This window comes from Trifolium pratense, linkage group LG2 (assembly GCF_020283565.1).
Source record: "Trifolium pratense cultivar HEN17-A07 linkage group LG2, ARS_RC_1.1, whole genome shotgun sequence".
Classification (NCBI taxonomy): domain Eukaryota; kingdom Viridiplantae; phylum Streptophyta; class Magnoliopsida; order Fabales; family Fabaceae; genus Trifolium; species Trifolium pratense.
In genome coordinates this window covers 67,123,581-67,195,669 of record NC_060060.1, presented here as the reverse complement: position 1 = coordinate 67,195,669, position 72,089 = coordinate 67,123,581, and the positions used below count along the sequence as shown (strand labels likewise).

At 33.0% G+C, this 72,089-nt stretch overlaps 3 protein-coding genes, 1 long non-coding RNA gene and 1 pseudogene across 6 annotated transcripts in view; 3 read left to right on the top strand and 2 right to left on the bottom strand.

Annotated features, from left to right (window-relative positions):
* Window positions 1–8,620, bottom strand: part of LOC123905267 — a 10,147-nt gene extending 1,527 nt beyond the window's left edge. Inside the window, exons 1-3 of the mRNA XM_045954882.1 lie at window positions 7,149–8,620; window positions 5,269–7,022; window positions 1–5,029 (exon numbers count right to left, since the gene is read on the bottom strand). The exon at window positions 1–5,029 is cut by the window's left edge and continues 1,527 nt beyond it. Coding sequence (XP_045810838.1) covers window positions 1,552–5,029; window positions 5,269–7,022; window positions 7,149–8,363 — 6,447 coding nt within the window. The 5' untranslated portion in view covers window positions 8,364–8,620 and the 3' untranslated portion in view covers window positions 1–1,551. The remainder of the gene's footprint in view (window positions 5,030–5,268; window positions 7,023–7,148) is intronic.
* Window positions 8,621–12,300: 3,680 nt separating this feature from the next.
* Window positions 12,301–14,528, top strand: LOC123908244. Its single transcript, XM_045958819.1, has 2 exons — window positions 12,301–12,896; window positions 14,105–14,528. The coding sequence occupies exons 1-2, from the start codon at window positions 12,468–12,470 to the stop codon at window positions 14,354–14,356; spliced, it is 681 nt and encodes a 226-aa protein (XP_045814775.1). The 5' UTR covers window positions 12,301–12,467; the 3' UTR covers window positions 14,357–14,528.
* Window positions 14,529–20,354: 5,826 nt separating this feature from the next.
* On the bottom strand, window positions 20,355–41,108 carry LOC123908243 (serine/threonine-protein kinase SAPK2-like). Its single transcript, XM_045958818.1, has 10 exons — window positions 40,801–41,108; window positions 40,650–40,726; window positions 34,886–34,933; window positions 22,720–22,821; window positions 22,467–22,520; window positions 22,288–22,380; window positions 22,117–22,209; window positions 21,599–21,703; window positions 21,376–21,474; window positions 20,355–20,742 (listed from the first exon to the last, which is right to left on the bottom strand). Exons 1-10 carry the CDS (start codon window positions 40,931–40,933, stop codon window positions 20,461–20,463), a joined length of 1,086 nt encoding a protein of 361 aa, XP_045814774.1. The 5' UTR covers window positions 40,934–41,108; the 3' UTR covers window positions 20,355–20,460.
* Window positions 41,109–41,738: 630 nt separating this feature from the next.
* On the top strand, window positions 41,739–43,474 carry LOC123908242 (annotated as a pseudogene).
* A 20,454-nt stretch (window positions 43,475–63,928) lies between these two features.
* The window catches only part of LOC123908241, a 10,213-nt gene continuing 2,052 nt past the window's right edge, over window positions 63,929–72,089 (top strand). Inside the window, exons 1-5 of one of the 3 annotated variants that reach the window (XR_006809591.1) lie at window positions 63,930–64,556; window positions 65,826–65,936; window positions 66,077–69,904; window positions 70,083–70,342; window positions 70,414–70,727. This is a non-coding gene — a long non-coding RNA (uncharacterized LOC123908241). Of the gene's footprint in view, window positions 64,557–65,547; window positions 65,937–66,076; window positions 70,343–70,413; window positions 70,728–72,089 lie in introns of all 3 variants that reach the window. The other 2 variants (XR_006809592.1, XR_006809590.1) reach the window with 2 other exon arrangements.

The window sequence follows — 72,089 nt, the reverse complement described above, 5'->3', positions numbered from 1 at the left end:
TCGGGTAAGACTCAAACGCTCATTCACACAGGTAAGACTCATTAAAAACCTCAACATCCACAAGGTAGGACTCAATTTACACAAGTAAGACTCATCACAAACTCAACATCCACACAGGTAAGACTCTATTACATTCACATAGATAGGGCTCAATTCACATAAGACTCAAGGTTTACTTCACATAAGACTCATTCTACACTTCACATAAGACTCAATTTCCACTCATACAGATAAGACTCACTTACTTCACACAGGGCTCAAAAACATTCGTTTCACATAAGACTCGATCCATAATTAAACATAGGGCTCAATAACATTCACTTCACATAGGACTCGAAATAACATTCACTTCACATAAGACTCGAAATAACATTCACTTCACATAAGACTCGAAATAACATTCACTTCACATAGGACTCGAAATAACATTCACTTCACATAGGACTCGATATGCATTCACTTCACATAGGACTCGAAATAACATTCACTTCACATAGGACTCGAAATAACATTTACTTCACATAGGACTCGAAATAACATTCACTTCACATAGGACTCGATATGCACTCATACATACACACTAGCCATCTGGGTAAACCACTATCGACGTCCTGCGAGGCAGGCAGACACACATTCGAGAAATATCATCTCGTTACCTCAAGCTAACTGGGGGAGAGGGTTAAACAACTTCTAAGCCATCGGGTTTCCACATACCATGAATTCTATATGCGAGCATGTTTATTTATGCAGAAAAAACTTTTTAAGCCAAATGCATGATTTCTTTTGAGGTGTATGAATTAAAACATTAATGCACGTCATCCTTCTCGTCTCTCTACAGGTAATGCCCCTATTATCTCCTCTCACACAATACTTATTTTTCTTTCAAGGAACACGATCTCTTTGCTTGCTACGAGTTTGCACTGCGGGTGCAAGGTTAAAAACCGAGGATCATCTTTTCTTATAAACAAATGCCGTTTTTCTCGGAAAAGTCTTAACTATATCCTTTTATGAGCCCTCACATTTTTTATGCACTATCAAGAAGAAAAGAATGCATTTTATGAGAAACAAGACATAAAACAAATAGACAAAAGGGATTTTATTGATGAAATATTGACCCTCGAATGGGTGTCAATACATAGGAAAGCAATTCCTATAAGAGGAGATTACTAATTTTGGGAATGGCAACAAAAACAAAAGGTCAACAACACCTCATCCACCGTTTCCCTCGTGACTTCCAACATACACAAACTTTAACCTCGAAGCTGACAATTAGACCGATCACTTCCACTTGAGCCTTCTACTACAATGCTGACGCCTTGGGTCTCCTGCCTTCTATTTTCCTTTTTTTTTTTTACATATCCCTAACTTTTGCCTGGATCGCCCTTTCGGGTTTTCAATCCACCGGGATTACATTTCCTTTTTTGGTGTCCCTAATTTTTGCCTAGACTGCCCTTTCAGGTTTTCAGTCTACCGGGACGCTCTCTATTGCCTAGATTGCCCTTTCGGGTTTTCAATCTAGCGAGCCTTTATTTTTTATTTCTCTTTTTTTTTTTAGGCATAATACTTCTTGACCGCGTCAGCATTCACTGGGAGTGGAAATTCTTCTCCATCCATAGTGGTGAGGATTAAGGCTCCTCCTGAAAATGCTTTCTTCACCACGTATGGTCCCTCATAGTTAGGGGTCCATTTGCCTCGGGAATCTTTGTGGATGGGCAAGATCTTCTTCAATACTAGCTCGCCTTCTCGAAACTCATGGGGGCGCACTTTCTTGTCAAAGGCCTTCTTGCGTCGTTGTTGATACAGCTGACCATGGCAGAGTGCCGTTAAGCGCTTTTCCTCTATGAGGTTCAACTGGTCAAACCTTGTTTGGGCCCACTCCGCCTCTTCTAGTTTGGTCTCCATCAACACTCTCAATGAAGGGATTTCCACCTCTACGGGAAGTACTGCCTCCATGCCATATACCAGAGAAAAAGGGGTTGCCCCGGTTGAGGTACGGATAGTCGTCCTATATCCATGCAATGCATACGGGAGCATCTCATGCCAATCTTTATACGTCTTGACCATCTTCTGAATAATCCTCTTGATATTCTTGTTGGCTGCTTCCACGGCGCCGTTCATCTGTGGTCGGTATGGCGAAGAGTTATGGTGTTCAATCTTGAAACCATCGCATAATTCTTTCACTAACTTGTTGTTTAGGTTTGACCCATTATCTGTGATAATTTTGTTAGGAATCCCGTAACGACAAATTATTTCTTTCTTGATGAATCGGGCTACTACTTGTTGTGTCACATTCGCATATGAAGCAGCTTCAACCCATTTGGTGAAGTAATCAATAGCGACCAAGATGAACCTGTGTCCGTTAGAAGCTTTCGGCTCAATCATTCCAATTACATCAATGCCCCACATAGAGAACGGCCAAGGTGCCGTTAATACATTCAACGGGTTTGGTGGCACATGCACCTTGTCGGCATATATTTGGCACTTATGACATGTTTTGACATAACGGTAGCAGTCTGCTTCCATGGTCAGCCAATAATACCCTGCCCTCAAGATCTTCCTCGCCATTGCATGCCCATTGGCGTGAGTCCCGAAAGTTCCTGCATGGATTTCTGCCAGAAGATGATCCGCTTCTTGTCGGTCTACACATCTAAGCAACACCATGTCATAGTTTCTTTTGTAGAGTACTTCCCCATCTAAGAAGAACTGTGTGGCCAACCTTCTTAATGTTTTTCTGTCACTGATTGACGCACCTTCGGGATACTCTTGTTTTTCCAAATATCGTTTGATATCATGGAACCATGGTTTGTCATCACATTCCTTTGAAGCCACTGTGCACACAGCTGGTTCATCCTTACGTTCCAATACTATGAGAGGCGCTTCGTTGTGGAACCTTACTTTGTACATTGAAGATAATGTAGCTAAAGCGTCGGCCACCTGATTCTCTTCCCTTGGAATGTGATGGAAAGTGATCTCATCAAAGTACTCTGCTAGCTTCTTGACTTGAGTGCAATATGGGATTATCTTTGGGTGCCGTGCTTCCCATTCTCCTTTTACTTGACAGATTACTAACGCTGAGTCTCCATATACTTCTAAGATTTTGATCCTTAGATCGATGGCTGCCTCGAGACCCATGATGCAGGCTTCATATTCTGCTATGTTGTTTGTACACTCAAAACACAATCTGGCTGCAAGAGGTCTATATCCACCTCTTGGTGATATCAAAACTGCCCCGACTCCGTGCCCCATGGCATTGGAAGCTCCATCGAAGACTAGTTTCCAACGAGCGCCTGGTTCGGGCCCTTCTTCATCTCCTATAACTTTCTCTAAGATCATAACATCTTCATCAGGAAAATCGGATGGAACCGGCTGATGCTCTTCTAGAGGTTGGTGAGCAAGATACTCCGACAACACACTTCCTTTGATTGCCTTTTGAGCGACATACTGGATATCGTACTCAGACAGCAATATCTGCCAGCGCGCAATCTTTCCGGTAACGGCAGGTTTTTCAAAGATGTACTTGATAGGATCCATCTTGGAAATCAAATGCGTAGTGTGAGTTAACATGTACTGCCTTAGGCGTCGGGCAGCCCATGCTAGCGCGCAACAGGTCTTCTCGAGGGCAGTGTACCTTGATTCACAATCTGTGAACTTCTTGCTTAGGAAATAGACGGCATGCTCCTTTTTACCGGTTTCATCTTGTTGACCCAACACACAACCCATTGAATCTTCAAGCACAGTCATGTACATTAAGAGTGGCCTACCGGGCACAGGTGGAATCAGGATGGGCGGCTCTTGCAGATATTCCTTGATCTTATCAAATGCCTTTTGACAGTCGTCATTCCATTCAACAGCTTGATCCTTCCTTAATAACTTGAAGATTGGTTCACAGGTAGATGTGAGATGCGAGATAAAGCGGGCGATGTAATTCAGTCTTCCCAAGAAACCACGCACCTCCTTTTCAGATTTGGGCGCAGGCATTTCTTGTATAGCCTTAACCTTATCTGGGTCTACCTCAATTCCTCTTTGGCTGACTATGAACCCTAACAGTTTTCCTGATCTGACCCCGAATGTACATTTGTTAGGATTCAGTCGCAATCTGAACTTCCTTAAACGTGCGAACAACTTACGCAGGTGGACCAGGTGCTCTTCTTCTCCTTGAGACTTAGCAATCATATCATCCACGTACACCTCTATCTCCTTGTGAATCATATCATGAAAGAGGGTCACCATCGCTCTTTGATATGTTGCTCCAGCATTCTTCAAACCAAAAGGCATGACTTTGTAGCAGAAAGTTCCCCACGGAGTAATGAAAGTAGTTTTTTCCATATCTTCAGGATTCATCTTGATCTGATTATATCCGGAGAAACCATCCATGAAAGAAAACACTGAGGACTGAGCGGTATTATCCACCAACACATCTATGTAGGGCAACGGGAAGTCATCCTTTGGACTTGCTCGGTTCAAGTCTCGGTAATCCACACACATTCGTACCTTGCCATCTTTCTTTGGGACAGGTACAATGTTGGCAACCCATTGCGGGTACTTGGCCACAGCTAGAAATCCTGCATCAAATTGCTTCTTCACTTCTTCTCTGATCTTGAGAGCCATATCAGGTCTTGTTCTCCTCATCTTCTGTTTTACAGGTGCACATTCAGGCTTGAGTGGGAGCTTGTGCACAACTATGTCGGTATCCAATCCTGGCATATCTTGATAAGACCAAGCAAACACATCGACGTATTCTTGCAACAAACTGACCAGATCCTTCTTTACATCTTCTTGCAATGATGCCCCTACTTTGACCTCTTTTACATCTGACTCGCTCCCCAAGTTGATTGTCTCAACTTGCTCTTGATGCGGCTGAATGGCCTTTTCTTCTTGTTTCAACAGGCGAGCTAGTCCTTCAGGAAGTTCACAATCATCCTCGTCAACTCCTTCGGCTTGGTTTACCGGATGTTCGAAGTCAAAAGGGAAACTAGCGGGGTAGGTTTCAACGGGTATTTCTATGGATCTGCATGAGGATGTTTTCATTTTTTAGGAAACAATGCAAACTAAACAAAAGCTTAAACTGTAAAAGTCTTCTTTTTTTTTTTAGAAAAGAGTTGCCATTTTGAAAAACATGGAGCGAAAAACAAAAAGTTCTTATTCAACATAAAATGCACTTTTATTCATGATAAACTTTTAAAACAAGAGGGGCCCTTTAAAAGATATTCATTTGCCTTGGGCAGAGCAAATGTATTTTCATTTTCTTAAGAAGAACAGGCATATTACTTAAAAGAAACTTCAGAAATCTCCTCGGCCTTCCAATTGTTGAGGGGCTCTTCATTAGCACAGCTGCGCATTAGGTTAGGTGCATCTTCCTCATTATCCCCAATCATGTTCACTTGCTCTTTGTTGTTGAACCCCGCACTGCGAAACATTTCTTGGAGGGAACGACCACCCTTGTAGTTAGAACTGGTCGATCCCTTTGTTGATGGTCGATATCCTAGCCCAAAGCGATCCTTCTTTTCTTGAACCACAGGCACCTTCCCCCAACCCTCTAGACTTGCTTCGTTCAATGCTTCCTTCATTGCTTGCCATGAAGTGAAGGCAAGTTTAGCTTTCTTCTTTCGCTTCATGGTGACAGTTGCGACCTCCAGAGCCTGAAACGGAATTTCCACTGCTTGCTCATCTTCCTCAATGTACTGAAAGGCGGACAAATGACTCACCATAATATCCTCTTGACTGGATACTATGATGATCTTGCCGTTGGACATGAACTTGAGTTTTTGATGTAGGGTGGATGTGACAACGCCAGCCGAATGAATCCATGGTCTTCCAAGGAGGCAACTATAAGCAGGATTAATATCCATGACTTGGAAAGTGATTGTGAAGAGCTGGGGACCAACCAAAACTGGAAGGTCTATCTCTCCCATGACCGTCCTTTCAGAGCCATCGAAGGCTTTGACAACAAGTGTGCTAGGCCTCATTACTGCCCCTTCGCTGTTTAACTTATCGAAGGTCCTCTTGGGCATGACATTCAGGGACGAACCATTATCTATCAATACTTTGGACAAGATGTTGCCCAAACACTTGACAGATATATACAATGCCTTGTTGTGGTCACAACCTTTGGCTGGTAATTCTTCATCATTAAACCCGAGATATCTGCTTGAAGCGATGTTGGCTATTATCCCGTCAAATTGATTCACGGTGACGTCTTTCTCAATATGGGCTTCTCCCAACACTTTCATTAAGGCATTCCTATGGATTTCTGAGGATAGCAATAATGAGAGCATAGAGATTTTAGATGGAGTTTGCCCTAACTGATCAACCACTTGATAATCACTCTTGCGAATGATCTTTAAAAATTCTTCGGCATCCCCTTTAGGTGCCACCTTATGGGGCTGCTCTTTACCCATCTCTTCTACATGCTTCCCTTTAGCTAGATCCAATAGGGGCTTCTCAATAATCTTGCTTGACTGATCATGAGAAAAGATCCTCCCACTTCTTGTCATCCCTCCTATCCCTGCAATGCTGTCAACGGAGGGATTTTCAAGTGTTACTTGCTCTTGGCCCATGGAAACAATAGGTTGATAATTCCATGGTACTTTTTGAGTGCTCTCGAATGGAAAAGACTTAGGCACCCTGAAGACTAGTTGGTGGACTTCTTTATTTGGTATAGGGGCCCTTTTGAATGGGATCTCAATTGGCGTGAAGTCCTCTAATGCCGCAATGACAGGGTTTACTACTGAGTAGCCAATCTGGACCAAGCCTTGATCCATCAACTGTTGTAAGCACATCCTCATCTTCTTACAATTCTCAGGTTTCCTTGCACACTCTTCACAGTCAGAGTGCATCATCTCGAATTCTTCATAACCAATTAGCTTTTCTCTAACTATTGCTAGTGGAGTTCGGATCTTAGAAACTTCATCTATCAATTGAATTCCTCCATCATCTTCCACAGCATTCACAGATGGGCCAGCATGGCCAGGCAGCGGATTGGTCTTCACATTGGGTCCCTCCTCCTTAAAGGTTAACAGCTTCTGATCAATCAATTCTTATACCTTATACTTAAAGGCTTTGCAATTTTCGATAGTATGCCCAAGTGCCCCAGAGTGGTAATCGCACTTGACATCACTCTTAAAATGAGCTGGGTAAGGAGGTACTACCGGTGGAAGCTGCTTTAGCTCTATCATCCCTTTTTGTAGCAGATAAGGGAGGATTTGACCGTATGGCACAGGCACACGGTCTAATTGCACAACCCTCTTTTCAAAGTTGTTTCGGCCATTAGATTGGTTCCTTTGTTGTGGTTGTGGAGGAACAATTGCCGAGTATGATATTTGAGCTGGTGCACTTGTGGTGATGGCATTAGTTTCCTCCTCCTTCTTCCTTGGATTCGCATTGAAGGACCTCCTTCCACCAGTCTGATCCTTAGTGAACTTATGAATCTTTCCATTCTTAATTCCTGCTTCCACACGCTCTCCTATGATGACCAAATCTGCGAAATTGGATGAAATACTCCCTATCATTTTTTCATAGTAGGGTCCTTGCAGAGTGCTCATGAAAGTGTCTACCAATTCGCGATCCATCAAGGGAGGTTGGACTTGAGCGGCCAACTCCCTCCAACGCTGGGCATATTCCTTGAATGCTTCATTACTCCTTTGAGACAGGTTTTGTAGTTGCATGCGGTTGGGAGCAATATTCAGATTGTAACTGTATTGAGTAAGGAAAGCATCCACAAGATCTTTCCAAGTTTTGATCTGAGCCCTTTCCAATTGCATGTACCAATCAAGTGAAGCTCCACTTAAACTGTCTTGGAAGATGTGAATGAGCAGTTTCTCATTCGAAGCATGAGCAGCCATCTTGGTATAGAACCTCTTGATGTGGATTTTTGGACAGCCAGTGCCCTTGTACTTATCAAAATCCGGGGCTTTGAACTTTGGTGGGACCACCACATCTGGAACTAAGCACATGTTTGAAGCATCAAACCCGAAGGCACTAACACCTTCAATAGCCTTCAACCTTTCTTCTAAGGCCTTATACTTATCTCCTTGATCAGCCTCAAGCGTTGGTGGGGTCTGAGTAGGCTGAACAATCTCCGAGGTATTCGGCTCGGTGCTGGCGCGAGCTCCTTGAGCGGATGGTACTTCATTCGAAACAGGGATGACAACAGGCTCTGGAGGGGGAGGTACGCCACCATCTTCTTCGGGTGGAGTGTAGCCAGCGGGAAGACCGTATTCAGGCCAGTTCGCATTCGGAGCGGTCGCAGCAGGCTGATGGTTGTTTACCAAAGCTTGGACAAGCTCGAGCATCTTGTCCATCTTGACTTTCATTGCGTCAACGTCCTCTCTTAAGGCCGCTTGATCCTGTCCTTCTTGATCCATGAGTCTGTGGATGTTTGCACGCGTAGGGTATGAATGTGGGGGAAGGGGCTCTTGAGCCGATTTCTTCTTCGATTTCCTCGCTATGGTGAAGGGCAAGTCTCCTGAAGTTTCGAGAAGGTATGAGTGTGTTTTTCATTTTATTATTATTGAAAAAAGGTAATGCATGAATGTGGGAATGCGATGCATACAAAACAAAAACATTTTTATTATCATTTTTGTTTATAGGCCTTTTATGACATAGATTTGAGAATAGGTAATCTTTTGTCAGGTGCCATTTTCTCAAATCAATGTCTTTTCCTTCCTATAAGCAACAATGAATATGCAAGAAAATCAGTTTTTGAATATCATGGTATGTGGAAGTGATGTTTAGGGTAGAGATAGTAAATCATGTGTTTGTATATGTCTCATCCCATCTCACATGTGGTTCTAGAGTTTTTTAAGGTTCCTAAGATCGTAAACCCTTATTTGAAGATATTAACATTGCAAAAACTCGCAAGACAATAATATTTCCAAATAAGGTCTCCTTTAGGTGAGGTTTACGCGTTGACTTTACAAGACAAACGCCAAGAAAGTCAACATTGCGTACCCCTCATTATGTACTAGTAGAGGCCTTCTAACGCGTTTAGGTTCTACTTTAAAAGGTCCCTAGAGTCACGGATCCCTAGAAAGATACTTGTTCCCATTACGAAATTTCGCAAGGTAACACATCCTTCGAAGGAATCTACTCTAGGCGGCGTTTTCGTATTGGTCCTTTCGAGGCACGCGCCAAGCAGGCCAATACTAAACCCCTAACTTAACTTAGTTTCTCTCGAAGCTCGGGTGTAGAGCTTTATCCACATGTAACCCAACATCACAACCCCACATATATATATAACAGATATATTTATACAAGTAATAAACAAATACAACACATGCAAATATTACGGCAAATAAAGCACATGACTAAATAAAGCATAAAAAATAATACACAATAAACACAAACAAGCGCAAAAACCCAAAAAACCTAAATCTAAAGAGAGTGGGCTCGACTCTCTTAATTAACCAGTCCCCAGTGAAGTCGCCAGCTGTAGCGCCCTCCCTAAAAATTAAGGCTAATTCTAAGGATGAACTGCTAATCTACTCAACTAGCTAATACAAAAACTGCGCGAAGCGATAAACGCTCGCTAAAACAGTAAAGTCGCCACCGAATTTTATTTTATCCCATGCGGCCACGCGGAAAAGGAAAATATCGATAAAACCTTTAAGTGGAAAGGGTGGTCATCGCAACCAAAATTCCGGGCTCGGGAGTCGGTTATGCGAAGGGAAGGTATTAGCACCCCTCGCATCCGTTGTACTCAACGGGAACCTTCTCTTTAGATCAAGGATTAAAATTAGTTCTCGCGCTTGTGTAATGATGCTTTATTATTTGTTCTATACTAATTAAACAAAGAAAAGACATTAAAAGACACTAAAGACTCTTAACATTTTTTTTGACACAAAAAGGGTTTTTTATTAATGTGCTTGACGAGATACACCATCCCGCTCCTACGTATTCCCAGCTGCAATGGGAAATTCAAAGCTACACGCAGTTCTCGGGTAGAAAATATGTGTTTGTTGGTTGATTTTAATTCACAAAAGGACTCTTTTACACAAACACTTCCTCTTTTTAAACACATAATATACTCTTAACTACACAAAATACTTTTTTAAATACATGGGACTCTTTTTTAAACACATGGAAAAAACCTCTTAAACACATAAGACTCCTTAAAACATTTCTTAAACACATGAAACACTCTAATACATTTTTTAAACACATAAGACTCAGTTAAACATTTTTCACAAAAAAGACTCAGTTTAGTGCGTTGCGTTCATTTTATGGTTTTTATTACTTTTTGAAAAGAAATAATTAAAAGAACGCCGGTTATCCACATTTCGAGGTAATCACCAAGAATACGAATAACCAGAGAACCGGAGAGCCACATGACAAACCGATCCTTTTTCATTCTATTTTTAAAAAAAGACAACACTTTTTATCACATAAATAACTTAACAAAAACAAAGAAGATAAACTATTCTATACTAAACCCTAAAAAAAATCTAACATATTTCCACCTTTTTATACTAAAAAAAAAAAAAAATACAAAAGATAAAAAGCTAAAAAAAAGAATAAAAAACATTTTTTAGGTCAGAGGGGTGTAAATAGCAATCTACAGCACCAGGCCCAGCCCAGACTAAATCGTCCAAACAAAAAAAGAGCAGAACAAAAACTAATCAGGTACAGCGTTAAGATAAGGGTGTATGGTAGGCTTCCCGGATCTAGGCCTTTTGATTTGATCAAATGGCTTGGATTTAAAAAATCCACTAACAGATCTCGGCCTTACATCCGATCTAACGATTGTGTTTTAAAATAAAGGGGGAGCCAATGACGTGCTGACACGTCATCGTCTTCAACCCCATCTCCTTCTTCACGATGAAGAACAACAAAAGGGAAGCCATGAAAGAGCTTTGAAGCTCACGGCCAACAACAACAACTTGGCCAAAACTTCATCAAAAATCACAAACTTATATACCGTTTTGCTCGGTTTTTCGCACTGGTCATGAATCTATGCTTAGATTTCACAGTGGAGGCTTATATTTTGAAAAAACGGAACAACAACTTGAGAACTCAAAAAACCAAAATATGATTTAAGCAAGAGTAAGCAAAATTAACGAATGGAAAAGCTTCAGTGGGTGTTCATGAGTGAAAAACGTTTAGAAACCTACTTGTTTTGAGCTTTGTATCAGTGGGTTTGTTAACCCCTTTTTCTTGGCAATTTTGGAGTTTTGGGTAGGCTTTTCTGGACGGTTTTCTTTCGTTTTTTCGATGGTTATTATCTACTGAAAGTGTTTGGAGGCTCTTGGGTGAAGAAGATTGAAGTTTGGAAGGTGTTTGAGTCAATTTCGGATTTTGGAAAAGTGATGAAAAAATGAGATTTTTTTGGTTTTTCTCTTCTCCGTTTCAGCTCCTAAAATTGCCTCCCTTTGCTCTGAAAAACGTCCTCTACTTATACTAGAAATTTAGGGTTTAATTGGCCAAGAAGGGAAGGAAAAACATCATCTTTTGCTCTTGGTGGATGATTGGTTTTATTTGGGAAGAGGTTAAAATTGTAAGCTTGAAGTAAGGGGAGTGGAGTGTGGAGAGTGCTTGCTGCCAAATTGTTGTTGTTTCACGTGGAACTCCTCCTCTTTTTTATTCTTTTGTTTTTTTTTTTTTTTTTTTAATAATAACAACATAATAATAGAAATTAAATTTTTTTTTTTTTAAGAAAAGGTAGGACAAAATTAGGGTACAACAATACTATAACACCTTCAACAATATTAAAATCTATTAAAAAAAAAAAACATCTTTCACATTTCAATGTCTCATAACTTCACCACAATTCGACTTAATTTACTTAGAGGTGTGTATAAACTTTCATTCTGTTTTGTGATTTATTATCTTTATTCTTGAAATCGATATTGTTTTAAAACTTTATGATATATATATATATATATAAACAGGTCCTTTGAATCCCAATCCTTTATCTGATCGGGAGAATTTGGTTAATGAATTGCAAATTATATATCGGACCTACTGCGTTGAGTTTTGCGTAACCGAAGTTAGTATAGTTCCAAATTTTTTAATAGATTGTTTTTTACACCAAAATTCTCAATTATTTATATTTAATTTTATTTTATATGTTATTTCTATTAAAATTATGATACCGAGTATTGATATTAGGATTTTCACACACGACACAAGTTAGTCCTTCCGTTAGTTTTGTCACTAACACCGTTTGAACAGTACACGTGTCAGCGTGTCCAAGTGCAACGTGTCAGTCCACATATGCAAATTGGTTGCCACATGTGACAAAATTGACGGAAAGGACTAACTTGAAACTTAAAATAAACGTAAGGGACCAAATTGATACTTTTTAAACGTAAAGGACCAAATTGAAACCTAAAATAAACGTAAGGGACCAAATGTATAGTTAAACCAATAAATAATATGCAGTCATTTCATAGAACATTGTTAAATTGAAAAAACTCAAATTTCTTTTTTCCTAACATTTCTATTGTTCATTGATTTTATAGGTTGCTGTGATGCTTCCGAAGATGTTTTCTGCTGATTTTCGACACAAAATTTATCGTTTTGCAACTTTGGTAGATCCGTTCGCGAATCAATTTGAAGTATTAGTCGAAAAAATTAACAATAATATTTATCTAACGCATGGCTGGTATGCTTTAAAAGATTTTTACAATATCAACTGTATCGAGGCTTGGGTTACATTGGTATACACCGGAAGAGGACAATTTGGTATAATTTTAAGGGATAGGTTTCGTGCAGTTATAGATCCACCAAAATTTGAACCTCCTATGAAATTCAAATTATATAAATCGCGTGTTGGGTCTGACTTTGTAGCTGATCTCCTAGAAGATACGAATCTTCTGTCGTATACTCATGAAATTGGTGTTGATGACATCACTTTCGAGAAAAAATTAAGTGCTTATGACATTACCACAAAGTTTTTGGTAAGTTTTGTAACAATATAATTTAGGGTAAATGATCATTTACCCCCCCGCAAAATAAGCAAATTTTCATTTACCCCCCTATGCAAATTTTTTTTCTGTTTACCCCCCCCTGCAAAAAATAGATTCACTCATTTTGCCCCCTGTGTGTACAGCAGGACATGTGATTGTGCAAATTTGCTGACGTGGCTTGTACACGTGGAAAAAAACATTTATATTTATTTTTAAATTCCACGTCAGATAATATTTTTTCTAAAAAAAACTTTTCCTACAAAATTATTAAAACGAATTTTTTTTCCAAAATTAAAAGAAAATCCTACAAATAAATTTTTTTTCCTACAAAATTTTAAAAATTTCCTACAAATAGTTTTTTTTCGTACAAAATTATTATTTTTTTCCTAGAATAAAAAAACGAATTTTCATATTTTTCTCCCAAATAAAGTTTATTTTCAAAATAAAGATTTTAAAAATTTATTTTCAAATCTTTTTGGTTTAAAAAAAACAGAATCTTCCCCGGTTTGCTTCCACTGTCGTGATCATATTCGTCGTCGTCTTCTTCAATCACCGGAATCGTCTTCTACTTCGTTATTGTCTTTTGCTTCTTCTATTTTTCTAGTTCTAGGGCAAATGATTTTGGTATAAGAGGAAAACGCGAATAAAACTTCTTTTTCTATTTTTTTAATTCAAAGAGATTAACAAAAAAATAAAGATCATGTTTTTTTAATTCAAAAAGATTTGAAAATAAATCTTTAAAATTTTTGATTTGAAAATAAACTTTATTTTGGAAGCAAAATAAGAAAATTCATTTTTTTTTGTTGGAAATTTTTTAAAAAATTTTGTAGGAAAAAAAAGTTATTTGTAGGATTTTTTTGGGAAAAAAAAAAAGAAAATCCATTTTTTTTATTTTGTAGGAATTTTTTTTTTAAAAAAAAAATATTATCTGACGTGAAATTTTAAAAATAAATATTAATTATTTTTTCCACGTGTACAAGCCATGTCAGCAGATTTGCACATTCACATGTCCTGCTGTACACACGGGGGGCAAAATGAGTGAATCTATTTTTTGCAGGGGGGTAAACAGAAAAAAAAATCTGCATAGGGGGGTAAACGAAAATTTTCTTATTTTGCAGGGGGATAAATGATCATTTACCACAACTGTGATACATATAATTGTATCTGCTGACACAAATTTTATGTTTTTATTTTCCTAGATGGTACCGTATGAAGAGTTTGGTGAGAAAGCTTTTAAGAAGAAAATGACTACAATTGAGATTGTTGATGACTCTGGAAACATATGGAAGTGTATTATCATATGTGGTTCTTTTCAATACAAACATTATAAGATTGGTGGCGAGTGGAAAAGATTGGTGGCGGCAAGGAGAATTGATGTCGGCGACATGATTAAACTTCATTGTGATGTGCTTGGAAAGGATGATCATCTTTATATCAAACTTAATCGTTGATTTTTTTTCTTTCAATCTTATACTTTTAATCGAATGTTTCGTGTTTCATTTTTTACCGTCGGGTGTAATGTTGAAGATTTTGCTACAAATTCATTCATGTTTCTCCACTACTTTATTTATTTTAATCAGGACATTATAAGAGATATATTTGTATGAATGGTCATAGCTGCAAAAATTATTATTATTATTATTATTATTTTTAAAACTTGGTATCCGGCCTTAGGACCGACTAATAAAATTATTATTATTATTATTATTATTGTTATTATTATTATTATTATTATTATTATTATTATTATTATTATTGGGTTACATAAAGTGTGATTATTCACATAAAAACGTGTGATTAATCAAGCAAGCCAAAAAAATATGTGTGACTTACAATATATCCCTAACATGGTTACATAAATTGTGTCAAAAAAATGTAAAGATGTTAAATATCAAGCAAACCCATAAAGTTGGAGTTCCTATTATGCTATTAAGGAATTTGAATAAAAAATTATGCTTATGCAATGGAACAAGACTTATTATTACATGATTGGGAAAACATGCTCTTGAAGGAAAAAATATTTCAGGAAGTAATATTGGTGATGAGGTTTTCATACCTAAATTTTCTCGGACACCATCTGACGTAAGAATTCCTTTTAAATTTCAACGGAGACTATTTTCTTTAATGATTTTTTTTGCGAGGACTATTAATAAGAGTCAGGGACAATCTTTAAAGCATGTTGGGATATATCTTTCGTCGCCAGTGTTTTCACATGGTCAGCTGTATGTTGCGATTTCAAGAGTTACTTCTACAGAAGGATTAAAAATATTGATCATCGACGATGACCGCGAAGATACGACTAAGACTTCGAATGTGGTCCATAAGGAAGTCTTCCGTAATATACCTTCATTTGTATGAATATTTATCTAAAATTATTGTTGAACTATCGTTTAATGTTACTCAAAAAATTTCATATATCTTATATTATTGCAATTATCATATCGTAATTTATAATTACATATCTTACGACTAATTAGACTCGTGCATCGCACGGGTCGATGTTTCAGTTATTTTGATATTTTTAAAGTTTTAGTCGCCTATTTCTAAAACCAACTTTTTGGTTCCGATATTATCAAAGTTAACATATTTTTTTGTCCCCTACTATTTTTAGTGAATTAGGAAACTTGTTTTCCATGTCATTAAATATTATTATTTATTTCCTTTACCCGTGCGATGCACGGGTGTGATGCGATTGTTTTTATTTTACAATTGCATAAAACTGAAACATTAAATATTATCAAAATAATAATAATAATAATAATAATAATAATAATAATAATAAAATAGAGAATCCAATATTCAAAAGATTTATTTTCTAAGGAGAAGTGATGTGACATTGTAAGTGACTGATGTGGTTAAATGAATAAATATTATTAGTTTAAGGATTATGGTTTACTTTACATGAGTAACGGAATAACTATTTAAAATTTATATATATAAGAGTAATATGATATATCTCCGCACAACATATGAATCTATTTCAAAACACACAAAGGATTGGATGAAAAGAGATGTGGCAAAATCTAAGTCACATAATTGGCATATAAATAGTGACAGAATTAGAAAAACTCAAATAAAACAAATAAAATTAAAGAGTACATACCTTTTAAAAATATTCCAAAGGGACATATGTGAAGAGCATCAACCTCACAGTTTTTAGTTCTTTTGAGTAAGAGATGATGACCCAAAGCCTAAAATCAAAAATTATAAAAATAAGTATATCAATAAAAAAAATGAACAAAGAAATAAGTAAAGGAAAGGAAAGTAAAACAACTATTAGATTATTCAATTAAAAATAAAGTATATATTATTTAATTTGTATCACAATAGAATATGAATACACATATACAGTAGCACTTAACTAAACCTATAAATGATGTGCAACACAAAAGTTGAATGTATGATCTGGAATAAACAAAAAAATATCAAATTCTCTTAATTTTATTTGTTATGCAAAAAGTTAATTTTTGCAAAAAATAAAATAACTACAATAAATCATGGTTTTAGAAAATAACATATGTATTTATACCTGATGAACAAAAGATGAAGAGGCAAGATAATGGAAAGAGAAATTGCACATATAAGATATGAAAAAATCTATTCTCACATTCAACCGAAAAAACAAATGGTAATCTTGTTAAGCACATGATTGAGCATCAGGGGATGAAAATATTTGTTTATAATATTCGTAATGGTTAGTTAGGAAAATATGAATAGGATACAAATTAAAACAATTGTAACCTATATATTAAAATATTGATAGAAGAGTCCAAGGGATGAAAATTAAATTGTGACTTAAGAGATGAAAAATATATTACCGGGAGTTACAAAGTTAATTAGTGTGTATTTTTGTATTCTTCTTATTATAATATAGTAAGCAAAAGTTATTATATTCGCCAAAAAAAGTAAAGGCTTGAGTGAGTGTATATTAAAAAGCAATAAGTATATAAATGTAGAATATGAAAAGTATAGGGATGATAATAATAATAATAATATAATAATAATAATAATAATATAAGTTGAAATGATGTGGCATTGTAGAGTGATTTAATTGGATTTAAATGAATAATGTGGCTAAATAAAACAATTTGATTGGTCTAAGTGGATTAGGGTTAGGAGAACTATTTAGGAATTATATATATAGATTATTATTTATTTCCTTTATAAGTTAAAATATTAAAAATCAATTAAAACAAATAAAAAAAAGGTTTCTTCATCAACAACACCGCCACATAGGAATTCCACACATTAAAAACACATCAATTCCTCCCCCTCCCGCACAAGAAGTCTCCAAAACTTCCAAATTCATTTTCATCTTTGATTCCTCAACAAAGTCACACATTCTCCCTTAAAAACACAAGCAACTGCTTGGAATTTCATTTATCGATCTTGTCCTTAATTTATCGGACAACACAGCAGAAATGCTACTTGAATCACACGAAACCGAAAATTTCTCCCCCGGCGAAATCTGAATCGGTGCTCGAACTCGAATCACCTAAAATAACAGACAAATTCTTCTGACTCTCCATAAGCTTTGAATCTGACGTCTTCTCCGGCGAGGAATCTTTGATCGGAGCTTCACCGAAGAGGAAACTGTGTTTTGATTTAATCCGAGGAATCTTTGATCGGAGCTTCCTGATTGATGATTTTGATGTTTTTAGATTTGGGATTTGGGTGTTAACAATAATGATATACTACTCCGGCCTATTTCCTAAGCAAAATTTTTATCTTAATTTCATGCGATGTTTCTATTGAAATTTCTAAAATGACCTTACAATTTATTAAATATAGATCGGGATTCTACAATCATGTTAAAAAATAGAACAATTAATAAGGGTACTTTTGGAAGAATAACATTAAATGAAGTTTATTTTGGTAACTTTTGCTTATATTAGAGGCCAAAATATTTTGTTGACTTGTGCTTATAAATAAGGCCGGAAGGAGTACTCAAATAAAAAAAGAGAAAGACGGCTAGGGTTTTAATAGAATAGCAATAGTTTAACATTACAAAAAGGTTACTAGAGAATATATAATAAAACCTAATGGACTCTAAACTAACAGACTCAATAACATTGACTATTATTTTATGGAGAATCTTAACATGTGCATATATGGCACATGTTAAGGTAGTAAAAATAGAAATTATGCCTTAGAATTTGTGCATTTTAACTTTTCAAGCATTAAATGTCTTGTATCATTAAATGTTAAATTTCTATATTAAGATACATTATCATGTGTCATATATGCACATGTTAACAAGACCCTTATTTTATTATCTAACACATACTCTCAAACTCACGATGCATCAACAAGAAACATTGCGAGTTTGTCAAACAAAATACGAAAAACATACTAAATACTATAAACTTCAAACACTACTACCCTTCAAGCTAAAGCTTACTAAGCTTTAAGCTTGTTACAAATTAAACGAACATATCCAAACCAAACAGAAGAATCAACCAATAGAGGGAGAAGTGCAATCAATCAGAAGAAGCCAGAGAGAAGTGCAATGCAATCCGAAGAAGTCAGAGAGAAGTGCAATCAATCAGAAGAAGTCATAGAGAAGTGCAATGCAATAAGAAGAAGCAAGAGAGAAGTGCAATCAAAAGAAGTCAGGAAGAAATCAGAAATGCAATCGGAAGAAGCCAGAGAGAAGTGCAATCAATCAGAAGAATTTAGTAGGAAAAAGTGCAATCAATCAAACAGAACCAAATCCAACCAAACAAAATCAAACCGATTCAATCAAAACAAAAATAATTTCTACCGAACTGTATTAGAACAAAAGTCTTTTCCAAGCTGTAAACAAGAAACACATTACTTCCACCAACAGAACAAAGCCAATAACGACACTATCCAATGAATTGATAACACAACATATTCATGATTTTGGTTAGTAATGGAACGACCAAAGAAACATATGATTTCCTTGCAAAAGTATATAACCCAACGATACAAACCTTCATTATTCCACCACGACAGCAGAAGCACAACATGCAAAGAGAATCCAATCATCAAAAAGCAAAGCAGAAACATATTCCCAAATTGTTCTATTAATTAATTAATTATTCACGTGTCATTTTGGAAACAAGTTAATATTACAACTAAAAGAAAATAAATAATAATATTAATTATAAATAATAATGACATGGAAAATAAGTTTTCAAATTCATTAATGCCACCTAAGTGCCACATTATTAAAATAGGAGGGGACCAAGGAAATACTATGTTGATTTTGATAATAAGGGGATCAAAAAGTTGATTTTAGAAATAGGGGACGAAAATTTCAAAAATATCAAAATTGGGGATAAAAAATGCATTTAAACATAATTAAAATTAATTATTTTTTATTTGACAAAAAAATTAATTAATTAATTGAATGTAATCGTCATGTCAACTAAACATATCTTTGATGCTAAATGTCGGAGCTACAGCCTACAAATATCACTTAGTGTCTGTTTGTTTTAGAAGAAATAGGGGAGAGAGAAAGAGGAAAGAGAGAAAATGAGAAGAAAGTAGTTAGTTCTCTTGTTTGGAATAGAAGAGAAAAAGAGTGGAAAGACTAATTTTGAGTGGGGCCCACGATTTCCTTTTTCTTCTCACCCATCCGAAGAAAAGTGGGTTAGGATGTAATTTTTGTCTCTTTTCCAATAATGCCCCTCCACTTTGTTTTATTATCAAAAATACATTTAGCTGGACCCCACGATTTTTTATTATTTCTTTTGTAAGATATAATTATCTTTTAACAAATTAAACACATTTTTCTTTTCTCTCTTTTATTTCTTTATTTTTTTCTCTTATACCAGTCAATACATTAAATACACTCTATTTCTCATCTTTTTCTCTCTTCTCACATTCTTTCTCACATATTTTTCTCTTCTCATTTTTTTCTGATAGCCAAGCACACCCTTATACTTGAAAAGTTAAACCATAAAAATAAAAATAAAATACTATTTTCCCATTAATAAACTAATTCAACAAGGGCCACCGACCACCTAAACATTGACAAAATAATTAGCAACGTTATTTCAATAATACAAAGCAATACTAGACCAAGTTGTAGATGTGAAGAGGATGATTCAAGAGCAACTTTGCTGCTTAATTCCTACATTAAAATATAGAATCCATAGACATTAGTATACCTTTCTTTTTCTTTTTTTTATTAAATTAGTCTACTTTCCTTATTTTTTCCCTTTCTCAAAAGATAACTAGAACCTGCCACAACTTGCTTTGCTTAATATTCTCCACTTCGGAAAATCTGATAGGATACTACATCTTTACAAAATGGTACTTGGATCTCCAAGTTCCAAAATTTGTTCATATTGACACGTGCAATTGTGTGATTGGGGAAGATCGAAAAAAGTACGCAAGGAATTTTAAAACTATGAAACACAGACACGGCACTAAGACTAACATGTTGACACCGACAATAATTTGAGAAATAAAACTAAGTAAGCGTAACCACGTGCAACAATGTGGTGTCAGACATTGGACGTGTCTTTAATTTGATGTGTCGGTGCTACATAGGTTTAGCACATTTTTGTTCATGAATACACACTTAAAGAGGAGGGCAAACGAAATCACCAAATGTGTCTATATCTTCAAGATCTATGTCAGCATCAAAATCATCTAGGTCCATGTTGCTTCCACTAAGAAGTCCACCAATTTTTGGGATGTTAAGAGGTTTTCTTGCCTCTTGTATAATGGACAGGACTTCATCAACACTTTGTGATGGATTATTTACATCATTTGTTTGCCAGCTTCCACCAGCTTCCATTAATTCTACTGGCAAGTTCTTCAAAAACCATGGATGGTTTTTGATTTCTGGTATTGTTATTCTCTGCAAAGAGAAATAATAGATTGAATGAAATTCAAAAGAAGAATTCTACAAGCATTTCAAAGGAAAATTTCCAGCAACATGTCTAAAATAGAGGAAAGGATAATCATTGCTTGAATTTGTGTCCATAACACACAAACCACATTCTTTAAGCCAAAATAGAAGAAAGAAGCACTTAAATATGCATCATAAGAGAGAAATGCAGAATTGTCAAGAGTTGGTTGAAAATAAACATCAAGAGAAACTATATAGGCAGGGTGATCTAGCACAACAGTAACTAGGCTCTGCTTGGATTGAATTATTTGAGTTTTTCTACCGACATAAGCACTTTTGAATTTTGATACTGTTTGGGAGAGTATATGGTAACAACTTATGACATGTTCAAAAGTTCTTTTTCAGCTTATTTCCATAAACTCCTCAGGATAGCTTATGAAAACAGCTTAAAGTTTATATAAAAATATTTTGACTATATTTTAACTTTTGTTATAGAAATAACTTATACATAAGCATAAAGCACTTATGCTATAAGCGCTTAATTAAGTTGTTTATCCAAACAGAACCTAAGTATTGTAGCTTTTAGAAATTTATCGACGAAGAACCAAAAAGTAGATTTTTGGCATGGAACAAACTACCCACCTTTTCAGGATTGGCCACAAATATTTGAGATATAAGATGTATACATTCCGATGAAACTCGTACGAAATCAGGGACTTTGTACTGGACACTAAGTATCTTCTGTAATAAACCACAAAAAGGCCAATTGAAACATCAGACCAGATAAATAATAACGAAACAATTCACTCTTAATTCTAGACCTCATTTTGCATAGGAATTCAATAAGTTTGCATTTAACACTCACACCAATTGTTTTCCTAAAGTTTCTTGGATCCTCAGGGTCTTCAAAAGGATATGCGCCGACTAACATCACGTATAAAGTGACTCCGCAAGACCAAACATCTGCAATCTATAGCTTTCAATGAAAACATAGTTAGCAAATAAAAAAAGGTAAATATTCAAGACAAAGGATAAGTAAGGATATGGGTTGTGTGCAGTCGCAAACTCGTGACAGCAGGCACTCAGCCACATTTGGACTGTCCAATCAAGATCGGATTCTAGATTTCAAGCTTGGTATTTTTCATACCTTGTGACTGCACGCAGTCAGCCACATTTTTAATGTCCAATCTGATATTGAAATCTAAATCCATAATAATGTTCTAATTTCAAGCTCGGTATTTTTCATTTTTTAAACAAAATTAAAATCTACATTGAAATCTAGACCATCTGATATTGATCAGACAGTCTAGATGTGGCTGACTACAGCTAGTCAGCTACACTAAATTCAATCCAAATCCATAATAAGGAAGAACAAGACTTTACCTTTCCATCATATTCTCTCTTCGTCAGAACTTCAGGTGCAATGTAAGCGGGAGTTCCTACAGTCGACTTCGGTTGTGAATGCAACACAGATGACTAAAAGACAAGGTAAAAAAAATGAACATCACTTGACAAAAGGAATCGAGAGTCGTAAAGCTTTGTTAACAATGTTACCTTTGAGTAACCAAAGTCACAAATTTTGACTCGTGGTGCAGTGCTTCCATCTAGGGGTGTGTTTTCAAGCTTCAAATCTCTATGGCAGATTTGCTGTATAAAAACTTTCCTTAAACTAAAAATAGATATTCATTGTAAAGATATAGGGTTCACTGAAAAGGTTTTGTTTAGTTTTGTACCATTGAATGACAGTAACTGACTCCTGATATCAATTGCTGAAAGAAAAACCTTGCCTGATAATGGAAAGAAAAATAAAAATCAAAGACTGGACCAAAAATTATGAATGAAACAATGATTATACAAGCTTAACATAAGCAATTAACTAGAGATGAATTTTGTTCAACCTTTCATCATTTACACAAGGTAGAATATGAACCATATCGTAATGAAATACATAAACTATTCAAATAGTATCTCCAATTTCTATATTACCTCATCTTCACTAAATCTACCAGCACTGCATATCCGCTCAAAGAGTTCTCCTCCAGCAGCATACTCCATTACTATGGCTAGATGTGTTGGTGTTAGCAGGACCTGCAATTAAATTCACCAATGCTCATGTAAAGGGAAACTACACAAAATTAATGATACTTTCATGAAATGAAAGACTTTGGTAACTATAAATCAAATAGCTTATGTAGTAAAGTATGAAAATTTCATGATAGAATAATTAGGATAAGAGATTACATATCACACTAGATCAATATTCAAATTCAATGTTTCCACGACTAATTTCCATCATTTGTGACTGTGTATTGGTGGCTTTGAAGCCACTAATTCATAGACGCACACCAGATACAACATTTGTTGTAAAAATTGGACCTAATCACAATATTCAACCATATATTAATTTAAGTAATTTAACAATTATTATAGAAAATAAATTAAAATAGAGTTCATAGAAACTTATCTTCTGACTGTGGTAATTGATGTCGGCAACCGTGAAGTATGCAACCACGATATCACAAACCATGAACGACCTGCGAAATATCAAACCGTGATACAATACCTGAGGCATGTTGATCGCACTGTCCTTAAGGATTTATCCGCCTCATAAGCGCAAATCCCCCAGGATTCAACAGGTCCTTCCCGGATATGAATCATATCCGAGGTGACAGAACTGACAAAATTTAATAGACGCCGGTGATGTAATCCAGAAAGATAACACCTCAATTTTTATTAGAAAGAACAAAATTTCCTTATATTTCAATATGTACGTGCTAATTGAAGGTGTATGTCCTCTTCCTTATACTTCAGCAACGTCCATGTATATATATTATAATATGTTATATTATCACTTACCAAAATCTTTTTCTCAATTATTAAAAGGGTGCTTCTATGGTGAGGCCAGTAAAATGGCCTCTTTAGTGAGGTCAATTGAATTGCCCAATAAAATTTTAAGTGATGCCACATCAGCTCTACATTGTAATGAAGGTCTATGGTAAGTCTTTCTAATGAAAGTTTTACTTATTGCACATCACCCCTTCTTTTAGTTAAAATTATTTTAATAATTAAAACTTATTTTATTTAGATTTAAATCATATAACTAATATCCAATTTTTAATTTGTCTTTTTAAAGTACAAATTTTCTCATTATTTGTGTTCTCCATTCTTCATGTATTCATCATTCACCATCCAGATCCTCCATTTTCATTGAACAACAACCTTAAAATTAAATATTATGGAAATTACTACCACTATTCTAGATCTGAGATTTTTCTCCAAAAGAGAGTTTAAACTCATTCCTTTGATTTGTGGATAATTGCAAAAGCAAATATTAGATCTGTAACCCCAAACGCGAGTGAACTCAAAACTATTTGGTTTCAAGTTTGACAATCCCAGAAACGTTTTTCTTCTCCAATTGTGAAAAGTAAAAAATATCTATGTTTAAATTTGTCATCTAAGTGTAACCAAAAAAAGATTTGTCATATAAAATCAATAATAGATTTAAAATCTAATTGAAGTTTTAATTTGGAGGTTCTGTGTTTACTGGAATCGAGACTGGTACCGCGGGTCTGAAATCGGGTCGAAATGACCCGGCTGAAGGTTGAAGATGATGCTTTATTTTATTAACGCTATCTTTATAAATATTGCATGATGCGAGGTTAACAACAACAAGTTCTGTTGTCGTAGCGGTTGGCGCGTGTTGCCCTTCCAAAGCTGTCGTGGGTTCGATTCATGTTGGTAGCATTTTGTGAATTATATTTTTTTAAAAGCGTTGATAAAAACTACAGCGAAAAATAAAAATGAAAACTATGGCAGGAGTGTGATTCGAACAGAGAACTTATAGTTATTACACACCAACACTTACCAACTTGGCTGTAAACATTTCTAGTTAAATTATGCACTTGATACATACATATTCTGTTTAACTGTGTTGTAATCATCCCTACATGGATTAAAATTAATTGAATATATAATTAGATTTTTTATTAAATATTATAGAAATAAAGTACAAATAAAATATTTTGGACTATTAAATTATATTTTGACTGTTACTTATAATCCGACTGAAGTTAATGAACAAAAACATTTAACAGTAAGGTAAAATTTAATAAAATTACATTTTTGTTATTTGAACAACATAAAATTACATAAAGTAAAATTAGTCAAATAATTCTTTATTTTTAATCCTAAACGTTCAAAAATAGAGATAAATAAAGTAAAATTTAAAAATAATGTAAGATTATATTCCGGTTCAACTTAAACAATATTAAGTATTAACTGTAACACCCAAACCCATTATTTATATATTTCTACTTTAGTAAAATCTTTTTCAAAATACGCAACGGAAAGTCACATTTAATTTATTGAATATCGGTTCGAGTATTACACTCCTCTACCAAAATAATACTAATGTAGTTAATTAGTAAAAATACTTGTTTATACAAATGTTAAATCAACTAATGTATTTATTAGCTATACAAAACAACCTAGATAAGGAGACTCTATATACATATGAAACCCCTTTTCCCGTGTCACAATCAGAGCAGAGCTTCACCGACGACTCGACATCGAATACCACAAAACCTGTAAATCTGGACCCCCAACGGTCCAGCACATAACACATAAAAGAGAGTTAGATAACATACTCAAAATATACAAGTGTAAGTAAATGGTACTTAAACACTTCTTCATAAAAACATGCATAATCATACATTATACATATACATCACTATCATTCATGCATATTCATATATCATGCATATACTTCATTTATCACCTAATCAATCATCCACAAAATACACTAAACATATAGTTTCACGTCGTCTCGGACAATACCAAAACATCAACAAATACATTGTTCAGATTATGGTCATGACGGACCCTGCGTTGTTCATTTTATAGTCATGACGGACTCTGCTCCTCACATACGAATTAACAATCAACATTTACCAAGTATGTGTCAAACATCATTTATTATAAATGCACACATAATCCCTAATGCAATCTAATGCTTCACATTCATGTTATGTCCTCTAGACACCTCTAATGCATGTGGTACCATCATCTTTATCAGAGTATTTCACCTCCGATATCCGTCTTTATCAAACAATTATAGTTTGATATCCTTCTTTATTGGACAAGCCAATATCCCTAAATATTCATGATGCATGCACTCAAAACTCATGAATATATACATCAACAATTTTGGCATATAGCCCGTCAACAATAACGTGGAACACTATCCAACGTCCGTCTTTATTAAGATAATCAATACCTTAATATCCGTCTTTATTAGAATAACATAATTCTAATATCCTTCTTTATTAAGTTGATTAACACCTTAATATACTTCATTTATACTTCATACATGATTAACAATCGTTATAAGCATCAACAAGCATCAACAATCATGTAAGAATAAGACACTGATTGAAAATACATGCAAAGGAAGATAGCAGATGAAAAATTGGTGAAATCTGCAGCATTTCCGCCTGGGGCGGAAATATTTACGTTTGAGGCGGAAGTTTACGCCTGAGGCGCAAAAGTTTACGTTTGAGACGCAGAAACACCTGAAAGGTTGGCTGCTCACTGCTCTTCCGTTTCAGGCGGAAATTATTGCGCCTGAGGCGGAAAAACATGCGTTTTCTACACAAAAACGCCCAAAAATCCCATTTTTCATGTTATAAACCCCAAAAGAGTTTGTATTCAAGCATAACAAGCATATCTAAACACAAAAGGACGGTTCATTTCACCGATCTACCATTTTTACTACGAAAAAGTAGAGATTTAACACTTTTACTCAAAACTCTCAAGAACACAAAGTTCTTGAGTTTAATCATCTATAAACTTCGTTTTTAACCATTAAATTCGTTCATACATCATGATAAGAGCATGTTAAACATGTTATGAACCTTGGAATCGATTTCCATTAAGAAAATCCATTCACAACTAAAACGAAAATGGGGTGGAGGAAGTTCGGGTGAGGAGAAATCGACATTCTCCCCTTTCTCGGATCACCCACGAATATGAAATCTACTCTCTTACCTGGATTCGAAGAAAACACGACGAAGATCTCGAATCCCTAGCTCTCCCTTTGCCCTAGCTCCCAAGCTCTCCTCTTCCTCTCTTCAAGAACACAAGAACATGAGAAAAATGAATTTCTCTCTCTTTCCTTGCCCTTAATGGGCGCCCCCTCACACACACTCAAGGCCCATTGGGCCTCAAGCCCAATTGGCTTGGCCCAATAACGCGTTAACTCACTCTACTCGCTTAATAACTAAAGTACTCGATAAATAACTCAGTTATTAACTTAATTAAAATGCCACGTTAAATAAAATATTTTAACACATAAAAATAATAATATGAAAATTGGGTCGTTACATTAACCATAGACTTCGACGGGATATTATATTCCGGTTCAAATTGAAGCACTATTAACCCTAGTCTTTGACTGAGGGTTAAACTTCGACTGAGGGTTAAACTTCGGCTGAAGTTGATGAATTAATATATATATATATATATATATATATATATATATATATATATATATATATATATATATATATATACAAATAAAGTAAATTTTAAAAATAAAGTTAATGAATTTAAAAAATTATATAAATATTATACTCCGTTTCAAATTGAAGCACTATTAACCTTAGTCTTTGACTGAGGGTTAAACTTCGACTAAAGTTAATGAATTTAAAAATTATATAAATAAAGTAAATTTAAAAATAAAGTAAGATTATACTCCAGTTTAACTGAAGGACTATTAACCCTGTACTTTGACTAGATATTATACTCTAGTTTAATTGAAGCACTATTAATCCTAGTCTTTAACTGAAGGTTAAACTTCGACCGAAGTTAATGAATTAAAAATAATTATATAAATAAAGTAAAATTTAAAAATAATGTAAGATTATATTCCGGTTTAACTGAAACACTATTAACCCTAGTTTTTGATTGATGGTTATAATTTGGCTGAAGTTAATAATTTAACAATTATATAAATAAAGTACAAATTTACTAAGTAAAATATAAAATGAATTAATATTATAATATGACTTAACTGAAGTTAATGAATTAAACTTTAAAAATATATTTTGGACTATTAAATTATATTTTGACTAATACTTATAATCCGACTAAAGTTAATAAATAAAAACATTTAATAGTAAGGTAAAATTTAATAAAATTACTTCTTTTTTTTTTTAACAACATAAAATTACATAAATGGTGGTGGTGACCTTTTTATTGGTGATTAGAAACATATACGTAAAAAAAAGTAAGGGTTTTTTATTTATTTTTTAAAATATTTGCATTCCCAAAAAAATATGATTTCTTTTATTAAAATTTATTGATTCTTTTAAAATTTTCCAAATATACAAAAGTTTCCTAATATATAAATTATTATGAAATCTTGATCGTAAAAAGTCTTTTAAAAAAAATCTCTCAAAATTCATTCAAATCATGTGTTAAAAATCTTGATTGTAAAAAAGTCTTTAGAATCTCACAAAATCAAAAATACTAAAAGATAATGAAGAAAGATATGGAGTCTGATATGTTTCATTATTTTTTTATGGTGTTGTTTATGTGAATTATTACTAAAATTATTATTATTATTATAATATTAAAACAAAGACTTTTTCATTTCCCTAGAAAATAATTTGGGAGTGGAGTAAGTGTATGTCGGTACATGGTGTATGGAACACACTAGAGAACTTTTTTGATAGTCACACTATAAATTTGTATTTGTATGCATTTTTCCTTAACAATTTCTTTTAATTACGGAGTACTAATATACTGACATTGGAAGTTGGAGAGAGACCACTATCTTTATTATTTAATTTAATAATAATAATAACAATAGTTATGTCTTGGAAGTTGGAGAGAGACTACTATCCTTTTCAATATTTTAATAATAATTATGTTAATCACTTTGTGGCAATTTGTAACGTTTTTTTTATTTAATAAGCAATAATATTTTTCTTTTTAAAAATAAAACAAATATATAAAAGAAAACGGCGGTGATTTAAAAAAAGAAAATGTCAAAACATTTATGTGGACTTTATTGGTTATTATTATTTATATATTTTTTAAATAAATATATATATTTAATTAAAAACGGTTGAACCCTGGTTTGACCGATTGAACCTTTAACCAATGCGTATTCCGGTTCAATGTTCAGTCCAGTTCTGACAACCTTGAAAATAATACTTTTTTTACTAATCAAAAAAGTAATAATAGTACTACACTAATACGTACGGTTATTACTTTTGTTTTATTTATTTATTTTGGTTAAGGTTTTATTTTTTATACTAGTATTTAAGTTTTTTTTTTTATAAAGTTAATATATATAGTTTTTTTTTTTTTTTACAATATGTATACATATAAAGTTAGTATAATACTATTACGGTAAAAAAAAAAGTATTTATATACTATTTGTGTATATAATGCAATTATATATATATATATATATATATATATATATATGGACATATCGTAATAATATTCTCATAGAAATCTAATTTTAACGAAAGAGTCATGAAGTTTGTCTAAATTTGTCGATTTTTATGGGAGATTTCGAATATTATCAATCTGACCGTTCAATATCACCTAATTGGACTAACAAACAAATGAGAAAAAGAATTTGGATCATCGAACTTCAAATATATAGACAGATCATAATAACAGTCTCAAACTTAATTTTAACGAAAGGGCGTGAAGTTTGTCTAAACCTACCGATTTTTATGAAAGATTTCAAATATTATCAATGCGACCGTTCAATATCACCTAATTGGACTAACAAACAAATGAGAAAGAAAAAAATTGATCATTGGATTCCAAATGTATAGATTGATCGTAATAACAGTCTCGCCAGATACCTAATTATAATGAAAGGGCCATGAAGTTTGACTAAAACTACCGATTTCGACTGAAGATTTCGAATTTATCAATCCGACCGTTCAATATCACCTAATTGGACAAACAAACAAATGAGATTTTTTTTTATCATCGGACTCCAAATGTATAGAAGATTGTAATTATAGTCTTATCGGAAACCTAATTTTAATGAAAGGGTCACGAAGTTTGTCTAAAACTTGGGTAAATAGTGTTCAAGTTGATTTGGAGTTAGAACTTAAGTCAAATAATTCTTTATTTTTAAATTTTACGTTATTTATATAATTTTTAAGTCATAAACTTCAACCGAAGTATAACTCGTAGTAAAAAACTAGGGTTAATAATACTTTTGAACCGAAGTATAATTCATTATCAAATACTATGATTAATAGTGATTCAGTTGAACCAGAGTATAATCTTATGTCAAATTATATCTTATTTTTAAATTTTACTTTATTTATATAGTTTTTAAAACATTAACTTCAACGGATTATAACCATTAGTCAATTACCACACTTAATAGTGTTTTAGAATAATTTTATTTAATTAACGATGATACGGGTACTCCCTAATCAAATGTAAATTATATTAACATTTGATTCAAAATAATTAAGTTGCATAAACATTATATAATTTATTTTAATCCATATAATTACATGTTTAAAATGACAAATATTATCTTTTTTTAAAAAATGACAAATATAGTGTATTAAAACGTTCAGAAATAGAGATATATTCATAAGGTGGGCTAAAATGCACAAAAATGAACACAGCCAAGTGGTTAGTTAATGGGAGTAAAGTCAGTAGGTCATGGGTTCGAGACTCTCTTCATTCGAAAATTTTCTTTTTCTGGCTTGAATTTCAAGGAAATTTTAACAAAAAAATTCACAAAATGTTGTACACAGGTATCGAACCCGCGCGTGTGCTACATAGAGATAAGCCCGCAACCACTCGGCCACATGAATGGATTGTTAGTTAATATCGCATCATATAATATATATAAAAGCAGCGTTGATAAAAATATATAAAATAACATCATCTTCAACCTTCAGCCGGGTCAATTTGACCCGGTTTCAGATCCGCGATCCAAGCTTAATACCCGTCAGTATCATGTTCATTTTAACGGCGAAAATCACAATCAATTATCCAGAAACATCACAAAAACCATTTACAATACATTCATGCTTTTAATTTTGATTCAAATGGTCTAAAATAAGAAATCTAAAATTAAAACTTTCAAAAACTTAACCGTTTAGCAAGGCATTTACGCGAACATCAACAAATTTGTTGTTGAAGTGGTATGTTCATTCTTATTTTCCAACGTTAAATCCAGATCTATTCATTCTACCGATTGATAATTAACTCAGATCTATAATTTTTGTTTTTTTTTTTTACGTTTTTTTTCTTCATGAAGATAACTAAGTCAAGAAAACCTCCAGCCACTACCTTCAACCATCTACACCATGAACTTCTTTTAATAAATCAGATCCGATCAATCATGATGAGGATGAAGATTTTTTTTTGTTTGATTTATTTGTGAACATTATATTGGAAGAAGAGATTATTTTTATTTTTTAATAGGAATGTAAGAAGCAATTTGTTTGAACAGAAAAAGAAAATGATGATGTTGTTGTGATATTGTTTCAATTGATTTTAAGTTTTAACAATAAAAATTAAAATTAATAAAACAATATAAAGATTGAGGTAATTATGTAACTGTTAATATGATAGGGACTTATTTGCAATATTAATAGACATGAAGATTACATAGTAAATAGTATGTACCATATAATCCTAAGTGGCATTTGAATAAGTCAACTTACTTTTCTATTGGCCACGGTGGCTATCTCATCAAAGAGGCCAATTTTGTGACCTCACGCTAGAATTTTCCTTATTAAAATCATGAATCTTAAGTAGGAATAAATGGGTAAAATAGTAACAGAAAAAACGTGTGTATTGACCAAGTAATTAAAACCACCTTTAACAAATCAACATTAATAATAATAATAATATTAATGATAATTATATAATATTAAAATAACTTTAAAATAAATTATTTTGATAAAATAGACAACAATCCCCCATAATTTATTTTAAAGTTTAAAAGAGTACTCAAAAACATTTTCTGGATTAACATCATTGATGTAATGCATCAAACTGGTGTAGCAAGCTATATGAACCAGCCCTAGACTGATAGTACTTAACACACAGTAACATTGGTGTAGCAAGCTATATGAACCAATGAGACTTGGCGTATGTTAGCGGTCTACCAATCACATTACACCCCACATTTTTTGCCGTTGCCGCTGTGTTGCGTGAATAGGCCGTGCGCGTGCCTGGATTCTTTCATGAGTGCTCTAGAGATTTCGTCAAGATCTCATACAAGCGGCCCCACTTATCACTCACATAGGTGATTTCATCAAATGTATGCTGCAAATCATACACCACCCATAAGGGATATGAAAATTATTAAAAGCTTTGTTAGTTTATCCTCTCAGTAATGCAGTATCTAGCACTTTCTCACTCACACCATAAGAAAAGGACCAAGACAAAAAATTAACTAATTTTTGTGTGCTAGCAGATCTAACAAGTAACTTGTTCTTACCCATATGAACCTTATTCATGGGATCTCCAATCACAAAGGTTGGGTTCCTATCACTTGTTGATTTCAAATGGCTTAAGTCCAATTCTCCTCGATGTGTCACAAAATTATTCCATCCCAGGGGCTTTGTTTAGTAGCTACGTTTTACACAAATGATGAAGAAATAATTTTCTTTCATCAAAATAATATTGACTAAGACGTCTCTAAGTCAATCAACCTCATATATTTATTCAAGTCTATAACAATAAACTTGTTCTCTAAAATAAATCTATACATGTCTTCTTAGTTAACTAAGCGCCAACATTCTCACTTAGAACAATTAAATTCAATTATAGATTTATTCTTATCGACTCTTACTCGATTAACATCATTGTATTATTTTAATAAAATGGCCGATCATATTAAGCAATATCTCATATATTTTCAAATCGATATTCATAATATAATTCATCTGGTCTACTTGAAAGACTATCAAGTGACAACACCCCCACATTTCAACATAGGTGAATTTTAATTCAAATCTACTTGAATGATTTCAAGTGACAGTGCCCCCTCAATAAGGACAATTTATAATTCCGCACATAGTGATATATTTTCTCGTAAATAAATTTCACCAAACATCATTGTATTATTTTAATACAATGGATAATCCATCATATATTAAACATCATCATTGTATTATTTCAATACAATGGATACTCCACAATATACCATATTATATAATTATTGATATCTCAAAAATATCTCATGAAACACAATTATGTTCAGGTCTTCTTAGAATATTTCTAAGCGACAACTTTTTTTTTTATTTTTTTTATCACATATGTATCTCTATGAATTTCTAATATCATAAAATTTCTCAATATTTTCTTTTATAGAATTTTCTATGTGAATTGAAGGAAGTACAGAACCAGCTTATGTCCAAAATTAAAGTTACATACTTAGCAACATAACTTTCCAACTGTACGTACTCTCAACAAATCTGCACATAATTTTCTCACACAATGTACGCATAATTTATTCACAGTTTCTAAACATTCTAAAAAGTTTCTCGATATTATATTGAAGTAGTATTATACTACTATCACTGACTATTCCATATTAGTACCCAAAAGTATAAGTATACACCACTGAGTAATTAGCAACAAACACCAAGGGCCGTAAGAAATAAAAGGAAAACTCTATCACAATTAATTGTAAATTGGATGTACCTTTGGCTTTGACAAGAACATGCAAGTCTCATACCTGGTGGTGTATTTTCTTTCGGGCAAAATAAATAAGTGACCTATCAAACATACTTCCAGATGCGCTGATGGCAAAGAGTATTACACCATTTAATTTCTTTTTCGTCCAAAATAATCTGAAGTTCCTAACTACCACACTGAATCCGGCCTCTTTAAAAATAATTTTGCAATGAGAGTTTAATCAATAAAATGAGCTAAATCTTTAAGATTGTTGTAAAAATTGGACCTAATCACAATATTCAACCATATATTAATTTAAGTAATTCAACAATTATTATAGAAAATAAATTAAAATAGAGTTCATAGAAACTTATCTTCTGACTGTGGTAATTGATGTCGGCAACCGTGAAGTATGCAACCACGATATCACAAACCATGAACGACCTGCGAAATATCAAACCGTGATACAATACCTGAGGCATGCTGATCGCACTGTCCTTAAGGATTTATTCGCCTCATAAGCGCAAATCCCCCAGGATTCAACAGGTCCTTCCCGGATATGAATCATATCCGAGATGACAGAACTGACAAAAATTAATAGACCCCGGTGATGTAATCCAGAAAGATAACACCTCAATTTTTATTAGAAAGAACAAAATTTCCTTATATTTCAATATGTACGTGCTAATTGAAGGTGTATGTCCTCTTCCTTATACTTCAGCAACGTCCATGTATATATATTATAATATGTTATATTATCACTTACCAAAATCTTTTTCTCAATTATTAAAATCATGAATCCTATTAAGTAGGAATAAATGGGTAAAATAGTAACTGAAAAAACGTGTGTATTGACCAAGTAATTAAAACCACCTTTAACAAACCAACATTAATAATAATAATAATAATAATATTAATGATAATTATATAATATTAAAATAACTTTAAAATAAATTATTTTGATAAAATAGACAACAACATTGACATATAGACACTTGTAATAATTTAAGAAATTGAAAATGATTGAATGTAGTCATAAATGTTAGTGTCGTGTTGGTGTCTGAAATCGACACATGTCGGACACCAGACACTTCTTCAATCAGAAGTGTCGGTGCTCAGTACTACTACTGCTACATGGATGGGTTGTATTTAGTAACTAGTTTCCACCACCACACATTTTTCTGCTACATGGTGCTCAGTATATTTTCCTTTTTATGTCATATCCACATTATCAAATGAAATAAAATTTCACAATCCATAAGAAATTGAACTAAACCAAAAGCTAAAAGAGTACATAAAGACAACAAGTTAACAAAATAGAAAGGAAACAAAAAAAAAAGTATATATAAATCTTGAAAACAAAATATTGTCATGTTTTTGCTGAATTTTACATTGCTTAGCAACACAAAATTAGTAACAAAAAAAGAAGACATCCTTTAATGATTAGGATGTTGAGTGTACTAACCTCTTTAAATCTAAAAATATTAGGATGCTTCAATGATCTATGATTCATGTTGGAACATGATGAGAAATTGGAGGAAACTTGGTATTGAAATAAACACAAAGTGTTTTTTTTTTTTTTTGACACAATAAACACAAAGTGTTAGAACCATGTATAGTGTGAATTGAAAAAAAGACTCTTTAAGTCTCACATTGCTAAGATCACACTTCTTGGTAGTGTTTATATACCACAAAGTGGCAACCAAGGGTGTGCCCTTTTTGTAAGAAAGGGAGACCGCACACTATGTCGAATATCACACACGCGCGGTCGATATACTACAGTGCACTTTTCGAGTAGTTCCGTGAAACGTCTTAAAGAAAGCGACCTAGTACGCGACTCAGTTTTTCACAAAGTCAGTAAACCGTTTTTTAACAATTTTAAGACGTTTCGAAAATATCATGGCAAACGAAGAGATTATTGGTACTTCATCTGTCGGTGCTACAGAAAGGCCGTTGGCAACAGAAGATGTTTTTCTTCCTGACGCTTAAAAAATGTGCCTACGTTTTGAAACAACCTATCCTTGTGGTTCCAACTGATGCTTCGGCTTCAGGAACTAATGAACAGACCGTTAGCACCAACGGTGAAGCTGTATCTGCCGAAAAAGACAAAGGCAAGGCTACGTCAGAACAGCTTAAAGAAGATGATCTGTATGATTATTACAGAACCTATGATATAGGTAGTGATGTGTGGGAGGCTCTGAGTAAAAATATGATACTGAAGAAGCTGGTGTGAAGAAGTATGCGGTAAGGAGGTATCTGAAATATCATATGGTGGATGAGAGGTCGGTGGAAGTGCAGTCACATGAACTGCAGAAGATTGCTAATGAGATTATAACCGAAGGTATGCCTTTACATGAGCAGTTTCAAATTTATGTGATTATTGATAAGTTGCCCCCTAGTTGGAAAGACTTTAAGAATCAGCTCCGTCATAAGACAAAGGAGTTTTCCATTGAAGGTCTGATTACCCGTCTTCGTATAGAAGAAGAGTCACGGAAACAAGATATGAAAGAAGAAGAAAAGATATTGGTTGTTTCTAACAACAATAAAAAGAAATTCGGTGCGGCTCTGAAGCCTACGGGAAAACCATTGAAAATTCAGAATCAGAGTCGCAATCAAAACCGAGTTAAGAATTGTAACCCGGTTAGGGGCCATAATGCTAAGCAGCAGCAGCAGCAACCACCTCCTAGAAATGACGCTGTTGATCCATTTTATTGCTTCAATTGCTGGAAAACATGTCATATATCAAAGAAGTGCGGGAATCCAAAGAGGCCTAAACCGGCTAACCTTGCACATATTAATGTGAATGTGGCTGATGAGCCATATGCTTGTATGATCACCGAAATTAATATGGTCGGTGGTACTGATGGATGGTGGATAGATACTGGCGCTACCCGCCATGTCTGTTATGATCGTGCTATGTTTAAAACATACACGAATGCTGAAAATAAGAAGGTGCAGATGGGTAATGCTCATACATCTGATGTTGCTGGTGTTGGAGATGTTTTTTTGAAGTTCACCTCTGGAAAGACTCTTATCTTAAAAGAAGTCATTCATGTTCCTGAGATGAAGAAGAATCTTGTTTCTAGTTTCCTTTTGAATAAGGTTGGGTTTAATCAAACTATTGGGGCTGATATGTACACCATCACTAAGAATGGTATTTTTATTGGGAAGGGGTACGCCTCTGATGGCATGTTTAAGCTTAATGTTGATTTTCATTTTATGAATAAAATTTCTACTTCTGTTTACTCTTTGTGTGAATTTAATATTTGACATTCTAGACTTTGTCATGTTAATAAGCGCTCAATTTTGAATATTAGTAACTTAGGATTAATTCCTAAACTTAGTTTTAATGACATAGAAAAATGTGAATTTTGTAGTCAAGCAAAAATAACAAAGAGCAAACATAAATCGGTTATACGAGAATCTGAACCAATGGACCTTATACATTCTGATATATGTGAACTAGATGGAACCATGACTAGAAATAACAAACGTTATTTTATCACTTTTATTGATGATTGTTCAGATTATACTTTTGTTTATTTAATGAAAAATAAAAGTGATGCTTTTGATATGTTTAAAATTTTTGTGAATGAAATAGAAAATCAATTTAATACGAAAATCAAGAGACTTCGTAGTGATAGGGGAACCGAATATAATTCTAGTTTATTTAATGAATTTTATAAACAACACGGAATTATACATGAAACGACTGCGCCATATTCCCCTGAAATGAATGGTAAAGCAGAAAGAAAGAATAGAACTCTTACTGAATTAGTTGTTGTTATTATGTTAAATTCCTGTGCCGCTAAACATTGGTGGGGGGAAATAATTTTGACTGTCTGCTTTGTTTTGAATAGAGTTCCCAAATCTAAAAGAAGCGAATCTGCTTATGAAATATTAGAGAAAAGACAACCAAACTTGTCTTATTTAAGAACTTGGGGATGTCTAGCCTATGTCCGTAAACCGGACCCGAAGCGAGTTAAACTCGCTAGTAGAGCCTATGAATGTGTATTCATTGGTTACGCAGCAAACAGTAAAGCATATAGGTTTTACGACCTAAATGAAAAAGTGATCATAGAATCTAATGATGCAGATTTCTATGAAAATAAATTTCCTTTTAAATCAAGAAATAGTGGGGGCACTGAACAGGATAATATTCCTGAGTCGAGTCACTTACCAGTGATACCAAATGCGGATAGCAATGACGAAGTAGAAAATGAACTTCGTAGAAGCAAACATGGAAGAGTTGCTAAAGACTATGGTCCGGATTATGCGACCTTTACATTGAATGAAGATCCAGCAAATCTTCAATAAGCCTTGTCATCGATGGATGCAGATCTTTGGCAATAAGCTATTAATGATGAGATGGATTCTCTAGAATCTAACAAAACATGGCACTTAGTAGAATTGCCTCCCGGCTGCAAACCAATTAGTTGCAAATGGGTTTTGAAAAAGAAACTAAAACCTGACGGCACGGTTGAAAAATACAAGGCTCGCCTTGTAGCCAAAGGTTTTATACAAAGAGGAAATATAGATTTCTTCGACACGTTTTCACCTGTCACTAGAATAACGTCCATTTGAGTACTTATTTCAATAGCAGCTCTTTATAACTTAATTGTGCACCAAATGGACGTTAAAACTGCTTTTTTAAATGGTGACTTAGAAGAAGAAATCTATATGGAACAACCTGAAGGGTTTGTTATACATGGAAAAGAAACTAAGGTCTGCAAGTTAGATAAATCTTTGTATGGTCTTAAATAAGCTCCAAAACAATGGCATGAAAAGTTTGATAACTTAATGATATCGAATGGGTTCAAACTCAATGAGAGTGAGAAATGCATTTACTATAAATGTGATGGCAACATTTGCACTATAATATGTCTCTATGTAGATGACATGCTGATATTCGGTTCAAACCTTTCTGCCGTAAATAATGTGAAATCACTGTTGGGGAACAACTTTGATATGAAAGACCTCGGAGAAGCAAGTGTGATTCTTGGAATAAAAATCACTAGGTCTGAGAAGGGGATATCCCTAGATCAATCACATTATGTGGAAAAGATCCTAAAGAAATACGGTTACTTTAACTATAAACCTGCCTGCACACCTTATGATCCCAGTGTAAAACTGTTTAAGAACACTGGTGATAGCGTAAGACAAACAGAATATGCGAGCATCATTGGTAGTCTTAGGTATGTCACTGATTGTACTAGACCCGACATCACCTATGTCGTGGGACTCTTGTGTAGGTTTACCAGCAGACCCAGTAATGAACATTGGCACGCTATTGAGAGAGTCATGAGATACCTGAAAAGGACCATGAATCTCGGATTACACTATCAGAGATTTCCAGCTGTACTTGAAGGGTACAGTGATGTTGATTGGAACACCTTGTCAGATGATTCCAAAGCAACTAGTGGCTTTATATTTAGCATAGCCGGTGGAGCTGTATCATGGAAGTCTAAGAAACAAACCATTTTGGCCCAGTCCACTATGGAATCTGAAATGATAGCGCTAGCAACTGCTAGTGAAGAAGCAAGCTGGTTGAGATGCTTGTTATCTGAGATTCCCTTATGGGAAAAACTTATGCCTGCTGTCTTGATCCGTTGTGATAGTATTGCAGCTATCGCTAAAATTGAGAATCGTTTTTATAACGGTAAAAGACGTCAAATTAGAAGAAAGCACAGCACAGTGAGAGAGCTCATCACTACAGGTGCTGTGAGAGTGGATCATGTACGCACTAATGATAACCTAGCAGATCCTTTGACGAAAGGACTGGCTAGAGAGAAAGTCCAAAATACGTCTGTCAAGATGGGACTAATGCCTATGAATTGCTTATGATGGTAACCCAACCTAAAAGACTGGAGATCCCAAGAATTAGGTTCCAATGGGTAAACAACAAGTCGTGAGTAATATGAGATGAACATGCAAGTTTAAAAGGCATGAGTCCTGAAAAGAGAAAGGTTGAGTTAGCAAAACTCTTAATGAATTCTATACTTTATAGGAGTGGAGTACATCAGGAGTACTCTGGATAGAATCACCTATATGAATGTGGAACTGAGGCCGGTTCCTCTGGAGTTTCGGGGCGAATTCCTAGAGCATTCACGAAACTGGGATATTCGTGCAGGGCCATTAATGCACGGGCCTAAGAATACACCTTAAGAAAGGTTGTGTGCTGGTTTGAGAAAGATCTGAGATAGAGTTCCAAGACTAAACGTCACTCTTGCTTAATCAGGCTCTTACTGGCTACGTGGAGGTTCCAAGACATAGCTCACCTTCGCTTATGCACAATCTTACTGAAACGTTTAGCGTTGTGACTGAAACAACTTTTTTAAATTCAAGTGGGGGATTGTTGGAACATGATGAGAAATTGGAGGAAACTTGGTATTGAAATAAACACAAAGTGTTAGAACTATGTATAGTGTGAATTGGAAAAAAGACTCTTTAAGTCCCACATTGCTAAGATCACACTTCTTGGTAGTGTTTATATACCACAAAGTCGAATATCACACGTGCGCGCGCGCCGCCACCGCCGTCCGGCCGGCCGGCTCGGCTCGGATCGGATCGGATCGGCTCGGGCTTGGGCTTGGGTGATATATTAATTTTTTAATGCTAAGAAAAAGAAAATTTTGAATTAAATTTTCTTTACACGCGTGTCCCTTAATTCGCACATTTTAAATGTGCTTTAGACCAAGTCTGGAACAGATGTACATCTGTTAACGGTCAAAATACATGGCCCTGATTTTTTGCCCACGTTTCAGTGTTGACTGGGCAATTTCGGCTCCACTATTGGCTCTGATTCCATCTCCCTACTTGCCTATATATACTGCTTGATTCTTCAGCTTTCAAAAATCAATTTCTTTTTCTTTGCATTCTGAGAAACCGTATTTTCTCTTCTCTCTATTTCTCTTCTTCGCAAATAATTTTTGTTGTTTCAATATTGAACGATTGTTGCCGTAGAATTGATATTTGCATATCAATTATTGGTGTATTTCTGGCCGATACTACAGTGCAGTAGTTCATCGGTATTTATTTGAAAACGGCTATTTTATCCTGGGGACTTCGCGGTCGATATACTACAGTGCACTTTTCGAGTAGTTCCGCGAAACGTCTTAAAGAAAGCGACCTAGTACGCGACTCAGCCAATAATTTATTTCGTTGCCATTTTTGAAAAAAAACGTTTTCTGTTTTTCACAAAGTCAGTAAACCGTTTTTTAACAATTCATGATTTCCCTCTGGACATGCTCGTCAATCTGCAATACACAAATCTCAACAGTGAACCAAACACACACACACACACACACACATATATATATATATATATATATATATATATATATATATATATATATATATATATATATATATATATATATATATATATATATAGCTTTTGGCCTCTTTCAATAAACTTAACAGCAAAAAGCTCTTTGGTGAAGATGTCTCTAACTAGCTTTGCAACAGCAAAATTCCCAGAACCAATATCTTTGACAACCTCATAGCGCTCCATCTTTTGATCACTGAAATTCTACACACTTGTGTGTTCTGTTTATGACATGTGAGAAAGAATAAGGAATGAAAAGTAATAAAGCACGGAATAACTTAGATGAATTGTTATTCCTTTTTAGCCAAAACAAAAAGAAATGTAGGTTCTAGGGATTTGGAAAATCCCCAAAAGTCTTAAACTTTACCAAGAAGCAAGCCCACTATCTGACTCATGTGATGGGAACGCAGTGCCGCAGTAGAAATCGAATGTCTAAGACTATGTGCAATGGTGGTGTTGAATGTATATTCAACTGCATAATGTGTGTTGAAACCATTGGAGCAGCCATGTTGAATCTGAGCTGGATGAAAGAGGAGATGAATATATTCAACTCAGTTGAAACTGACACGGGGGGACAGCTGGCGCGCTTCCATTTGCCCAGACAGGCGCGTGTGGCACACGCGCCGACAAACCGCGTGAAGAAGCATTGGACGCAGAGAGAGAAACTTTGTTTGGATAAAGCAGGCCACGTGGCTGCTGCTGATTGGTCCGGTGGATTTTTATGATTTTTATCCTTTGAACTCAATTATTTCATTGAAAATTAATTTTTTAATTTTTAATTTTTATACCAAAATTCGTGATTTTTTTTTCTCTACAAATAGAGACTTGGTTCATTTCATTTGGACACAGAAAAAAAAACCAAATTTTTCACTATCTTAATCTATTATTAACTTTCTAATTAGTCTTTCTTTTGAAGTTTTAATCTTTTTTTAGTGAAATGGATCCCAACAATTCTTCTAATTATCCCAACAATTCTCAAAATCCCAACAATTCTCAAAATCCCAACAATTATCAAAACTCCAACAATTATCAAAACCCCAACAATTATCAAAATCCCAACAATTATCAAAATTCAAATCAATTTTTCAATCAACATCCTCAAAACACACCTAATTTTGGTTTAACACCAAATTTCAACCAATCATCCTTTGTTCCAAACTTTCATCCATATTATGGAACTATGCTGAGAAATCCATCTCAAACACCCCCGTTTAATGGTTACATGCCGATGGTTAATGAAAATTTTTCGAGTGGTGGTACAACTAACTTTCCCGAATTTTCAACACAAATAACTATTGCTAATGAAGATTCAACTCCTATGAGCAAGAAAAACCATCAACCATCATGGAACACTGAACAAAATTTGGTGCTAATTAGTGGGTGGATCAAATTTGGAACAAGCAGTGTTGTCGGGAAAAACCAGAAAGGTGAAACATATTGGGGTCAAATTGCTGACTATTGTAATGAGCATTGCTCATTCGATCCTCCGCGTGATGGAGTTGCATGCCGAAACCGCGTGATGGAGTTGCAAACCAAAGACTAATTGACGACTACTTTGCCAATGAGCCGACATATGACGATGCAATGTTTCGTCGTCGGTACCGCATGCAAAAACATCTTTTTCTTCGAATCGTTGGGGACCTTTCAAGTAGTGATAACTACTTCACCCAGCGAGCTGATGCTGCCAAGAAAGAAGGTATATCACCTTTAGCAAAATGTACCACAGCAATACGAATGTTAGCATACGGTATGGCAGCAGATGCGGTCGATGAGTACATCAAAATAGGAGGTACTACTGGATTAGAGTGTTTACGAAGATTTTGTAAAGGAATCATACGATTGTATGAGCAAGAGTATCTCAGAGCACCAACCCAAGATGACCTGCAAAAAATACTACATGTAAGTGAACTACGGGGGTTCCCAAGGATGATTGGGAGTATTGACTGCATGCACTGGGAGTGGAAAAATTGTCCTAAAGCATGGGAAGGTCAATTTACCAGGGGGGATAAGGGAACCACCACAGTTATCCTTGAAGCAGTTCCATCTCATGATCTATGGATCTGGCATGCCTTTTTTGGATGTCCGGGAACGTTGAACGACATAAACGTTCTAGACCGTTCACCTGTTTTTGATGACGTGGAACAGGGAAAGACTCCAAGTGTGAATTTCTATGTGAATCAACGTCCCTATGATATGACATACTATCTAGCCGATGGTATCTACCCTTCTTATCCAACATTCGCCAAATCTATTAGACTTCCTCAAAGTGAACCCGATAAGTTATTTGCAAAATATCAGGAGGGATGTCGGAAGGACGTCGAACGTGCATTTGGAGTGCTTCAAGCTCGATTTAAAATCATCTGTGAACCAGCTCGCTTATGGGACATAGCCGATCTGAGTATCATCATGAGGTCTTGCATCATATTACATAATATGATTGTTGAGGATGAGCGAGATTCATATGCTCAACGTTGGACCGATTTTGATCAGTCTGAGGAAAGTGGATCTAGTGCACCGCGACCATATTCAACTGAGGTATTACCCGCTTTTGCAAATCATGTGCGTGCTAGATCTGAGTTCCGTGATAAAAAAGCTCATCACGAATTGCAAGCAGATCTAGTGAAGCACATATGGACAAAATTTGGAATGTTTCAGGATTAAAGATGAGTTTCGTATTTGTGTGTTGTTTCGTATTTTAAGTTAGTTTGCATCGTATTAATTATGTAACTTGTGTGTTGTATTGCATTTTAAGTTAATTTGTATCGTATTAATTACGTTATTTGTATGATGTATTGCATTTTAAATTAAGAAAATAAAAAAAAATATTTAAATAAATTTTGTTAAGTGTATTATTTTAATTTAATTTTAATCGATAATTATAATGTTATTTAATCATAAAAACAAAAATTTAAATTTAAATAAGAATATGAAATAGAAAGTGGTGGGGTAGAGAAAGTGGTGGGGTATGGTGTTGAATATAAAAACCATTGGAGAGGGTAAAAGTTGAATGTGTGTTGAATGATTAGGTGGAAGAAAGAGAAAATGATGTGGAGTGAAAAAGTGGGTGTTGAATATTTTTTGGTGTTGAAACCATTGTTAGTAGTCTAACATTTTGTCACTTTGTGGATAAAAGACTGTTACTTCCTCTTAATAATAAGACACATTTCCATTAAATTATGGCTTAATTAGTCTTTTGGTCCCTTAAAGATATTTTAGGTTTCACAATGGTCCCTTAAAGAAAAAGAGATCCGGATTGGTCCCTTAAAGACACATTCGTTTCTCAATTGGTTATTTCCGTCAATCTTTTACAAAAAAACGTTAGTTTTAGTTGACTAGATTGTGGATGTCATTAAGTGTAAGTGGTCTACCAAAAACCTTATTAATTTTTAAAATTTTAACCATTGGAATTTTTTGTTATATTTGGAGTTAAAATTTAACGGAAATGACCAATATGGCAAACATATATGTCTTTAAGGACCAATCCAGACCTTTTTTTTTTTTTAGGGACCAATCCGAACCTTTTTTTTCTTTAAGGGACCATTATGAAACCTAAAATGTCTTTAAGGGACCAATAAACTAATTAAGTCTTAAATCATTAATAGTATTTTTACCGTTTATTAAATTATTGATATATTTAATCTATATTAATAGTATGTTTTTTTTTATAATTATAGTAATAGTATTATTTATTTATTTATTTTTACTAAAGTAATAGTATTATATTACTTGTCAACTAATACTAGTGATATTATTAATTAAAACCGGACCGGCTGGTTCAACTGATTGAACCGAAAACCGGACATATGTCCGGTCCGACTAGCCCCAAAACCGCCCTGCAACAGAACCGGGAAGTGAACCGGGAAATCGGATAAAAACCGGACAAAACCGGCGGTTTGGTCGGTTCACTACGTTGAACCGTATTTCCTTTTTTTTTAAAGGAAAAATCATGAGTTTGTAAAAAAAAAAAGACAGAAGTTTTGTCGATGCATTTCATTTTCGTCTTTTTCTATTCATATTGAGTAGCAAAAATTTCAAAACAGAAATCTTTTTTTTTTCCTTCTTCATTCTATATTTATTTGCTTTCACAAGTTCCTGTCTTGCAACCAGAAACAACTTCCCATCATAAGCAACACAAAATTAAAACCTCAAACAACTCGGACCGGGATGTGGAATATGACATATGAGGAAGAAGAAGTAGCTTGTTAAGTTAGAGAAAAATATATAAAATGATGAAGTTGTCATGTGAACGTTGAGAAGAGGATAACTGTGTTGACATAGAAAAAGCAGAATTTTGAAATTCAAAGCCAAGGTCCGTATGTGCGGCGCAGGAAGAGTAAATAGGGAAGATAAAGGAGTCACTAGTGAAATTAGAGTTTTATTTGCAAACTTAAAGTTGGGCCTAAACCATATGACCCATTATCCTTGTTTTTACTTCCACGCATAAAATATACCCCTTTTCATTACGTATTAATTATTACTTTATTTATTTTTAATGAAAGATATTAATCACATAGAACCTCATACTAAGAAGTTTTTTTTTTTTTGGTACAACTAAAAAGTATTGTCTTAACTAGTGTCCGGACCCGTGCCAAGCACGGGTAAAAAATGTGACCGTAAAAAATAATATTTAAATATTAAAGTTTTCATAAATTACAAATAAAAAAAGAAAAAAAAAGTTTAACATCACATAAAATAACCATGAGTAAAAATATGTTTACCGATAAATAAAATAAGTGTTGTCACGTCTACAAATCCTAGCTCAAGTGGCAAAATTGCCTAAATTGTTAGTGTTGGACGTCGGGATAAGGATTCAAACCCTGTCACTCCACTTTGTGTGGGTGAATTTTCAATGGCAAAGTCATTTCGTGTATCAACCAAAAAAATAAGTGTTGTCACTTTATTGTAAAAAAAGTGTTGTCATTTTAATTGAATTAAAAATGATGAAAAATTATACAAAAATAATAATTTGGCGGAAAAAAATAGGTTTTTTTTAAATAGGAGGATTAAACATATATGATTAATACACCGCAAGTCTAATCATTAATCATATATGAAGTTACAAATGAAGTGGGTTTTTGTAGATAGTTGTTTCTTTCCTTTTTGTTTTTTTTTTTTTTCCCCATTGTACCAAAAAAACATATATGATTAAGCATATATTAATTAAATACAAAACTTAAACAATCCAATTTTTCTCGAACATGAAATAACACATCATTTAATTGTTATTTTATTATCAATTTTAACCAAAATACTGATACTTTTTAATCAATACAATATAAACTTGCTTTTAAAAAACATGAAGTTACAAATGCAACTAAAAAAATTAAAATAAATTGGACATATATACACATTTTTAAAGGATAACATATTTTTTTTAAAAAAAAATACTAATGATTGTTTATCCCAAATGTTTTTTCAATAGTTCATTTGCTCAACATGAGGAACATGTTCTTTTTTCTTAGATTTGTGAATAAGTTTCACAAACTTTATTCAAAAAGGTTTTAGATCATGAAAGCACAGTTTATTTTTTGCAATTTCATCTACAGATCTAAGCTTAACATATGTCTGAAGAAAATCAAATAAATGTTTCATCAAGGAGAACAAAGCCCCTGCAATGGTGGTCGTAGTTTGGATCCTCCTCAATCATATGCATTGAAAACAAAAAATCGTTCTATTTAAATGCATTTGCTTTGAACAAAAACATTTGCAAATGTCTTTGGAACTGGAGCAACTATGGGAGATACTAATGAACATAAAACACATATCAAAAGAAACTAATCCCACTATCATGTATTCAGCCACTTTCTCATGTATCAATCAAAGAAAAATATATAACGTGTAAGAAAAAATATATATTAACATAAAATTAAGTTTAAATAAAACAAAATGATAGATGGTACTATTCAAATCATTCATTGTGAAATGTCAGTGCTACATATGATGATACACACATGACCACTTGAGCAACAAACTTGTTGAGCATCTATCTGCAAATACCGAGGAAAATTATTATTCATAACTATATTAGTTTTCCCAACGGCAAGTTCCCTTATAGGTGAGAAAACAATGACTTAATATCACTCGCCAAACATAATTCTCAAAGCATCTTGTTGGCAACCTATTACAATAAGGTCTTGGCACAAACGACCACTTGTTTAAGATGGATTGATTTATGAATCTAAACTAATAAAAATAATGTAATAATGCAGCTAAAAAATAGATAGTGGCTATTGTCTTGTGAGCTTAACCATTGCTTGATTAGAGAAATGCAAAATGATAGTTTTAAAACAGCTAAAATTAAAAGGGCATAATATCTTTTCGTTTTATAGTATTATTATATGCATTATAAGGTGATGAAGAGGTCCTATTTGGAAGTACGAATCCCAACTTGAAGTGCTTATGCAAGGTTGTGAAATGTAGGCAAGGATAATCAAGAATTTATTATGTCTTTCAAAAATTGTGGCCAAAACAGTACTTACTGCAGGTGTTCCAGATGCCACTCTCCTCAGTTGACGGAACACGTTAGCCATTGCATGATTTCCCATTGTTTCCATGAACATGTTAATATGAACGAATATTATAAAATTTGCGGATTCATCATATAACATAGCAGAAGATTTCTCTAACATCTGGTTTGTTGCCTTTCACCATTCAGTATCTAAAGGTTATTAAAGTGACATCAGTTTGAGTCAAAAATTTAAAGTTGTGATTAAAAGCTTATGGGACTATCTGTCATTTATTCAAATCTTTCATTGAGGATCTAATATTATTGCCTTAAGTTTGATTGACTTTCCAATGTCATTTATTTAACATCTTTTAAACTTCAAACATAAAATCTGTCACCAAATAATGGAGTGTTTTAATAGGTCATAGACTTGATTTTTGAGAAATTAGAGATGTAATTAGATAACCTAAATTTAAAGACCAATAAACAATAACCAAATTTAGACAAAAACTCTAGAATGACAAAATAACAATGCAAAAAGGGTTAACAAAAAAGTGACACTCATCAACTTAGAGTACTCATCACCATGTTGACGGGAGAGACAACTCATGCAGAAGATTGTCGGTAAGGAGGATGAGAGCCTTTTGAGAGTGAGTTCTGGATTTTTATACACGGGGCCTACATATGGAATGTCATTTCTAAAGATAAATTCACATTTAGAAGTTCATAAATTAATGAAAATGAAATGTAAAAACAGAACCCCAAAAGATTTAAATTCTACCACCTTATGAATATGCTTAATCAATTTTAAGGATGAAGTGCAGTTTGATAAAATGAAAATCATAGTTAGCAGGGTAAATGTAAACGAAACAATAGAGAAATTGATATACATGAGAAGGAATGCGAGAGGAAATCTTCATGACAGAGCATGTGGTTGAATATAAGTGTCATTTAAAATTGTAACTGAAACATCTAAATGCAACCTTTAAAAAGTATACATGAGAAGGAATGTGAGAGGAAATCTTACTGTCATGTGAAATTTATGAATATTATTATAATTTTGAAAATTTGCAAACAGAAGATTAAGTTCACATGATCATAGATGAGTGAACTAATTGATATATCCTTCCTCTATATTATCCAATACTGTAGTAAATTCCCTCTATATATCCCGTTCTTGGCATATCTAACTTCTTTCTAGATATCTATCGAGCACCAGAGATTATATAGCAAGTAGTGCTTCTAAACAATCTCAAGATTCTCAAGTTGCTATAATTGAGTATGATGTGAATTTTTAATGTACCCCACAAACATGCATCCTCAATTAGTTATGATCAGGGCAATACATTGAAAAAGTGAATAAAAACTAATCAAATTTAATTTAAAGACTTCATACAAATAAGGGCATCTATCTCTTAATGAGCTCGGATTAAAGAAGGTCAAGCAAAAAATGCACATCAACACTTCTAACACATTAAAATTAACTTAACTTAGAAAACATAAGTGCCATAAACCAAAATATAAATGACAAAGTGAATAAGCATGAATTCTTTAAATTAAAAATAACAGACAAATGACCAAGATGAAAGGAGCATGAACACACCAATGAGTGAAGCCTATTGTAAGTGAGTTCTCCAAAGAAGTACTTGATTAGTAGGTGACATAGTGATAAGTTTAGCTGCTTTGTTATGGATCTTAACAATGCTCGCAAGGCTGAAAAGGAGAATCACAAACACTATGATTTGTGCCAATAAAAGATAACTTATTTTGACCAATTAGAAACAAATAAAATCGGTACAAAGCAATGTGTAATTTAGTATCAGTAAATATATATATTACCGTTCAAACTTGATATTTCATAGGCATATAATGTCATCCCATCTAACATTAGACACTAAAACAACATGTTGATAAAAAAGTTATTAATAAAAAAGACTAATAAAGAGGAGTTACAAATTACTACTAATGATTTGAAACTACATGTAAAAAAATATAGAAAAATGCAAATTGATACGAAACCAAATTTCGTGAAAAACTAATCTCATTAGCAATTCAAATGGTGACAATTGTGAAGAGGTAAAAACATTAATTGGGAGGTGCTTGATGATCTAGTTTATAAGGTTAAACATTAAGAAGTATAAGGTTAATTGATACTCACCGTGAAAGATTATCTTGAACTACAATTACATAAAAGTATCCAACAGAGGAGTTATGTGTCGAACACATGCTACCAGGAATCAACTCAACAATTGTATGCATTTTTCATCGGAAGCAAGGCATAACCATACATGCAATATGTGTCACTTCTCCTATAGATGAATTGGTATCAAGGAAATCAAAAACATCTTCAAAACTTTGATGTGCTTCACCTGCACTTATATCAAGGAAAGGAATGGTATATGTCAAAATAATGTCAATCAATATACTCCTATTTATATATTATATGTAACTAAAAATAAATCAAAATTAAAATTTATGCATTATATGCACAAAAAAGTGAGGGGATGATGCTTACCCTTCAACACATTGCAATATTAGCTAATATGATCAAACAACTAATATAATAATAAACCAAAGAGAAAATCAAGCTCTGATAATTGATCAAATTTAAATCAATAATGTTTTAAAGTTTATTGTTATCGATCATGTCATTAAAACTTCAACATTAACAAAAAAATGTTATTGAGTAATGATGTAAATACTATTAACCCAGTTCAAAAGTTATATATCTTGAGTGCTACTCATTTCTTCAAAAGTAACTTATAGGCCCATATATGTTCGGGAGTTTCTTCATGAAACAAAAAAGTTTTTTTTTTTTTTTGGGCTGAGAAAAGAAAATTATCTAAGTAGCCTTCTTCATTAAGACTCAAAAACACAACAAAAACAAAATAGAAATTTCTACATTACCTCAATATGTAAACAAAATAGAAGAACTCAATATGTCTTTTGCTGCAATCAAAACCTAAACACGGTAAATAAAGAAGAAGAATAAACATAAGCATCAAATATCAACTAAACAACAAAATTTGGATATTTTTGTAGCCTATCATTCATTCTTAAAATAATCAACAGAAAATTAGAACTATAGGTTTTCAGAGGGACCATTTTTTTTGTACAGCTATGATGAGTTATGTGTCCATCAAAACCAGCTTTATGACTACAAAATAACAAATAGATATACAAAATGTCTATTTCATATGAACTAACAAAAATACACTGAAAATCCTTAAAATAACAACCATTTCTCTTTCATATGCAGAAAATCCTCAGATACAACCCCTGCAAATATACATTGAACTAACAAATACCAAATCTACATACATAAACAATAACATACAATGTAACTTCATATCTCACAACCCTTGTATGTTATTAGAGAACACATTGAGAAATTCACTAAATATGTGGAAAAGATAAATATTACCAATCACTAATAGAAAGTAGTTCTTTAAAATTGGAGAGTTCTTCTTCATGTTGGAATCGTTAATCTAAAAATTGACATAAAAAATCATGAGTGGCTCACCTATAAAAGTTCAAATGATATTAGTTATGCCATTTACTCAAACCAAATCCAAAAAACCAATTTCCACAACACATGATATTGATTTTTGATACAAAATAAAAGAAAAAGGGGAAAAGAAACAAACACACATAAATATAAGCCTAACAACAATGAGTTTTTCCAATGATTGAAGTGACAAATATATACCACTTCTAAATGATATAAAGTTACTCATTTAGGGATTAAAATCAAATCAAACACGATATTATAGATCTTCTTTGTACGTTAGGAAAAAACTCAAGTTGTGTCATGCAACATTTGCCAATATTAGGGGATGAAAAAGAAATTCTATTAAAGTTCAAAGTCAAATAAAAGAGAATGGAAATAATAGGAACCCATATGACCTCAACAATAGAATGGAAAATGTAGATGCCATACAATCTTCCATTAGTGTAGATGGATAAAATGTTCTCACCTTGCAATAGAGAGAAGATGAACAATGATAATAAAAGAAGATCAATAATAAAAAAGTAGAAGAAACTAATAATAGTAATAGATTTAGAAAATTTCAAACCTGTAAAAAAAACCCTAAAATTTCAAGTCGGCGGAGTGAACCCTAAGAGATTCAGAAGGAAATGAATTTGGGTTTGTGATGATCGATTGAGTTTGTGAGGTCTGATGATGGTGGAATGAACCCTAGGGTAGGGAGCCAGAGAGGTAGCGACATGGGTTTGAAAGTTTCCATTGCTTATCTAATTTGATGCTTTCTTTTGTCCTTTTCTTTTTTCATGAGAGATTTTGAAAAAGAATAATGTGTGATTAATGGGTAATCAATTGACATGATATCAGAAAGAGAAAAAATTAAGCGAGTGATTAAATGCCAAATAAATGCCAAATGTATGAGGTTGAATAAGGAGATGAGAGAGAAAGGCAAATAACCTTGGCTTTTTACATATTATAGATATAGATTATAGACAATGTTTTAAAACCCGGACCGGTGATCGACCCGGCCAAAATATTGGGTCATTGGGTCAATGGTCGGACCAGTGAGTCAATGGTCGGACCGCATAACTACTAACCCGGTCAATACAAAAATTCAAATCTTAAGTTTCATAATTATAAAATTTAATAAAAATCAATCTATAAAATAAATAATAAAAATTCATACATTTTAAAAAATAAAATAATTAAATTATGTATTTTATCAATACTTATTAGATATATGTCTTTAAAAAAAAATTGGATATATGTGACATGAGATGGTTAGAAAAAGAAAATTAGGTGGTACCAATATCATAGCACATGTTTCATAAATAAACTATTAAATATATTTAAGTTTTATGTATATTTATCACATAAATTGATTTGGCCTAGTCGTAAGGATGTTTGCTGTGCATGTAGAGGTCATAGGTTCAAATCCCTGCCAGCAGCATTATTATTGAAATTTTTATCAAATTTTCAAACCAACATAAAACCGGTTCGGTTCATTGTGCGGGCGGTTTATCCGGTTTACTGGTTTGACCGTCGAACCGGCCAGGTCACGCCGGTTTTCTCCGGTCTATTTGCTTAACTGGTTTTGTGAGTAAACCGACCCATCAAACCTTCCGGTTCCCGGCCGGACCGGTCCAACCGGCCGGTCCGGTACGGTTTTTAAAACTATGATTATAGATTATAGATTATAGATGTCATAAAGTTATGAATATTTAAAAATTTAAAATATAAAAGTAATAAGTATTTGATTATTAGTTTGTTTAGTTTTTATTTATTATTATTTAATATATTATTTTAAATTATAAAAATATGTATTTATTTTAAAATGGTCCGACCCGGTTGAACCCCGGTCCGACCTATCGAACCTTTAACCTTTAAGTTCGCCGGTTCAATGACCGGTCCGGTGTGTGTGAGTTTCAATATTTTTTTTTGTTACCATGATTCAAGTTATCCTTCTTAATTCGAGTAGTTGCCTTTTACTGACATTTTATTCACATTCATTATATTTTTGCTCAAAAACCATCACCATACAAGTTTGGGAAAGAATGACATATTGATGAAAGAGTGCCGATAACTTCAATTCATGTTTCGTAAATCAAAAGATTTCAAATCAGGTAAGCTTTATATCTTCATTGTAATTTCACTAAAAAAAATATAAAAAAAATATAGAAAAAATATAAGATAAATACAATAAAAAGATGATATGTTTATTCAAAATAAAAATATGATATGCTTAAAAATATGAATAAAACAAATTATAGATAGGAACAAACGGCACAATCTATACGAATAAAAATTTCAATAAAAAAATATAAAATAAAAAACAAAAATAATAAAAAAGATAAGCCTCTAGGTTTGGTCTAGTGATGAGGGATTTGTGGAATACGTTATAGGTTCTAAGTTCGATTCTCAGCTCATTGTAAACAAAAAATAAATAATAATAATAATAATAATAAAAAAGATTATATATGAATCTATGCATAAAAATAAGAACACAATATTTATACATGTATATAAAGATGATACAAAAGTTTTGATGTTGAATTTTCATATACCAACAATACCCTTGATTTTTTTTGTAGCGTCAAAAAATATTTTATTAACAAACTCACCATAACATAATGCATATATTTTTTTGGACATAAGTTAGACATAGGAAGGCGCGGAACGCGCCTGTCTGGCCTACTAGTAACAATAAAAAGAATATAATTTTTTTAAAATATATATTTTTTTAATTCTTTAAAGGCTCAGCCCAAAAGCTCATTGGGTCAGCCCATGACAACCCATGAAAAAGATAGGCTCGGGGGGTCAGCACGATAAAGCACGGTTTTTTTTTTTTTTTTTAAGTCTGACCTGTGTAAAAAGATAGGGTTAATAGGTCGGTCTGATAGTCAACATATTTTTATAGCTCTATGTGTGACATGGGTCTCTAAAATAGTATCATTAGATGACTTAACAATTATAGTTAAATGACTTAACAAAAATAAAATGACATGTTGACACAAATTATACGTTAGAAAACCCGTGTGTGCGCACGGGAGTCACGACGTTGCCGCTCCTCATTTGGTAAGATGAAATTTATTGAAAAATAGATTAAAATATAAATAAAAAAATAGAAAGGATATAATATTTGGTAAAAAAATAAAAAAGGAACAATGGTAAAATCATCACCAAAAAACCTTAAGTCTCCATATTAGTATAGGAATATAAATATAGATAATGTAAAAATTATGAAAAAAAATTGGTTACCTTATTAATATATTAGTAAAAACATAGGTCTTGTAAAAATCACAAAAAAACTTATGTCAATGTAATAATATATGAGTATAAATATATTCAGGTAAAAATTATTAAAAAATAGGCCAGGCAATCGTATGTGAAAATATAGGACTCACAACAATCATCAAAATAATTAGGTCATCGTATTAAATATGAGTATAACCTTTTATTGGTAAAGTTGTAAAAACAAAAATAGACAACTTAATTTTTATTTTATTTTTGTTACAAACAACTTAATCTTTTACTGGTAAAAGGAAGGTTGAGTTGCTCATAGGCAAGCATTTTGATGATGTGTCAATATAAGAAAATGTTTCTAATCTCTATTAAAATCTTTTACTTATTTCTTTTAATTTATTAAATTAAATCTAAAAAAAAACTAAATTAGCATCATCATAATTGTATGAGTAACCAAAAAAATCATCATAATTGTATGCATCCTTTTACATTCCTCCAAATATAACATATAAAATGAGAAAGTTTAGTGACTAATAGGTTCACTCCCACTCTTTATAACCACCACCCCACATTATTTTTCTACTCATTTCTAAATTTTAATATTTGACATTTTCACTCAATCTTTGAGCGTATTTCTATCATGGTGCTATGTATTGATATCTAACAATATTCATTTGTACTAGTGTTTAGTTTTTGTTCTTCATTTGTAGGTTGAAAGAAATAATTTTTCACTACAAATAGAATGTTAATGGATGAAAATGCCGGTATTCTCAATTACTCTTATCAAATTATATTGTTCATTTAAAAGTTATCTTTAAAATATTTTTTATCATAACAATGATTGTAAGTAAACAATCTTATTTTTCTCATTTATTTATTGATATTGGTTGTTCATTTGTTATCGAGAACATATAACGGTTATATTATTTTAGTCTACTTACTCCAGATCCATGTGATAGAACCAGAGGAAGAAAAAGGTATTTACTAATTTATAGATTTTTTGTTTGAGTCATCATTTACTTTCTCCAAAATAACTCTTGGGTACGTATTCTTCAACTTTTAATAATGTCTTATGTTCTTTTCTTACTTTTCATGTATGCCTTCACTAATTTATTGATTTTTATGGCAAAATATTGACTAAAGTATCTATTGATTTTCATGCATCCTTACGAGAAATTTGTAAAACAAATGGTTACTCATATAAGAATATCTTATCATATATTGTATATTCAATTTCACTCTTTTATTATTTATCCATTTTGTATTTCATATTCTTCATATATGTTAATCCATAATTTTTATAGTTGGATATCTATTATATTGATCGGCCAAATTATATCTTGAAAATTGATATAACATCTTTTACTATTAAAAAAGGAAGCTTGAATTGCTCTTAGGCCTTCTTTGTGATGATGTGGCACCTCTAAGAGAATTTCTTACAAAAGAATATATCAATAATGAAAAATGAAAAATTTAATTAAAAGTGACCAACTAATATTATAAGACCTACAAATTTATATCTCGGTTATGGGTTAGAGAGAGACATAAATGATACTATGACCATCAAATTCTCATGATTGTTGGAATTCTAAAATGAAATTCTCACAAGAAGATATATCAACAAACAATTATGTATTCTTATATTATTTGGCTCAACTTTCTACTAAATTTGGACTTATAGTGATAAATGATAGTATATAATGTAATTGAGAAAAAATTGAATTGCACCATATTGACATTTTTGTGTCAATCTTTACTAAAAAATTATTTGAGAAACAAAAAAAAAAATCTTCCTTAAAAAAAAATTAATAATGTGTAATTTTACTAAAGTTATTGTATAACTATGAATATAATTTTATATTTGATACCAGACTTTTTAGAAAAGAGAATTGATAAATACGAGAACAATAACCAGGGACGGACATAGAGGGTGGCAAGCAGGGGCTGAGGCCTCTCCCTCATCCATATAATTATCATATTAATATATTGATAGATTAGTATAGTTATCAACTTATCATATTCGTACATTGTTGAATTAGTAAAGGCCTAATAGCCACCATCACTTTCAAAGAACTACCAGATTTAATTAATATTTTGATTATATATATTTATTATACTAGTTTGCTAAAGTCCAAATTTAAGATGAATTTTATGAGATGAAGTTAGACGTTTACTATTAAGATAACCAATGTAATATTGTATTTAATTATTATATTTTTTTTTACTAAATATAATATTGTATTTAATTATTTGTTATTGAATATATTTAACTATTATATATTTATTTATTGTCGTGTTAATACAACTCAATTAGTAGCTTTAGGCATTAACTTATGGAGGGATCGGTATTTAAATTTTAGGTTCTTCACTTTTCCACACTTACTTAAGCACTTAAGGTGTATGAATCTAATCACTAGACTATTTGACCAAAAAATAAATAATTTATTTATTATTTTAATTTTTGGCCCCCCATTAAATAAGTTTCTGGATCCGTCCCTAACAATAACATGTCTATTATTAGTCTATAGAAGAAAAAAAATTGAAATCGGTTATTAGATTTATTTTATGCTTAATTGCAAATAATTGGAAACACCAATTAATAGTGTGACTTTTGATTATCTGCAAAAGAAACGGCACACTAAAATGAAAAGAATAAAACTTCATGTGTTATTATGGTTTTTGCATAAAAAGTTCTAATTTCTTATGTTATAAATTAACCTTTGCATAGTTAATTTGTAAAAATATAATGCAATGATAACTAAACACTCATTACAATTAAATCTTATGATTGTTGGAATGCTTCTCAATGTAACCATGGTTTTTAAGTATATATATATATATATATATATATATATATATATATATATATATATATATATATATATATATTTGTGTGTGTGTGTGTGTGTGTGTGTTATTCTATTTTCAATATCCATTTTTCACCTTTTTAAGGACTGAAGTTTAAAGATTGCTTTATGTTATAAATGTGGTCATTGCATTGTGATGATTGTGGAGCACGTCAATTTGATCGGATGATTGTGGAGCACGTCAATTTTCAATATCCATGGATTTGGTATGTTTTGTAAAAACAAAAATGTATGTCTCAACTATATTAGAAATAATTTGAATGTATATGACCTATGCAAAAGTTTAGAAGTTAAAGGTTATAATTTATTTTACGACATCTCTATAAGCGAACTTTAAATTGCTCTTATGTCTCATATTTTCTTATTCTTTTTTTACCAATAATACATTAAAGATGAGTTAAATAAGCTATTTTAATATCTATCATTTAACTATATGATATTATTATATTTATAACAATTATTATTTTTCATTTATAAAAATATTTTAATTATATATTTAATCGAACCCGTGCAACGCACGGGTTTACCCCTAGTTAATATATAATTAAAAGTATAAGTCCCGTAGAAACCACACAAACAAAAAAGTTTCCATATTAATACATGAATATAAATATAGGTCCCGCAAATGTTATAAAAGATGGGCAAACTTATTAATACGAGTAAAACACATAGGTCCCCATGTACTCACAAAAAAAAAACATAGGTCCCCAAAAATCACACAAAATATTAGGTTCTCATATTAATATATGATTATAAATATAACTCTAAAAAAATAGTAACAAATTGAAAAATAAAATTTATTTGAAAAAGTGCAAAAAAAAATAGGAATTTATTTGTGAATTAAGATGAGGGTATAATAGGAAGATAATGTGCAAAAATCCACTTTCTTAATTTAGTGTTATCATTCTAACTGAAGACTTATAAAAAATGGAAGGAGTAAAATATTAAAATCGAATTAACCACCTCAAGAAAAAATTTAAAATATTGAAATTATTTACTAACTTTCAAATATGACACAAAATATCCATGAAAGTGATGATGTGTCAAATTATTAGGTAGGGGTAACACGAGATTTTCACATGTATCTTATTTTCTTAGGTCAATGTAATAAATAAATATATATATATGAGTATGAATATAGTCCCGTAAAAATTATTAAAAAATAGGCAATGTTATTAACATGTTAGTGAAAATATAGATCTCACAACAATCATCAAAATAATTAGGTCACCGTATTAAATATGAGTATAAATTTAGGTTCTACATAAATTATTAAAGATCAGAAAACCTTATTAATAAGAGGATAAATATAGGTTCCCTATAATTCACACAAAAGATTATGTCCCCGTATAAATATATGAGTATAACTCGTAAAATTATTAAAAAAAAACAAACAACTTTATTAATATATGAGTAAAAATATAAGGCCCGTAGATATAACAAAAAAAAAGAGGTTCCCGTATTAATATGAATATAGCCCGTAAAATTATTAAAAAAAATAGACAACATAATATATTGGTAAAAACACAAGTTCTTTGAGAATCACAAAAAATAGTAGATTTTCGTATTAATATATGAGTATAAATATAGGTCTCACAAAAACTGAAAACTTCATTAATAAGAGTAAAAACATAGGCCTCGTAGAAATCCCACAAAAAATTAGATTATTGTATTAATATACGAGTATATATATATATATATATATATATATATATATATATATATATATATATATATATATATATATATATATATATATATATATATGATGTCATGTAGAAATTATGAAAAATGGGCAACTTTATTAATATATGATTAAAAATATAAATCTCGTAGAAATCAAAAAAACAATAGGTTCTCCCATTAATATTCGAGTATAAATTTAGGTCCTACATAAATTATTAAAATCAGGAAACCACCTCAAGAAAATATTAAAATATTGAAATTAGTTATTAAAATATCTGACCAATGTATTGATGACACAAAATATTAAAATATTAAAATTGAAGTAACTACCTCAAGAAAAATATTAAAATATTGAAATTAGTTATTAACTTTCAAATATGACACAAAATATCCTTGAAAATGATTATGTGTCAAAAAGGGGAAAATTGGTGATTTCATATGTATCTTCTTTTTTCCTTCAAAAAAAAATGTATCTTCTTTTCATATATTGTATATGTGTCATTATATTCATTCGTCGGCCATAATTATTAATTTTATGCGGATTTCTATATGTTATTTATTTTATTTTTTGGCTTTAATGCACTTTTGATCCCCCTATTTTGAAAAACATGAACTTTTGATCCCCTATTTTCAAAGCCAACTTTTTGATCCCCTTATTTTGAAAAATATGAACTTTTGAATCAATGTTTTAAGAACCGGACCGGAGGTCGAACCGTTGTGACCTCCGGTTCAAGGTTCAACCGGTCGGATTGGTTCAACCGTTATTAAACCGTTTACATTAAACCGTTCATATAATTTTGAAATCTGAACTTATTTTACCATAAAAAAATAAAAATAAAAAATCTTGTACTTGTTTTATATATGGAAATCTAAAGATTTTTTCCTTAAAAAAAAATAAATCATATTGGGCTTTTTTAAAAATCAAACTTCTAACTTTCTATGGCCCAAATTTACTTCTATATATATGTATTATAATAACACACTAGTAACACAAACCCTAAAAAACAAAAATAGATGCACAGCAGTCAGCAGCCGCCTCCCCCTCTCTCTTCACGTATTTTTTTTTTTTTGTTTCAAGGAAAACAAATTACTAGTTTTTGATTTAATTTATTCATGTTATGTCATTGTTATTGTTCTGATGTTTCTTGTGTACCTCTCATTTCTTCTTCTTCTTCTTCTTCATCATCATTCCTTGTGTTCCATAAATAAATTTGCCTCTTTGTTCATGAAAAACTTGGAAGAAAATGGAAAAGTTAACAGTACATTTTTTGTACACAGGAAAAGTTAATACTTAATAACAATGGAAAAATGAAAAAAAGTAATCATTTGTTTGAAACTGAAATAAAAAAAACATAGAAAATGTTTCACTTCCATGTTTAGTGTTTTCTGTGAAAAGAAAAATGAAAACAGAAAAAAAAAAAAAAATCGTTTTTTTTAAACTGAGTGAGAACTGGCCGGTTTTCCAGAACCGTGACCGGTTCACCGGTTTTGACGGTTCCCACCGGTTCACTCCGGTTCATACCGGTTTTTTACCGGTTTCACTGACTACCGGTTTTGGCCTTTCTTCCGGACCGGTACTGTGTCCGGTTCACGGTCGAACCGGCCGGTCCGGTCCGGTTCTTAAAACATTGCTTTTGATCCCCTATTTTAGATTTTTCTGAATTTTAGTCCCACAACTCAATTTTGTAAGATTTTTGCTGATGTGTCAAGCTCATTAACGACGTGACAGTTTCCATGTTGACAAAACATTTCCGTGCCGGTTCCCAAATCATGACACCCTAAGAAATCAGAAACACAAATAATCACGCTCGTATTAACATCATTCGTCTTTGTTCACTTCCTCTCAATCGTTCATTGACTTTGTTTTCAATCGATAACTTTTTTTGGGTAATTTACTGATTTATTAATATATATATATATATATATATATATATATATATAGATAGATAGAGAGAGAGAGAGAGAGAGAGAGATTAATTTTACTGTTTTCGTTCATCTCTGCCCAATCCGTGTCTGCCGGCTTCATTTCGCGCAACGCCTTCTGTAAACTCTGTCGAGCCAACAGATCTTTAACCCTTCTCTGCCATAATCCGAAATTGCTCGTTCCGTTGAACCTTGCCACTTCGAATTTCTCCGGGTTAATCGTCATCTGATACCAGTTGCTGACACATCAGCAAAAATTTGACCAAATTGAGTTCGGGGACTAAAATTCTGAAAAATCTAAAATAGGGGGATCAAAACTTCAGGTTTTTGATAAGCGACTGCTTAGGATCGTCTTGAAAACAGGTAAAAGAGGAACTTGACCCTAACCGCGACCTGCCGGTAGAACCAAAATTATCAAGATATAGAGGAACTTGACCCTAACCGCGACCTGCCGGTAGAACCAAAGTTATCAAGGAAAAGAGGAATATAATCTAATTTGAGAGTTTCTCTTGTGAGAACTTTTTCTTTGTTCTTATGATAAGAACATTGTTCTTGAGATAAGAACTTTATAGTGTTGGTTCTACCGGCAGGTCGCGGTTAGGGTCACATTTTCTTTGATAACTTTGGTTCTACCGGCAGGTCGCGGTTAGGGTCAAGTTCCTCTATATCTTGATAACTTTGGTTCTACCGGCAGGTCGCGGTTAGGGTCAAGTTCCTCTATATCTTGATAATTTTGGTTCTACCGGCAGGTCGCGGTTAGGGTCAAGTTCCTCTTTTACCTGTTTTCAAGACTATCCTAAGCAGTCGCTTATCAGTTGGTATCAGAGCTTCGGCTCTTGAAATCAGGTTTGATCTATCATTTTTTTTATCTTGTTAAAAAAAAGAGTTGAAAAAAAAATATGGAGGAAGAAAAACATGTCTCCATCAAACATTTGGAGAAGTTATTATTTCAAGAATTTCAAAAGCTTCATGAAAAGTTTGATCGCATAGAGAGGAATTATAGAAAAAATTATAAAAAAAGAGACGGAGAAAAGAAGATAGAAGATAGAAGAATGAAAAGTGAGGGACAAATAAAAAAACATATTGCAAATTTTGATGTATTTTGGGGTAACTTCCAAAATAAAGAGATTGGTAGAGAGAAAAGAAAACAAGAGACCAAGGAGAAACTTGAAAGTGATGTGAAGGGAGAAGAGATTATTGAAAAAGAAATTGAGAACATTTTTGTGGCTATCGAAAATGTCACCATTCCTAAGAGTGGGAAAGAAAAAGAAGAGATTATCGAAAAAGAAATTGATAGTGTTTTTGCGGTTACCGAAAATGTCATCATTCCTTTTAATAATGCTTCTTTTACTTCTTGTACTCTAGAGTCTTTATCTCAAGGAGAAGTTAGTGAAGAAGATAGAAATCTTACTTTTGAGAGAAGTAAAGAAAATGAAGTAGAGAAGATGGAAAATTGTGAGAGAAAATATAATGATGTTATAGAAGTGGAGGAGAAAGAAAATATTGAGAGAAAAGAAGAAAAGAAAAATGAATGTGAAGCAAAGGAAATTTATGAGAGAAAAATAAATGAGGAGGTTGAAAAAGATGTCAACTTTGAGAAGATTGAAGAAAAAAAATTCAACTTGCAAAAAGAAAGGGAATATCCAAAAGAGAGAATTTTTTTTACTAATCCTTTAGTTATTTATGCAGGTTTGGATTTGAGGACAAATCCTCTTGAAGAGGGAGAGAATGATACGATCATGAGTTCCCTAAACATGTGGAAGGAAACTTATAAAAAAATGCATAAAAATATATTTGGATGAAGATGCTTGAGCCAAACTTGAAGCCCAATTCATATGATAAGAAGCATCTTTGGGCTGAATTGTGGTCTAATAATATTGGACTAAATAAAAAAATAATTAAGTCCAATTTTCTTTATTTTTATTGTAATTTTCGTTTTTGGTATTAGGAGAGTTTTTAGATGACCTTTAGTTGCTCCCTAGGCTCTCTAGATGCTTCCTAGTGGTGCACTAAGTCATTAGAGTGGCTTGTGGGAATTTATAAGCATGTTAGTGGAAATTTTCTAAGTCCTATGATGAATGTATGGTAGTGGACACAATAAATCCTACTATGTAAGGATATGCTATAAATAGGACTATCATGTACTTTTCAAACAACTTGGAATATAATCTAATTTGAGAGTTTCTCTTGTGAGAACTTTTTCTTTGTTCTTGTGATAAGAACATTGTTCTTGAGATAAGAACTTTATAGTGTTGGTTCTACCAGCAGGTCGCGGTTAGGGTCACACTTTCTTTGATAACTTTGGTTCTACCGGCAGGTCGCGGTTAGGGTCAAGTTCCTCTATATCTTGATAACTTCGGTAGGTTCTACCGGCAGGTCGCGGTTAGGGTCAAGTTCCTCTATATCTTGATAATTTTGGTTCTACCGGCAGGTCGCGGTTAGGGTCAAGTTCCTCTTTTACCTGTTTTCAAGACGATCCTAAGCAGTCGCTTATGAGTTTTTCAAAATAGGGGATCAAAAGGTTGACTTTTAAAATAGGGGGATCACAAGTTCAGGTTTTTCAAAATAGGGGATCAAAAAGTTGGCTTTTAAAATAGGGGGATCAAAAGTTCATGTTTTTCAAAATAGTGGGATCAAAAGTGCATTAAAGCCTTATTTTTTTTGTAAGGTAAAGAAACGTTTTAAATTGAGTAATTAAAACAAAATTAATACCGCCTATATTAATGCATATATAGTAGATTGTATAGGATATATCGATGCCCAGTTAATTTTTGTTTAATAAAAAAATTGAATTTGTATAAAGTGAGGTAATTTGAATTTGGGTTACATACAAAAAATTGGAGTTTTAGATAAAAAGAAAAAAATCGTGGGAGAAGTAACAAATAAAGTGGAGTTTTGTGGTTACAATTGGACATTTAACTCATGTTGGTTCAAAAAATCTACAATATATGAAAAGAAGATACATATGAACTCACCAACTTGTCCCTATTTCAATTTTTGACACATAATTATTTTTGAGGGTATTTTGTGTCTCTATTAAAAAAGGTTAGTAGAAAAATGCTAAAAAAATTCTAAATTTTATCAGCATGATTCGAACCCTTAACCTTTTAGTTACACTTCTTATTATATTAATCACTAAGCAATATGAATTAATTTGTAAAACACAAAATTAACCTCATCGTCATCTAGAAGGTGTGTGTTTGTGATAGATCAAAATTGTGCATCAGCAAGTGTGCGGTAGTAAAATGTGACAATTATTTTGGGATGAAGGCGGAGGGAGTATGTTATAGGTCATGAGTTCGATCCCAATTCATTGTAAACAAAAAAAAAAAACCTTTAATCGTTAATATTTTCAATTATATTTTATTAAAAATTATATATTTTAAAAATACACATCGAAACAAATCAAATATCTCATATGCTAATATTTACATTTATATTTTATATTAGTAAAAAAAGTACTAGATTACACAAACTTAAAAATAAGTCATTTTTTTGAGACAAAGAAAATATTTATTTTTTTAGATTGATTAAAAAATTGATGCATCTAAAATGTTGGATGGGAGGCCATATGCCTATAGAGTATAGACGCGCCTTGAACCCTATCACTCGAGAGAACCCTTCGCCTGCGCCATTCTCCTTTCTCCGGTAGCTAGCATCACTTCCTCTCCAAGCTGTTTGCTCCGATTCACAGAACTTCTTCATCTCTTCCTCTCCAAACACTTTGTTGCAAAAGAAACCCTTTCGCCGTCTTCTCTTGAATCACATAGAATCCCTTCCATCATTTTTCTCTTGGATCGATCACACACTCTTTTTCTGGAATCACCGAGAACAATTTGATATAGAAACTCGTCATTGTCTTCCTCCGAATCACAAAAAAAATAAAATAATTCTTCTCGAATCGCACATAGCTATTCACAGATAAACCCATCGTCTTCGTGAAACCCTTAAGCAAACCATTTGACTCTAACCACAAACCCTAAAACAATTTTCGAATTCCTCACGCAACAAAACCAAATCGTACATAGGTCGTTCTCTGTCACGACTTCACAGCGCTCTATCTTTGCCGAGACCTTGCTAGGACGTTGCCAAGTTCAATTTGAAAGCGCAACTCATGGCTTTCTTCTTTCTAAGTCATTGAATTTTACTCTGTCCTTGAAGGTAGTTGCGCCTTTGTTGGTGCACTTGTTCCCATTTATTAGTTTTAATAGAATTCTCATTTTGTGCTTTTATGCAAGTTGGGGGTTTCAATTGAATTCAGTTTACCAAATAGAATGTTCCTTAAGCTATTGATATTGTTGTTATAGCTATTGTTTTGAATTTTGTGACGAGGAGAAATATTAGGCTTTTGGATTTGTTTAAGATATCTAACTTTTTGATCAACTATATTAACATTTAAAGACATCTTTACTTTGGTTCCCTCTCAAAAAATCATTTGATTGGGTATCCTTGGTCTAATCTTTGCTTAAAAATGTTTTTCGGCATGTGTTGCTAGTGAAACTTACAACACTGAAGTCCTTGGTCTAGAATACTCATATGTATAGTCCTTGACCTCGAAATGAATCTTGTAACTACTTACTTTTTTAATGATATTATCAGATCGTTAGATAAATTCATATTTATTTTAATGATATTATCAGATCGTTAGATACATTCATATTTATGCCTATTCGGATTTCTGTACCCATTGCTTTTCTTGAAGGTTCTGAAGCTGCTATTTTTTTGCATAAACTTCTATATTAAGTATTTGTGATGGAGAAGGGTATCTTAACTTTTCAGTCTGTAACTGTGTTAATTGTTTTTTTATGGGTAAGAAGTAGCAAAGGGATTCAATATTATAAACTAGTAATGATACTTGAGATTAATTTTGATATATGGGTTACTCCTAAACAGTAATAAGTGGTAATAATTAATGTCAAACATTTTTAATAATGTGATGATTACAATAGATTGAAAGTGTAAACAATCTGTACACGGACAATATATATGAATTAAATTATTGTTTGTGATACTTCTGATACTATAGTGCTTTACACTTGTTTGTTTATGTTCATGACGGGCTGGTGGCAATACCATGCACTGTATTTTTCTATTTGTTATTAGCGTATTAAAGATATGTAACTATGCTATATTTCCTCATTTATGTTTTCAGATCACATATCTCTATAGGAGTGGACTCGCTGGCTTTTCATATATTTTGTATTTTAGTAATTATTATGTAATTGCAGTTACTATTTCATTTACCGGTATAAGTGGAAAATAGTAGTATGTAGGTTATCTATGAGTGGTAGTCAACCATAGCTTTCAATGAGTTGATTTAGCTTTTCTCACAATCCATAAGAGCAGATATTATGTGTACCATCTTACATGTGTGCGCAGTTCAGCAATTTGATCCTTTTTTTTTGTTGTTTTTTTTATTTTGGAGTTCAGTAATGCCAGAGATATTTTGGACAAGTTGAGGACTATAAGTGTGAAAGTAATAGTGGGAAAATGACACTTCCAGCTTGTATGTAATGTAAGACGTACCACCATTTTTCTAAGGTAAGCTGAAATACCATCTTTTGTCCATTAACTTCCAAAAAATAGTTTTTATAATAATGTTTTTGTTGTGTTTGATGAAGTACCTTAATAATGTCTTTGTTGTGTTCGAGGAGGTTAAATATCTTCTATTTTATTTGTAGATTAAATTTCTTCATTGAGCAATCAACATCTATGTCGACCTTCGACAATATCTCACACAATTCTTCATCGAGCGTTTGGATAATCCAGGTTATAGATTGTGCTTATGATAATGCAGTGTGAATGCTGTAATTAAGTAGCACTGAAATATTATAATTCACTGAAAATCCTTTGGTAAATAAGGCTTTTATAACAACCCATGTCAATTTATCTAGAATATCGACAAGAGTGTACATAACTGAATCGGAAAACATTAAATTTTCATTACATAAAGATCAAACACAAGAATAGGATTACAAAATCCAAGAAGTGAATACAAATTTGAGCCAACAACTAAACATAAATAAACTGAATCTTATACAAGATATAAGATAAACATAACGTCAGCTCCAAATCGTACTTCACGTATCTGGGTCTTCATGCTTGCTGACCACGACATCGCGATCATCCTGCTTATCTGAAATCAAATAAGTGGGGGATGAGACAGTCACTTCGTCTCAATGGATTCCTACTACCCAGTTACTATTGGTGTCTACACCGGGGCAACTGATGAACTAAAAGTTCCTTGATCCTGATTGTCAGTCTCTAACATAATTTCATAAACATAATAATATAAAGGTGTAACACAAATTAAGTATCTTGTTTATTTTAACATAACTAAGACACTCTGAGGTGAGCCGATCTCAGAGGCCTGACATATCCGTCGTTGATGATTATACGCATCGACACGGCATGAAGCTCACAATCGTAACATGATTGGATTCCTCGAATCCCATAACGTGGTACATAAGTAACCACCATGATTGACTGACTTCCTTAACATAACTTAACTATCCTGATTGTTATCCTGCCCATGAATTCCCTCCCTGGGTAACTAACTTGTCCTGATTTCTTGATTATCATAACTTAATGTGTAATTAACATTTTAATTCAGGATTATACCTGCATTATTCACAGAAAATCATCTAGAAAGATTGGGGAATCAAAAGAGTAATACAGTTCCTGTTTTCAAATTCTGCAGAATTCTGAGTTGATATCCTTGCTTAGCGAGAAGTACGTCGCTTAGCGAGATTATCAGCTCAGTACTCTGTTTTCATGTTTTTCACCATTTTTACAAAACTTCTCACCACAATTCCCTTTTCTCGCTAGCCATGAATAATGCAACATATATTACATGATTAAAATGGAGAGAAGCTTTGGGATTAAGCTCCTCTCATACACTAATTGATCCTAAACTTTTGTGATCATGCACAATTCATAATTTGGGGATACTATTATCATATCTAAACTAATGTTGTCATGCATAATTTTGGGGAAACTAATGGAGCTAAAACTAACTAGCGTTTAAGGCTCTAAGGGAACCCACCTGAAAAGAAGCTTGAACAATACCAGCGACACTTCCAGAGCTCGCCAAAACGCATAATTTGCAAGTGAAATGCTATAAACCCATAATCAGAATTTTCTGCATAATTCTGCATCAGAGCTCCGACTTCAAAGGCGTCCCCAGCCCTCAATATTGATCCAAATTATACGTGGTTGACACCGAGACGACGGGAATTTCGTCGCCTTTCCAGACATGTAAGTCTTATTCAAAACGGATTTACGGTTTGTCAGCTTTGACTCGATTACTGAAGACAGGTCCAGACTCAAAAGTGCAGAAAGTTTTTCTTACATTACCAATCCAATTCCTTCTTTTCTTTTATTTATTCTAACTCATCTGTTTCTTCAAAATCCAACCAGTAGCATATTTTAAACACAAGATTACAGCTCCAATCACAACCCATGATTCCTTGACCACAAGAAATTCACATGCAAGTGCTCCAAAATATAAATTAGTGAGTTTTCATAACATACCTAAACAAAACATCAGAGGAATAGATGAGAGCTTGATGATTATTACCTTAAATTTCTTCTTGGCCACCCAATCACTTAATTCATGGCAGAATTCCTCACATGCAAAGTTACCAAAATCCAATTCAAGATAGTAAAATCCCAATTTCTCATAAAGGGTTGAAGTTGTGGTATGCAAGCTTGAATGTGTCCAATTAATGGAAAGGGATGATTTTGTTTGAATGAACGAGGAAGGAATGGCGAACAGAGATGAGAGAAAATGAGGTATTGGGTTTCATGAGTAGAGTGGAGATGGTGGTGTTCTTAGGCGTGGGAGAGACGAGAGTCGCATCTCTTGTGATTTTCTTTCTGACTTTACAAAATGAAAGAAATGAATGGTGTGAATTACTCAAGTACTTATTTCATGTTTAATTACTATCTCGCCCTTCCACTTTTTTCCAACTAGTCTCTAATAGTTATCTCTAATTAATATTCTTTTATTAATTAAAGTTGGGATATTACAGCTTTGAATTGAATTTCTAGTTTCAGCAGGGTGAACATCAATCAAGTCCACCAACATCGCATTTGGTATTGAACAATTATGGTTCTTTGTTTCTATGGTATCAATTTTGTGTCAAAGTTGTTCATTTAAGTATGATACTAGTATGCCAATTTCAGCTTGTCGGCTGCCGTCCTCCTTAGTGTTGTAAAAATTGGACCTAATCACAATAATAAACCACATATATTTATATAAGTAATCAAAATAACGAATAACATAAAATAAGAATAGATATTATAGAAACTTATCTTTATTGATTTCGTCAACCACCGCAACATAAGCAGCCATGAACTTTCAAAACCTTGAATGACCTGCAAAATAGTGAACCATCAAACAATACCTGAGGCGTGCTGATCGCACTGTCCTTAAGGATTTATCCGCCTCATAAGCGCAAATCCCCCAGAATTCAACAGGTCCTTCCCGGATATGAATCATATCCGAGGTGACAGAACTAGCAAGAATTAATAGATACCGGTGATATAATCCAAGAAGATAACTCAATTGTATGTGAAGAGGAAAATAATTTTCTATTTTAATAGTGTGATTTTTGACCTCATATAAAACAAAGGAAGAGGAAGCAATCTCTTCCATGAGTATTTTCTCATTCTCTACCTCTTTATTTTCTTCTTGGTATATTTCTTATAAGCACAATACATTGGATCCTCTATAAAATTATTAACCTTCCAACCATAAAATCCTAGTAATTAGTATTGAAAACCAATTAATAAGAATTAAAAGATAAACATTTACTTTATAATATGTTATTTCATGGTTTACTATTCTCCCTATTTGAGACTCGGTGGTTGCTTACTTCGTGGTAGTGCCGACAACGATATACAACAATCATAGATAAGTTCTATAATCTCTATTCTATTTTATTATCGTTAATGTTTATTGGATTATTTAAATTTATATGTTGTTTATTATTGTGAGTAGGTCCAAATTTTTACAACACATAGTTGGATAGACTATGTAGTTCATTTATAGTACACAAATCTTGCTTTTAGTAGAGTTTTATAGATTAGTCTAGGTGTGTCTATATTTGTTTTTGCTTTTAGATTGGTTTCATAAGAGCCTTGTAATAATTGGTGTTTTAATATAAAATTGATCCATGGTTATCTTTTGTAATAATTGGCTACCATTCTTTTTTATGTTCGAACCATTAGCTAATGCTCTTTCTTTTTTTTTTTTTTAAATCCGAAGTCTGTTAAGAAATACTTTTTTAAGTCAGCAGTTAACCAATTACCTTACCTAAGAAGAACTTTGTTAAGTCGACATAAGAACTATTTTCTTAAGTCGGTTGAAAATCCGACCTCAGGTCAAAACTTCTTATGTCGGCAGTTGTTAAGTATGGAACCAACTTAAAAAGGCGTTTTTAACCGACCTAAAGGATGAAATGGGCAATTTATGGGTTGGCGAATCAGGGCATGAAAATGGAAAGGTATACAACATGATGAAGTGTCTTAGAATTTTTTGAGAATAACATTATCGATGTAATGCCTGGTGAACACGAATCTTGTCATTGCCTATAGTGGCTTAGTTAGGGGGTTCAGATCTGTTCGATTTTAATTGAGGTAGTTTTGTAAAATAGGGTTGTCTTATGGTCTGTCTTTATGCAGGGTGAAGAAATAATTGTGGTAATTTCACGGGAAGAATGGTGGAAATTGGCTCTTAAATATGGCCCCAATCCACAAATTGCCTTGCTTCCCCCCTACATCCAGAATTGCGTGTAAAATTTAACTCCACCACAGCATGGGAGTGTGTTCGGAGCATGTCAGGCACGCCATATGAATATCACCATATCATTTTCAGTTGGATAAACACTGTTGCTGACAACTATCCTCCACTTCTTGATGCCCATTGTAGCTGCTCTGTGCTAGTAAGTTATTTCCTCTATTATTAATAATTTAAAATACTTTTCTTTTAACTAATCTATGATTTCGATGACAGTTTCTGCAGTAGGGAGAGCCAAACAGAAGCAAAGTACTGTCATTTTGCTACAATGGATTCAGATTGCATGGTTGATTAAGTTTCGTGTATCGCAAACTCACAAGGTTAATAAGTCTAACTCTCACTGCAAAACCGCCAGCGACACTGCTTTCCTCAATGTGAGATTCCCTACCTCCACCTCGGTGATCGTTATGGCTCCCGGTATGATAATCTTTTCAACATATCGTGAACCGACTTCATGATTCCCTCGCATGAGGAGTTCGACAAGATCGAGATGTACTCAGATGGCTGGCTGACCTAGTCAAATGTAATATGTAGGTATCTTCTTCCTCATCTTTATTTTGTGTTTCAATCTGGATTTTATTGCTTAGATTATAGGGGTCTCAACTTGATTGTGCGGCTCTTGTTAGCTTATTGGTTTGTAATGGTTTAGATTTGTGATTTCCTTAGGTGTTTCTGAATCTTATGTTATGTCTTTTAATTTTGATTATGTTGATTTGAGGCCATAGTAGTTGTTTGTGTTGTCGTCTCCTTGTCTAACATCGCTTTGCACCTTCTCATATCCTTTTGTCATCCACTTTTTGCCTTCACCCCCTCCCTTTTTGCTTGTAGAAGTGAAAAGTTGCATAGGTTCTGGTTGGGGACTGTTCATATAGGCTTGAGTGTTTAGGAATTGAATAAGTGTTCAACTTTTAGTAGCTATAATATATTCCTTGGATGTATGCGTAGATAGTGGCATGGTATTATGTACTTTAACATCAAAATGCTCTGGTTGTTGGTTTCGACTTTTGAGTTGCTTTTTAAAACCCATGCTTCACATGTGTAAAAAAAAGAACATTGTAGCTTAAAAATCGAAGTTAGCACTATTTAAACATGAGTTAATAGCGCTAGGCAATACTGAATATATAAATTAAAGTCAAATGTATGTGTATCCTGCCATGCAACCCTTGAATACCAAAAGAAAATGTAACACCGTGTCTTAGAGTAAAACTAAAAGTACCACTTAAAAATTGTCACATAGCATATATGCTAAAGTACTATTCCAAACACAACATTAATTGAGCATAATTGTCAAATGAAAGACAATTTTTTACACGGGATTTTCTCCAAAATTGTTATTAGGTCAAATATGATATGCATACTATAAACAAACTCAATTGGATTAGTAAAACTTAGATTTAAAAGTGAGAGTTTTAGGCTTAAACAAGTGACTTGCAATGTCAAATTTTGAATCACATCAATATCTAGCTCAAACCCTTCACCAACAATTTGTATGTAGAAAGGGATAGACCAATTTAAATAGTGGAACTCTGAATTGACCCTCAAGTTCCAATAAATCAAGTAAAAAGCTTTAAATGGTTGAAAATATGTTCAAATTTTATTTGTGGATTGATTTTCATAAGAGCATTTAGACATGTGCACTATTGTATTTTCATGTGTCAATTAGAGCTAACTAATTTTGTTAACACAACTGTCACTAAGTGACAGCTGTCAGTCTAAGTCTGTAAGTTACTTGTTATAACATGTTAAGTCTCAAGCATGTATATAAGCCAAGACTACTGTGATTAACAATTCATAAATGGAAATTTAATAATTTTGAACGACACCTTATCAAACAAGTTTTATAGGTTAAAATAAGTTAGGATACCAAATTCCAAGTTCAGGGGACATGTATA

What these genes read in the sequence shown, in the direction of transcription:
- LOC123908243 (XM_045958818.1), bottom strand. Translation starts at nt 40,933, where the DNA reads ATGGAGCGCTATGAGGTTGTCAAAGATATTGGTTCTGGGAATTTTGCT. An exon ending in GTAGATTTAGTGAAGATGAG is followed by an intron (nt 22,521 to 22,719) that starts GTAATATAGAAA and finishes TTCCATTATCAG; the next exon opens with GCAAGGTTTTTCTTTCAGCA. An exon ending in AGAGAGAATATGATGGAAAG is followed by an intron (nt 21,704 to 22,116) that starts GTAAAGTCTTGT and finishes TGAAAGCTATAG; the next exon opens with ATTGCAGATGTTTGGTCTTG.
- LOC123908244 (XM_045958819.1), top strand. Translation starts at nt 12,468, where the DNA reads ATGCTTCCGAAGATGTTTTCTGCTGATTTTCGACACAAAATTTATCGT. An exon ending in ACATTACCACAAAGTTTTTG is followed by an intron (nt 12,897 to 14,104) that starts GTAAGTTTTGTA and finishes TTATTTTCCTAG; the next exon opens with ATGGTACCGTATGAAGAGTT.